The following is a 64,960-nucleotide window of genomic DNA, read 5'->3' as shown; positions in this document are numbered from 1 at the left end:
GGACACAGCACTGCAGATGAGGTCTCCCCAGAGCAGAGGGGCAGGATCCCCTCTCTCCATCTCTGGCCACGCTGCTTTGGATGCAGCTCAGGCTGATGTTGGCCTTCTGGGCTGCCGTTGGCCTTCTGGGCTGCCAGCTGACACTGCTGGCTGTTGTCCACGACTTTCCTGCTGAGCAGCTCCTGCCCCTACAAGGAGCCAGGTTCTCTGCACCCTGTTACTTCCTGGCTGCTCCACAGCCTCTCTCCCCTTGTGCCTGATGCTCAGTGCTGTTGTGCCACTGCTCTGCAGTCACCATTTGTGTGAAACCAGCTGGGAAAATACTGCTTGTTGGCAGCTGTTACCCTCTGCAGGCACAGTGTCAGAGGGCTGGGAGATCATGCACCAGGTTAGAGCAGTTTTTCCAACTCTTGCCTTCTAGATGATGCCAGAACTTAGCGTGCTGCTCTTGGAAGTAGCTTATCTGTGTCATTGGCTGCACAGCACTGAGCTGATGATTTCCATCCTCATCCTCAAGCCTCCCGTTGACCAGAGCTCTTTGGTTTCTCTTTATTAATTTGCAATTTCAGGAGAATATTTCTTTGCTGATACTCCTGAGGGAGACATGAGTGACTGATAGGAAACACTGAAATGGCTTTTTGAAAGTTATTAGCACAGAATCCCAGATTCCCAGCATGGAGGGCTTGGAAGGGACCTCTGGGGATCATCCAATCCAACCCCTGACAAAGCAGGGCACCCACAGCAGCTTGCCCAGGGGCACAATGGCCAGGGGTGGTTGGAAGCTCTCCAGACCAGGAGACTCCACAACCTCTCTGGGCAGCCTGCTCCAGGCCTCCATCACCCTCACACCAAAGAAGTTTCTCCTCCTGTTCAGATGGAACCTCCTGGGTTCCAGTTTGTGCCCCTTGCCCTGTCCCTGGGCACCCCTGAGCAGAGTCTGGCCCCAGCCTCTTGTTCCCCCCCAGCCTTTCTCTCTTGCTGAGCATTGCTCAGATCCCCTCCGGGGCTGCTCTTCTCCAGGTCATTCTCTTATGAAACAACTCTACCTCTAAATTTCAGCACAAAGGGAAGATTAATGAGGGGCAGAAGACATTCTTCCTGTTTTCTGTACCCACCAATAACCAATAAACATTTCAAAGGTGTTGATGACCTCATGTCCTTTTTTTTAATTTTTTTTTTTTTTTATAATTCAGGAAAGAAGGTTGAGCAAGTATCTGGCCAAGAGACCTCAGGGAATTTCCTCCAGTGCTTTATTGCTTTGCCTTCAAGTAATTAAATAGTTGCAGAGATGTTTCTAAGGCAAAGCAATCTCCTGGCTTGGCTGTTAACACTCTGTTTGCTTTCTCCTGACTGATTTAATTTGTTGGATTAGTTAAAATAGGAGTTCATAAAGTCAAAAGGTGTGGTTGAGCCTGAAAACCAAACCAGCTCCTAATAAAGACCCCTCTAAGAGTGGCTGCTTCCCTGGGGGCAGGGACAAAGCTTGGCTCCATCATAGAGTCATGGAATGGGTTGGGCTGGAAGGGACCTCCAGAGCTCATCCAGTCCAGCCCCTGCAGGCAGCAGGGACATCCTCCACTAGAGCAGGTTGCTCAGAGCCTTCTCCAGCCTCACCTTGAAGAGCTCCAGGCATGGGGCCTCAGGTAATGAGGGTACCCTTCAGTTGCTGGCAGGCTCCTCTGAGGTGTCCCTGGAGCCTTCTCTTCTCCAGGCTGCACACCCCCTGGACCTGCTCCAGCAGTTTGATGTCCTTCTTTTGCTGAGGGCACCAGAGCTGGACACAGAACCCAGGTGAGGTCCCCCAGAGCAGAGCAGAGGGGCAGAATCCTCTCCCTCATCTGGTCACTGGTGTCTGTGAGTGGGCACTGAGCCCTGCTCAGAGAGGTTCCTCTTCCTAACAGCCACTTCATCCCTGCCTGGAATAGGGTGAGCAGGAGGAGGGCAGTGACAGTAACCACCAGGAAGCAATGGTGCAGCCTGGGCTTGAGGAGATGCCAGGGCTGTGTTTGCCTTTCTCAGAAGAAGACTGCTGTTTGATGTTCTGCTCTTATCTCTGGCACCTGAGAAACACCAGCTTGGGAACTGCTGCCTGACAGGGAGTGCATAAGGAGGAAAGAAAAGGGCCAGGAAAGAGGATATCATAGAGTCACAGGATGGGGTCTTGAAGATCATCAAATCCAAAACTACCCCAGCAATGCCAGGGCACCACTGAACCATGGCCCTCAGCACCACATCCCCATGGCTCTGAAACCCCTCCAGGGTTGGGGCAGCCTGGACCAGGCCTTGATAACCCTTTTGGGGATGAAGTTGTTCCTCATGTCCAACCTAAACCTTCTCTGGTGCAGCCCAAGGCCATTTCCTCTTGTCCTGTTCCTTGTTCCTCAGGAGAAGATCCCAAGCCCCACCTGGCTCCAGCCTCCTCTCAGGGAGCTGTAGAGAGCAATGAGGTCTCCCTTCAGGCTCCTTTTCTCCAGGCTGAGCACCCCCAGCTCCCTCAGCTGCTCTTCACAGGACCTGTGCTCTGGACCCATATCTGAGACCAGATACAGATCCCTCTGCTGGCTCCAGCTCTGGAGCCCTCAGCACAGGAAGGACGTGGAGGAGGTCCAGAGAAGGCCATGAAAATGCTCAGGGGGCTGGAGCAGCTCTGCTATGGGGACAGGCTGAGGGAGCTGGGGGTGTGCAGCCTGGACAAGAGAAGGCTCCAGGGAGACCTCAGAGCAGCCTGCCAGGACCTGAAGGGGCTACAGGAAGGCTGCAGAGGGACTGTTCCCAAAGGGCTGCAAGGACAGGATGAGAGGCAATGGTTTGAAATGAGAGCAGAGCAGATTGAGATTGGATGTGAGGAACAAGTTCTGCAGCAGGAGGCTGCTGGAACACTGCAACAGGTTGCCCAGGGAGGGAGCTGAGGCCCCATGCCTGGAGCTCTTCAAGGTGAGGCTGGAGAAGGCTCTGAGCAACCTGCTCTAGTGGAGGATGTCCCTGCTGCCTGCAGGGGTTGGATTGGATGAGCTTTGGAGGTTCCTTCCAACCCAACCCATTCTTGGTTCTGTCTCTTTGGCAGGAGTTCCTTGAAAGCCTTGCCCTGGACCTCTCAGGTTTCTGTGATGGTTTTGTAGACAGCTCCAGGCAGAAGTCCTGCTGCCCTCTCCAGGGGAGCACCAGCAGGAAGCTGAGCTGTGTTTACAGAGAAGGACCTCAGCCTAAAGTCCAACTAGGCAGAAAGGCAGCAGCAGGAGTTAGTCACTCTGATGTTTGTGAAGTTACAGTCAAGTAGGAAATGGCAGCAGAAAACCCCAAAATGTCTGTTTCCAGGAAAGTGAATCAGACTGAGCAGTGCTGCTGCACACCAGGGAGACAAAACCTGCCCAGGTATGAAATTACCTCCCAGTTATCAGGAAGCAGCCTGAGGCTATACCAACACTTCAGCACCAGTGGAGGATTGGATCTCAGGTCAGATTCATCCTGTGCTGTTTAAATTGTGCTCACAGGCTGACAGCAGCTAAAGAGGAGCCAGCAGTGAACTCTGGTGGCCAGGAAGGGCAGCAGCAGCCTGGCCTGGAGCAGCAATGCTGTGGGCAGCAGGAGCAGGGCAGGGATCCTGCCCCTGGGCTGGGCACTGCAGGGACCACAGCTCAAGTCCTGGGGTCAGCTTTGGGTCCCCCACTCCAAGAAGCACATCGAGGGTTGGAGCAGGTCCAGAGGAGGGCAACCAAGCTGGGGAAGGGTCTGGAGAACAGGGCTGGGGAGGAGCAACTGAGGGAGCTGGGGGTGTTCAGCCTGGAGAAGAGGAGACTGAGGGAGACCTCATTGCTCTCTACAGCTTCCTGAGAGGAGGCTGGAGCCAGCTGGGGCTTGGGCTCTGCTCCCTAGCCTCAGGTGATAGAAGGAGAGGAAATGACCTGAAACTGTGCCAGGGGAGGGTTAGGCTGGAGATTAGGAACAATTTCTTTGCTGCAAAAGTGCTCAGGGGCTGGCACAGGCTGCCCAGGGAGGTGGTGGAGTCCCCATCCTTGGAGGTGTTCCAGAAACATGGCCATGGTCTGGGGGCCATGGTGGGGTTGGGTTGGACTCAAGGAGCTCTTCCCACAGAAGTCATTCTGTGATTCTGTGATCTTGAAGGTCTCTTCCAACCCAAACCATTCTATGATGCTCCTGTGATGATGATGATGAAGTAGGTGCAAGCAAGCAGACAGTAGCAAGGCTCAGTCAGTGGTGAAGAGACTTTTGTCAGCCCACAAGTGCAGTGAGAAGGTGCTGAGCTGTGCAGAACCAAACATGAATGAGACCACAGCTCTCCTTCCACATCACTCTTCTCCCCACCAGGCTCTAGGGTAAAGGTTAGTTTGTGGCTTTTCCCTCTGTCTGAAGTCAGGGTGAGCTTTCCCTGTGAGCCAGCAGCACTGCTGGAAAGCCCAGGGGAGATAAGGCACTTTGCATATGCTGGTGGATGGCAGTGGGGAATGAGGAAGGGGTTAGAAGAGCAGAAGCATTTCTCTGACTAACCCAGGAGGAACACAACAGCCACAGCCTTGTCTCTGAGCACTTTGCCTTACTGAGCGTGAGGCAAGGTCAGATTCCGCCCAGTGTCCCCACACCTCCCCCAGCACTGCCTGACTGGATCCTGGTGTGGGGATTTTCCCCTGATGGAATGTGGGACATGTGGGGCAGGCTGGGCAGTGTGGAGCCACAATGTCCTGGAGGCTTGGATCCTCTTGGAAGCCCATCCCTGCCTCCTGCCATCCAGTCTCAATCTGCTCTGCTCTCATTTCAAACCATTGCCTCTCATCCTGTCCCTGCAGGCCTTTGGGAACAGTCCCTCTGCAGCCTTCCTGTAGCCCCTTCAGGTCCTGGCAGGCTGCTCTGAGGTCTCCCTGGAGCCTTCTCCTCTTCAGGCTGCACACCCTCAGCTCCCTCAGCCTGTCCCATAGCAGAGCTGCTCCAGCCCCATGATCATTGTTATGGCCTCCTCTGTTCCCTCTCCAGCACCTCCAGGTCCAGGGGCCCAGAGCTGGAGGCAGTGCTGCAGGTGAGGTCTGAGCAGAGCAGAGGGGCAGAATCCCCTCCCTGTGCTGCTGCTCTCCCTGCTCTGGCTGCAGATCAGCACACAGCTGGCTCTGGGCTGCCAGGGACCATTGCTGGCTCCTGGGGAGCTTGTCACCAACTGACACCCCCAAGGCCTTCTCCTGCAGACTGCCCTTGAGCCATTCCCCACCCAGCCTGTGGTGTGCAGCTCCCCTGGTGCATGTGCACTGCCACTTACCACAGCTCTTCATTCTCCACCCCTGACTCTTCCTCTCAAGGTAAACCTGCCCCTGAGGAGCTGAGTGAATGCCCTGCACACATGCTCCTGGCATGCAGCTGCCTCAGGGGGTGGGGAGATGCCACTGCTGCCTGTGCTCAAAGCATTTCTGAGCCCCATTCCTCAACCACTGAAAAATTGCTTCTTGAAGTTGGGAGGCAATTAAAAACCTTCTCCTGGATTAGACATTGCAAAATCTCTGGGTGGAAGTTCAACTGCTTCCTTTGTCTCCCAGGTGAAGGGTGTTTTTGTCAGCTCCACTCTCTGCTGATGAAGATGATGATGATGGAAATCAGGGTCTGTTCCTCCATTCACCTGAAGTCTAAACCCTCTTTGTACTCTTACAATCAGCTTTCAGCAGCTGGCCCTTTCATTAGAGGTGCTGACAGGTTATGTGTTATCACAGGGGACCTTCAGGAGCATTAAAGGGCAGGTTTTGATCCTGGAGGTGATGGGGGAAAGATGAAGCTCTCCTGACAGGCATCATTCTGGGTGAGGGCTCCCCCCCAGCTGTGCCCATGGCTGCTTTCCATCTCTCAAGGGTGGTTTGAGACCTTTTCCTCTCTTTGCCTGTCTCTGGTGAGTTTGCCAGAGGTCAGTGAGTCCCACCTCTAGCAGTTCCTCCTGTTCAAGGCAGAGAAAGAGAAATGCCTGATTTAGAGTCTCCAGGCAGGAGATGCCCAGGACAAAAACCAGCCTGGAGCCACCTCCTGCATGGTGAAGGCTGCTCACAGCAGTGCTCCTTCTCTTCTTCACCTGGGAGAATTGGTGACAGGACCACTGCTTGTTAGAGATGGGAAATGGAGGGGTCAGAGAATCACAGCAGGGACTGTCAGAGGTCTCTTCCAACCCAGAGCAGTCTGGGGGTCCATGAGTGATGATTCTGTAGAGCTGCTTTTGCAGTGGAGCAGCAGAGGAGGCAGCCCAGCTAACCAGAGGGACTCCCTGATGACCTCCCTTTCCTTCAGACCTTGGGTTCCTTGGGGCAGGGACTCTGGTGTGGCTCCCCATGACTACAGCTTGGTCACTTTGTGTGACACAGAGAGGATTTTGTGTCCCAGAGCAGCAGTTCTGTGGTGGTTGGGCTGTTTCTGGAGGAGCAGGAGGAGAGCTCCACCTTGTCAAGGGCTGCATGGTGTCCAACCAGGCATCTGCAGGTGTGAGGGGGGAAACCTTTGGTTTCCTCAGGCTTCTCAGAGATGGGCAGTCCACTCCTGTATATTGCCTGTTAATTTATGGTGTATTTGTACCTTGTAAAACCACTCAAGAGAAAAATAAAAAAGGTCCTCATGTCCTCCAAAGCAGTGTCAGTAAATCCTGAGGAGGAAATAGCAGCACCTGTGATACTTGCTGAGTTTTACTGTCCTGGGAAGCTCACACCCACCCTGCAGTTAATGATTAGACACCAGGAGAGATCAGTTTATGGCAGGGTGATGTGGAAGTCATCAAAAAAACAAAGAAAACTTGACAGAATGTCAGGAAAATGGCTTAGGTTTGGGGGAAGTGTGCTCAAAATAGAGAAAGAAGTGGCACTGGGGGTCTCTCCTGACAACCCCCCCCGCCCAACTGGAATGGGCCTGAGCAGGCAGAGGCTTGTGAGGGAGGAGCACTGGTGGTGATCTGGGGGCACTCTGGGCATGCCTCTCCTTTTGTTTCACAGAAGGAGTAAGGTCAGGGCCAGGCAGCCCTGGGCAGGCAGCCTCCTGACAACAGACTCGACATCAGCACTGCCTGAGCACATCAGTGCCCTGAGCACTGCAGAGCTCTGAGCACAGCAGAGCCCTGAGCACATCAGTGCCCTGAGCACTGCACAGCCCTGAGCACAGCAGAGCTCTGAACACAGCAGAGCTCTGAGCACTGCACAGCCCTGAGCACAGCAGAGCCCTGAGCACTGCACAGCCCTGAGCACAGCAGAGCTCTGAGCACTGCACAGCCCTGAGCACAGCAGAGCCCTGAGCACTGCACAGCCCTGAGCACAGCAGAGCCCTGAGCACTGCACAGCCCTGAGCACAGCAGAGCCCTGAGCACAGCAGAGCCCTGAGCACTGCACAGCCCTGAGCACAGCAGAGCTCTGAGCACTGCACAGCCCTGAGCACAGCAGAGCCCTGAGCACAGCAGATCTCTGAGCACTGCACAGCCATGAGCACAGCAGAGCCCTGAGCACAGCAGTGCCCTGAGCACAGCAGAGCCCTGAGCACAGCAGATCTCTGAGCACTGCACAGCCATGAGCACAGCAGAGCCCTGAGCACAGCAGAGCCCTGAGCAATGCACAGCCATGAGCACAGCAGAGCCCTGAGCACAGCAGAGCCCTGAGCACTGCACAGCCCTGAGCACTGCAGAGCTCTGAATGCAGCAGAGCCCTGAGCACTGCACAGCCCTGAGCACAGCAGAGCCCTGAGCACTGCACAGCCCTGAGCACAGCAGAGCTCTGAGCACTGCACAGCCCTGAGCACTGCAGAGCTCTGAGCACTGCACAGCCCTGGGCACAGCAGAGCCCTGAGCACTGCAGAGCTCTGAGCACTGCACAGCCCTGAGCACTGCAGAGCTCTGAGCACTGCACAGCCCTGGGCACAGCAGAGCCCTGAGCACAGCAGATCTCTGAGCACAGCAGAGCCCTGAGCACTGCACAGCCCTGAGCACAGCAGAGCCCTGAGCACAGCAGAGCCCTGAGCACTGCAGAGCTCTGAGCACTGCACAGCCCTGAGCACTGCAGAGCTCTGAGCACTGCACAGCCCTGGGCACAGCAGAGCCCTGAGCACAGCAGATCTCTGAGCACAGCACAGCCCTGAGCACTGCACAGCCCTGAGCACAGCAGATCTCTGAGCACAGCAGATCCCTGAGCACAGCAGAGCCCTGAGCACAGCAGGGCCCTGAGCACTGTGGAGCCCTGAGCACTGTGGAGCCCTAAGCACTGCACAGCCCTGAGCACAGCAGAGCCCTGAGCACAGCAGGGCCCTGAGCACTGTGGAGCCCTGAGCACTGCACAGCCCTGAGCACAGCAGAGCTCTGAGCAATGCACAGCCCTGAGCACTGCAGAGCTCTGAGCACAGCAGAGCCCTGAGCACAGCAGGGCCCTGAGCACTGCACAGCCCTGAGCACTGCACAGCCCTGAGCACAGCAGGGCCCTGAGCACAGCAGAGCCCTGAGCACTGCACAGCCCTGAGCACTGCAGAGCTCTGAGCACAACAGAGCCCTGAGCACTGCACAGCCCTGAGCACTGCACAGCCCTGAGCAATGCACAGCCCTGAGGACAGCTCTCCAGGTGACACCACAGGGGTGGTTGTCTCTGAGGTGCTGGCCCTCCCCTGCCCCTAGCCCAAAGCAGTTTTTCTCCTACTTAGCTGTACCCACGGTCTCTGCCATCAGCCCCAGGACCCCCAGACCTCCAGGGGCTTTCAGCTTCCTGTTGCAACCCTTGGCCAAGTGTTCTCCTGAATTCCCTGGAGCAGCACCATGTGGCCAAGGCTCTGCAACTTAGGAGTTGCCCAGCCCAAGGCTGTCTCCTGTCCTTGTTTTCTCCATCAACTTCATTCTCCATCACCTCCTTTCCTCTGCCCACCTCCTGTGCCTACAGAGGTTGCAGCTCCTCACAGCTCTTTTGTGGTTCCCCTCCAGGGCAAATATCTTGGAACCTTTGTGCTCTTGGACAGACTTTGTAGGCTGTGTTTGTTCTCAAAGAGGAAGCAATCAGAAGTGCTTTATGGAGAGTCTTGGGTTCCACCTCTTTCTGAAAGCCACACTACAGAGCTTGGCTCTGGCCTGGGTGCCCAGGAGGAGCCTCTGAGTGCAGGTGAGATGAAGGGGTTTGGAATCTGGCAGCTAAGCCTGCTGATAAGGAACCCGTTGGCTGCATGAAGTGACTGCCAGCCTCTCCATCAAAGCTCTCCCTTGCCAAGCCAGGTAGCTTTCACTGCCCCTGCCTTTGCTGGAACCCTGCTGAAAGCAGGATGGAGGGTCCAGATCTGGGCTGGTTGAGGGCAGTTCTGCAGGGCAGCTCCTGGCCAGCTTCAGGAGCCAGGAAGTGGCCTGGGGATGCCACCAGAGGGATTTGCCCACGGGACTGAGATGCTCACTGCCAAAATCTCCCTTCCCAAAGGAGGACAGGAGAAACAAAGCTGGGGGAGGGTCTGCAGAACAGAGCTGGGGAGGAGCAGCTGAGGGAGCTGGGGGTGTTCAGCCTGGCTGAGGAGAGACCTCCTTGCTCCCTGAGAGGAGGCTGGAGCCAGGTGGGGCTTGGGCTCTTCTTCTGAGGAACAAGGGACAGGACAAGAGGAAATAGCCTCAGATTGCACCAGGGGAAGTTTAGGTTGGATATTAGGAAAAATCTTTTTGCTGCCAGAGTGGTCAGGGATTGGCAGAGGCTGCCCAGGGAGGTGGTAGAGTCCCCATCCCTGGAGGTGTCCCAGAAACCTGTGGCCATGGCACCTGGGGACAGGGTTTATGGCCATGGAGGTGTTGTGCTAATGGTTGGATGATTCTTAGAGGCCTTTTCCAACCCAAACTATTCTGCAATGACAGGACAAGGGGCAATGGCTCCAAATTAGAGAAGGGCAGATGTAGATTGGATATCAGGAAGAAGTTCTTCACCATGAGGCTGCTGGAACCCTGGCACAGGTTGCCCAGGGAGGTGGTTGAGGCTCTTTCCCTGGAAATATTCAAGGTGAGGCTTGCCTGGGCAACCTGATAGTTGGGGATGTCCCTGCTGACTGCAGGGGGTTGGACTGGATGAGCTTTGGAGGTCCCTCCAGCCTGGACCATTCCATGATTCTATGACTCGAAGCTGATCCAGCCCAACCATCAATCCACCACCACCATGGCCACTAAACCCTCTCCCCAAGTGCCATGGCCACAGGTTTCTTGAGCTCCTTCAGGGATGGGGACTCCACCACCCTCCTGGGCAGCCTGTTCCAGTGCCTGAAAGCCAACACAAGCAGGAACCCAGCACAAGCAGGAACCCAGCACAGCCTTCCGCTAAGTGTCCTTCAGCCAGCAGCAGATGCCCCAGTGACCCTCAAGTCCCCAGGGATGACAAAGAGCAGGGCCAGGCTGGTTTCCCAGCATCATCCCAGTAAGGCTGTGATAAGAGTGTGCTCTCCTGCCCAGCTTGCTGAACTCTGCCCTGGCCACCTGCCCTGGGACAATTTGCATGTCAGGAGCAGCAGGGCAGGGGAGGGGCACTCGGGGCTTTGCCACATTGCAGCACTTCTGCCCCAGCTGCGGGGCGGAGGAGGAAGCGCAGGCACCGGAGCCCTGCCTCCCGCTCCAGGCTATTTAACTGCCAGTGCGGACAGCAGCCACAGCTCTGCCCAGCGGCCAGAGGAGGAAGCAAGAGCAGGCTGGGCAGGATGAGCTGCTGCAGGTACCCTGTGGATGTGAGGGCTGTAGGCTTGATGCAATGTGGGAAGCAGAAGGTAACTTAATGCTGCTTCTGCTGCTGCTTCCTCCTCTTCTTCTTTTCTTCTTCTTTCTCTATTTCCTCTCCTTTTTCTTCTTGATAATAGTAATAACAATAATGACTAAATTATGATGATGATACCAATAACAAAAATAATAACTGTAATCATCATTATTATTTCTCCTTAAATCCTTAAAAATCAGGAAACTTGGGAGCTCATTGAATTACTCTTGAACCATGGAATCACAGAATGATGGAATCATAGAATGGCTTGAGTTGGAAGGGACCTTAAAGACCATCTGGATGTTGAATTTACCCAAAGCCATTCAGTATTTTCCCTATTGAGCAGAACCCTCAGGCAGAGGGCCAGGAGCCCACTCCTCAGCAGGGCTGATCTAGGCTGGATGTGAGGAACAAGTTCTGCAGCAGGAGGCTGCTGGAACACTGCAACAGGTTGCCCAGGGAGGGAGCTGAGGCCCCATGCCTGGAGCTCTTCAAGGTGAGGCTGGAGAAGGCTCTGAGCAACCTGCTCTAGTGGAGGATGTCCCTGCTGCCTGCAGGGGGCCGAAGTAGATGACCTTTGGAGGGTCCTTCTAACCCAACCCATTCCATGATTCTAGAATCTTAAAGCTCTTTCCCATGCTGGGATTCTGTGCCTCTGCTGCTGCCTTTCTGGTCAGTGTCATACTTGTGGTCTCCACAATGATGATCTACCTGGGGCCCTAATTTGAGGGAATCTTTGTGTAGCTCTAATCCTTAATTAAATATTTCATCCCAGCTGTGCAGCCTGAAGCCAGAACCAAACCACAGCTCCTGTCAAAGCTGAGTGCCTGAAAGCATCCAATCTTGAACATGGTGATTAAAACCTATACTTTCCTCTTTTCTTTCCCCAGAGCTACATGATGGTTGTGTCCTGGTCAGACCAGAACAACCTTCTCATCTACAGGACGTTTGAAGACTTTAGGAGGCTCCATGTAAGTAAACATCTCCCTGCAAACAGGTTCCTGGGTCTGCGGGTGGAGCGGAAGGGGCCCAGCTTTGTGTCAGGGTGCTGAAGCATCACTGCTCTCTTCTGCTCACCTTTAGAAACAGCTGAAGAGAACATTCCCCACTGAGAGTGGCTCAGTCAGGAAAATCCCCAGGTTTAAAGGTAAGGAGAACAAATCTCTGGGGGAGCAACACGACAGAGCTCCTGGGGACAGCTGTAGCTGGTGACAGAGACTCTGAATCCAACCTTGCTCCCATAACAGAGCTGTTGGGGACAGCTGTAGCTGGTGACAGAGACTCTGAATCCAACCTTGCTCCCATAACAGAGCTGTTGGGGACAGCTGTAGCTGGTGACAGAGACTCTGAATCCAACCTTGCTCCCATGACAGAGCTGTTGGGGACAGCTGTAGCTGGTGACAGAGACTCTGAATCCAACCTTGCTCCCATGACAGAGCTGTTGGGGACAGCTGTAGCTGGTGACAGAGACTCTGAATCCAACCTTGCTCCCATGACAGAGCTGTTGGGGACAGCTGTAGCTGCTGACTCTGAGCCTGACTTTGCTCCTGCTCCTAGCATGGTGCTGCTGGGTCACAGCAATGTGCTTGGGGCTGTCACACGCTTAAAATAACCCAGAAAGGGTTTTTCCCATGGATAATTGCACTTGGTAAATGAATCTTACACAAGTATTGGCCCAGAGCTCCTGGCAACACTTAAACGTGAATAAAGAACAATCTTCTGAAAGAATTGTATCAGGGGCTGGTAAAAATGATAGGGAGGGAGAGGCAGCTGCTGTTGAGGCTTTTTGCAGTGGTTTGGGAAGGGAGGGGTAAGGACACCTCTGTGCTCAGACAAGAGGAGCTGCTCCTAAGGCACCCAGATTGTCTGACACCAGCTTTGCTCTTGTTACCTTGAAGATGCAAGTGTGAAGCAGAGGAAGAGTGGGAAGCCAAACAGGTGCCTGGAGGTACTGAAAGTGCTGGAAACCTATTCCCAGAAGCTGCTGAAAACAGATGCTCAGATCTCACAGGGGGAAGAGGTGATTCAGTTCTTCAAGGCACAGACTCAGGACCTAGATCCCTCCTTTTCTGAAGACAGGTAAGGGTTCACCTCTGCCATGTGGTCACAGCCAGAGCTGACATAGCTCTGCTTTGTGTTTGTGCCTTGATGGAACAGAAATGGGGGGAAAAGGAAAGGGTAGCAGAGCAGGGAGGCTCTGCTGAATGCTTCTGATCCCAAAGCTTTTCTCAGCCCCCTGCACAGAGCAACTGACCCAAATCAGCACTAAACTCAGCCCTCCCCAGGAGTTCCTCAGTGGACTGATGTTCAGCTTCACTTTTCCAGCCTTGTGATCATGCCTTCAGAAACAGGAGGAGGAAAGAAAGCCCAGACATGGAAACAGCTCCCACCCATCACCCCCCCCCAGGCAACCCAGAGCTACAGGTGCATCGAAGCCTTTGAAACTAAAGACACAAAGAACAAAACTTTCCAGGTCACCCAGGAGGAAATCGTGGAAGTGTTAATGAAGGACATGAGTGGTAGGTGGGACAGGGCTCCTGGTGCTGCAGATTGAGTTGGAGTTTGGCAAGGGGCAAAAGGGAGCATCAGGGCTGGGGTGGGTGGCTGGATTTACCCAGGAGCAAAGTGTCAGCACAGCAGGGCCCAGCTGCTCTGCAGAGCACCCTCCTGCCTTAGAGCTGAGCTGCCCCCTCCCAGACACTGCCAAGGGCTGGGTCCTGTGCTTGGGTCACAACCACCCCATGAGCACTCCAGGCCTGGGGCAGAGTGGCTGGAAAAGGCCAGCAGAAAAGGTCCTGGGAGGGTTGGTTGACAGCAGCTGAAGATGAGTCAGGGAGTGCCCAGGTGGCCAAGAAGGCCACCAGCAGCCTGCCTTGGATCAGCAATGGTGTGGCCAGCAGGAGCAGGAAAGTGACTGTCTGCCTCTGCTTGGCACTGCTGAGGCTGCAGCTTGAGTCCTGGGCTCAGTCTTGGGCTCCTTGTTGAGGACATTGAGGGCTGCAGCTGGTCCAGAGAAGGGCAAGGACGCTGGCGGAGGGGCTGGAGAACAGGGCTGGGGAGGAGCAGCTGAGGGAGCTGGGGGTGCTCAGCCTGGAGAAGAGGAGGCTGAGGGGAGACCTTCTGGCTGTGGCAGAGTGAGAGCTTGGTTGGCCTGGCTGATCTTCAAGGTAATGCTCTAGTTCTGTGACTCATCTGTCTGCTTGCAGGCTCTTGGAAACCTTTTCTCTGCTGTTTCTGTAGGCTGGTGGCTGGTGGAGAACACAGACAAGCAGCTAGCCTGGTTCCCAGCCTCCTACCTGGAAGAGATCGACGTCCACAAGGACATCCAGAATGCCTTGACCTCCAAGGAGGAAGGTAAGTCTGCTTCTGATCCCTGGGGCACCAGCACTCCCCCTTCAAAAAATGAGTTCTGACCCCCCCCACCCCTGCAGCCACTGCTGGGGGCTCCTGCCTGCAGCTCACACTTCTGGAGCATTCCCACTGGCCGTGGGGCTCTGAGAGCTCAGTCCCAGGGACATTGCCCTGCAGCTGCTGCTTGCTGCCCAGGGCTGCCAAGCTGGTGTGGCACAGGGCTGCAGCCAGCCTGCCCCTCCTGTCTACAGGCAGCCTGTACTTCGTGGTGCAAGCCTACAAGTGCCAGAAGGCAGATGAGCTCTCACTCAGCAGCGGGGTGGTGGTGCAGGTGCTCAGGAAGTCTGACAACGGCTGGTGGCTGATCAGGTAAGGGAGCCCTCACCTGCCTCCCCCAGCTGCTCCTGAGTCCTCACCTGCCTCCCCCAGCGGCTCTGCCCCTTCCTCTTGCTGTGAGCTGGCAGAAGGCTTCTCCTCAGCCTTGCTTTTCACCCTCCTCGCTCAGGTACGATGGCTGCAGTGGCTACGTGCCCTGCATGTGCCTCAAGCCCTACAGGAATCCTCACCACAAGCTCCAGACCATTGCAAACTGTGGCCTGAATGTCTCCACCCCAAGCCTCTGCTCCTCCCTGGTGGCTCCCCAGCGCCAGGGTGAGGCTGTAGGACATCACAGGGTGCAGGTTTGCTCCTCCCTTGCTCAAACTGAAGAGGAGCTAAGCTCTCAGAGGGGCAGGTCAAGGTCTCTGCCCAGAGCCAGCTCCACCCCAGAGCTGGAGCTGGACAGTTTGTCCCTCAGCTCAGGGAGCAGTGAGCAGGACAACCTCCTCAGCTGGCAGCCCAACTTGTCAAGGTCTCTGCCGGAAGTGGAGCAGGCCAGGAGCTCTGCCCTGGGCCACGGCTTGGCCACACACAGCAGCAAGTCCCCATGCCTCAGCCACAGGGACAGGAACGATTCTGGCTTTGTGGAGTCATCTGCAGCTGATCTCAGCTCCTCTCTTGCTGACCCTGACCTGGCCACTGCTGTGCCCAAGGTGCCTGCGCGGCCCTCAGCCCATGAGATCCTCCAGAAGTGCAGCACTGTCACCAGGCGTGCCCTGCAGCACTCCTCCTCCTCCCGACCAGCCCTCCAGGCTCTGCTCCCTCTGCCCACTGTGCACTAAAGCCCCCGAGGTGGGCATGGCCCCAGCCCAGGGGCTCCACCACGATCAAGAGCCAGGCCCCTTCCTCACCAAAGTCCTGCAGGAGCCGTGGGCAGCAGCAGGAGGAGCATCAGGGCTCAGGGCTGCTGTGCTTAGATGCTGGTGGGACAAGATGCAGCTGCTGGGTGACACCAGCCTGGGCTGCAGCTCCACACAGAGGTCTGGGGGGCAGGAGGGGTTTGATGAGATCACTGGGAGGGGATTGAGTGGTTTCACTGATGGGGGGGTACTCAGAGGTCATTTCAGGTGCAGGAAAACTTTTCTCTGGCTTGTGCATTTTTGTTACTCTCCCACACAGATGAAGGGGCTTGGGGATTTTGCACCAAGCAATTTAACCAACTTGGAGGTGTTGATGTTGTTCTACATTTTATACATTCTGGTCTTTTCAAATAAAATCTACTGAAATAGCTCCAAGGCTGGGCTGGCTACTTCCAGGAGTGCTAACTGGAGAACTGAAATTGTCTTTATCTCCCTCCCTGCTGTTACCATTCGTGCTGGGCACAGGTTGTGTTTTGCTCAAGAAAGGGCAATAGGGGGCCCTGGTTTGAGGGCCCTGGTGGGGTTGGGTTGAATGTTGGACTTGATGATCTCAAGAGATCTTTTCCAAACAAAACAATTCTAGAGGCAGCAGCCAGGCATGGGCTGGGCTTCGGGATGTGCTGTGACCGGGGCAGGGCTGTCTCTCAACTCCAAGTCATCTTTAAACCTCCAGTACACAGCAGCTGCCAGTGCCAGGTTCTTTTTCTCCCCAAGTGCTGTTTAAATGTCTGGGCTTGAAAATCCAGGGGATGAAAAGCCAAAGGGGAACCACAGTTTGGCCAAAGAAAGGACCCTCCCTCAAGGGGAAGCCAAAGGAGACCAAATTGGACTTGGTTTACAAATTCAAAAGTTAAAAATTGATTACAAAATGCAGGAATAGAGCAGCTGCCACCGCTGGATGCACAGCAGGGCCCTGTCCCCTCTGGAAAGAGCAGCTGGAGGGAAGAGGGTCACAAAGTCATCTCCTCCTGCTGGCACACATCAGCCAGCTTCATGTTCTGCCACAGGAAATCGATGAACATGGAGGCCTGCAGCAAGCGACTCAGCCTCTGGAAGTGGCGCTCTGCAAAGAGAGGAAGCCTGGAGGCCAGGAGTGCTTTGCGGGGAAGGGACCTTAAAGCCCATCTAGCCCAACACCCTGCAGCCAGCAGGGGCATCCCCAACCACAGCAGGTTGCTCAGAGCTCCAAACAACCCGACCTGGGATGGTGCCAGCCATGGGGCAGCTCCCACCTGGGCCAGGGTCTCACCACCCTCAGTGTAACAAATCTCTTCCTCCTCTCCAGTCTGAATCTTTCAGTTCAAACCATCCCCCCTTATCCTGTCACCACAGGCCCTGCTCAAAAGCCTGTCCCCAGCTTTCTGCTCAACCCTTCAAGCACTGCAAGGCCACCAGAAGGTCTCCTTGGAGCCTTCTCCAGGCTGAGCAACCTCAACTATCTCAGCTTCCACCCTGCCAGCATTGCTGTGGCCTCCTCTGGTCCTGCTCCACCAGGTCCCTGTCTGTGCTGTGCTGAGGGCTCCAGAGCTGCCCCAGCACTGCAGGGGTCTCAGCAGAGCACAGCAGAGGGGCAGAATCCCCTTCCTGCCCCTGCTGCCCACCCTGCTGGGGATCAGCCCAGGACAGGCTGGGGCTGGGCTGGCAGCAACAAGGTGCCAGCTCCTGTCCAGCTTCTCACCCCCCAGAACCCCAAGTCCTTCTCCACAGGGCTGCTCCCCAGCCCTTCATCTTCCAGCCTCACTGATACCAGGGGTTGCCCTAACTCAGGTGCAGGACCTGGCACTTGGCCTTTCTGACCCTCCTGAGGATCACATCCTAAGGCTGCCCAGGTCCCTCTGGATGGCAATGCCCTGGTTAGCACCACAGGAGGAAAAGCTCAGCAGGGGGGGCTGGACAAAGCCTCTCCTCTTTAGCCCAAGGCAAAGAGGGAACATTCCCAGCACAGGACCACCACTCACCAGTGTAGGGCAGCAGGGATTCCACAGCAGATTTAATGCCTGAGTACTGCAGGAGGCTGTCAGGAGCTTCATGCTTCAGGAGGGTCTCAATGACAGCCTGGGCCTCGTGGCAGTTTCTGGAGTTCGTGTTCCACGTCACCAGGAAGCTCAGCACTGCCTCTAGGGAGGGAGGAAGTTTGGAGACCACAGCTGTGCCACAGCTGCTGGCACACAGGAGACACCAAGGCAGAAAACCTCTCTTGTGCCTTGCAGAGCAGGTCAGCTCCTGCACACTGCCACTGAGGAGCCAAAAGGGACAGAATGACCATGGACAGAAACATTTCTTGAGCTGTTGCCAAAAGCTTCAAAGCAAGGGGGTAAAGGCCAGAGGAAGCCACTCAAGTTCAGAGCAGCTGGTGGTGTACTCCAGCAGAAGCTGGCCCTGGGCAGTGCTCCTGCTTGAGGGTGGTGGAGCTCAGTGGTAAAGGCTGAGTCTAGGGAGGATCAAGATCTCAGCACTCAAACCACTCTGCAACAAACCTTTCTGGTCCTTCCGCAGCCGAGCTATGTGCTCCTCCAGGTGCTTCTTCCCATCAGGTGCCTTGAGGATGGCTGCAGAAATGGAGAGACCATGGAGCCCCCAGCCCACACAGCCAGGCTAAGAGCAGGGAGGACATTTCTCATCTGAGGGAGTTTCATTTGGGGAAACAGGAATCACAGAATGCCTTAGGTGGGAAGGGACCTTTAAAGCCCATCCAGCCCAACCCCCTGCAGCCAGCAAGGACATCCCCAAACATCCTGAGCTGGGATGGTTCCAGGGTGGGCAATGCCCCATCCCCTCTGGGCAGCCAGGGCCCAGTGTTATGTTCCAGTCATAAGTGAAAGGGAAATCTGAGACTCAGAGGCAATCAGAGTTTGCAAGAGGTTGTGGAGAGTAGAGGGCAGAAACCCTTCAGAGCCCAGAGGTGGACTCACCTTTGACCACGGTCAGCACCGTATGTGGGCGACCCAGGGAGATGGCCAAGCCCAGAGCTCTGAGGTACCTCTTCTCATGCAGCAGGTTAGAGAGCTCTTGCTCCCTGGAAAACAAAGCAGGGCCAAGGAGGGAGACAGAGTTGATGTTGAAAAACCCCTCCATAAAGCAAGCAGATGTGGCAGTAACAGCAGGGAGTGGTCTGACTCCCAGACCTTCAGATGGAGCTCAGTTAATGCCTCAGTGCCCAGAGCTTGGCACGTTCAAGGGTGCCCAGAGCCATTCAGTGTTGGCTGAAGAAAGTGAAAACAGTTTTTTGTGGTTTGATTTTGCTTGTTCCAGCAGTGAGTGAACATGAAAGCGAGCAACTGTCAGACTGCCAGCATCATGGCAAGGCTGCCACACAGGCACAGGAGGACAGAGCAAGTCCAACCCTTGACTCAGCACTGCCAGGGCACCACCAAGCCATGGCCCTCAGCACCACATCTCCACAGCTCTGAAACCCCTCCAGGGATGGGGACTGCACCACTGCCCTGGGCAGCCTGGGCCAGGCCTTGACAACCCTTCTGGGGAAGAAATTGTTCCTCATGTTCAGACCCTTCCCCAGCTTTGTTGCCCTTCTCTGGACCCCCTCCAGCCCCTCAAAGTCCTTGGAGAGGCCCAAAACTGAACCCAGGACTCAAGCTGCAGCCTTAGCAGTGCCCAGTACAGGGAGACAATCCCTGCCCTGCTCCTGCTGCCCACACCACTGCTGCTCCAGGCCAGGCTGCTGCTGCCCTTCTTGGCCACCCGGGCACCCCATGGCTCATCTTCAGCTGCTGTCAACAGCCACCCCCAACTCTTTTTTCCCACTGGGCAGTTTTCAGGCACTCTGCCCAAGCCTGCAGCATTCATGGGGTGGTTGTGACCCAAGTGCAGCACCCAGCCCTTGGCCTTGTTGCACCTCATCCCCAGTAGCTAAATGGGCAGTACGGGGATCAGAGAGAGCTGGATGGCTCCAGGTTTGCAGAGCTTCCTCAGACACTACCTTTCACAGCTCCCCATGGCACAAGATCAACTTACTTTATAATCTGCTCCTCCTGTTTAGCTTGTTCCTCCTTCTCCTCAATTTCAGTAACATCCTAAAAACACCCCAAAACAGAACTTTGGTCAGAACTTGCTTTAATACTGAGAGAAAAGCCCTCAGGTGTGAGGAGGCCAGCAGCAAGATCTCTAGGTCAAGCAATTGAAGGGTCAAACCCAGCAGCTTTCAGCTTCCCTTCTCAACTACCTTTAGACCACCAGCTCCTTCTACAACATCAACTGGAGAAACACAGTATGGCAAATAAAAAAACCCATCAAACCCCCAAACTGCCTTTCTGAGCCAGTTTCCAAGTGCAGAAAATGAGGAGAGCAGATGTCCTGCTGGATGGAGCAGTGAGGAACAGGCCAGTGAGCTCCTGAGCTGCCCTCAGATGTCCTGCCCAGAGAGGCCACACAGAGACCCCCTTTGGTACCTTCCAGAGGGTGATGCAGGAGTCACTGGATGCTGTCACAACCATATCATCTTGCTTGTTGGAGTGCAGACCCCAGATTTTATCTTCATGACCATCCAAAGTCTTCACACACTCGTTTGTTTTAATTGTCCAGAGCTTTAAGAGGCCATCAGAGCCACTTTGGGAACAGAAACAGCAGAACATCACTGGAGAGATGCAGCTTCACTCAGCCCCACCTCAAAGAGCAGAACTTGGCCTGTTCCAGCCCCTTTCAAGCAGGAGCAGAGCACCTTCCTGCCTGCTTTCCCAAACCAAACCCACTGCACAAGACCCTTCCCTCTCCCTGCTGCTATCAGCTTCCCTGGCCTGCTGCTGGAGGCCCTTACCCACTGAGCAGCTGTGTTCCTCGGCTCACAAAAATCACCTTCAGCACAGAGGCATCATGGCCTTCAAAGGTCTGGAGGACACAAAGAAGGCTCCAAAGGGTTAGAACCACTGAGAGTGGTCAGGGATTGGCACAGGCTGCCCAGGGAGGTGGTGGAGTCCCCATGTCTGGAGGTGCTGAAGAAACCTGTGGCCATGGCACCTGGGGCCATGGTTTAGTGGCCATGGGTGGTGTGGGGTTGAGGGTTGGACTCACTCTTAGAGGCCTTTTCCAACCCAAGCAATTTCCTGATCTCACAGATTATGGAGAACAAGGCTAGACCTGGGGAGCTCTCCCTGCAGCGTGGCCACACCTCTGCATCCCAGCCACCCACGCTCCTGAAGCATCCTTGCCCCTGCCCACCCACAGCACACTGGGGGGCTCCAAGCTCATCACCTTGAGGCAGCTGAAGTCCCGCAGGCTCCACAGCTTCAGGGTGCCATCTGCTGAAGAGGTGGCCAGGACCTGATCCACTGGGGAGAACTGCACACACCAGATGCCACGCCGGTGCCCGGTGAAGACGCCCAGCAGAGAGCAATCTGCAGCTGCCCAGAGCTTGGCCAGCCGGTCCTGGGAGCCCGTGGCCAGCAGCCGGTCGTTGGGGGACACTGCCAGGCTGTTCACGTCCTGGGGGACACAGCAGCCTCAGCCCTGCTCCAGAGGGCAGGCAGGGAGAGAGAGAGTGCAACAGAGGGGAAAAAAGGACTGAAAGCACCTTCGGCCTAGAGAAGGCTCCAGGGAGACCTTAGAGCAGCCTGCCAGCAGCTGAAGGGGCTCAAGGAGAGCAGGGGAGGGACTTGGGACAAGGGCTGGGAGTGACAGGACAAGGGATAATGGCTTAGAGCTGGGAAAGGAAGAAATTCTGTACAGTGAGGGTGGGGAGACACTGGAACAGGTTGCCCAAGGAGGCTGTGGCTAACCCCTCCCAGAGGTGTTCAAGGCCAGGCTGGATGAGGCCTTGAGCAACCTGGGCTGGTGGGAGGTGTCCCTGCCCATGGCAGGGGGTTGGAACTGGATGGTGCTGAAGGTCCCTCCCAAGCCAACCCAGCCTAGGACTCCAGCAGCAGGAGCTTCACCTGGTCATGGCCCCGCTCGGTTACTCTGGCACGAAGGGTCTCTGGGCTGGAGACCAAAGCAGCTTTTGCTCTGGAAGTGAGGGCCTCTGGGATGTCCCAGATCTTGATCGTGCAGTCCTGGCTGCTGGTTACTACGAAGCTCTCTTTCAGTCTGAAAGAAAAAAAAGGCCAAGGGTAAGGAAGCAGAGAGTGGCTTCCCCTGCACAGAAAGGTCTTCTCCTTCCCTGCTGGGCCCTGCAGAGGGTCACTCACTCTGCTGGGGTGTGAACCAAAGTGCTTTAGTGGTTTTCTGAAGCTGCTTTCACTTGATTTAGGTCCCTGCAGTTCAGCCATAAGCCAAAGCACTGCCAGCTCTCCCCAGCCACAGCTACACCGCAGCTCCTGCAGAGCCAAGATGGGCTGCCAGGCAGCACAAAGGAAGGAGAGGAGCTGACAGACAACCCCTTCAAGCAGCACCTTCAGAGACATTCCCTCCCCTTCCATCTCTCCAGATCACTCAAGCTTTCTCCGGCAGCTTCTCTTCTCAGGGAGAACAGGAGTTTGACACAGAAATGCAAACTTCCCAACTCATGGACACACACATGTGCAGCAGGGCTCAGACACAGGCACCCACCAGGAAAGTCACCCTGAGGAGCAAAGCAGCAGCCCCAGCTGGTTGGCATTACCTTGAGCAGGAGACAGCTCCCACCCCATGAGCATGGCCCAGCCCCTGGGCCACGCAGGTGACGCTGCTGTCCTTGTGCAGCCGCCAGAGCCGGAGGCTTCTGTCCTGTCAGGCAGAGCACAGAAAGTTTCTCTTCTGTTTATTTTGGGTTTTCTTGACAAGTGACCAACCCCCCAGGAATTCTCCCCACCCATCAGCCTCACTACTCATTTATCATCAAGCTTGGACCCCTGCCTGAGCCCATCAGAGCTGGTGAGCAGAGACAGCCAAGCAGGCTCTGGCATTCCAGCCTGGATGGGGTTTTGGGTACCAGGGCAGCTGGGATCATTTCTTCCTTTGCAACACAGGTTTCATGTACAGCTCCTCATCACTCTCACACTAAAGACATCTCTGAACTCTGATGCAAGAGCAAGACACTTGGACCATGAGACATCTCCTTTCAGGCTAATCAAACACAACCAACCTCACTTCCAAGGGACAAGGGATAGTGGAAGGGACAGGAAAATCCTCAGGGGGTTGGAGCAGCTCTGCTATGAGGACAGGCTGAGGGAGCTGGGGGTGTGCAGCCTGGAGAGGAGAAGGCTCCAGGGAGACCTCAGAGCTGCCTGCCAGTACCTGAAGGGGCTACAGGAAGGCTGCAGAGGGACTGCTCCCAAAGGGCTGCAGGGACAGCACCAGGGGCAATGGTTTGAAATGAGAGCAGAGCAGATTGAGATTGGATGTGAGGAACAAGTTCTGCAGCAGGAGGCTGCTGGAACACTGCAACAGGTTGCCCAGGGAGAGAGCTGAGGCCCCATGCCTGGAGCTCTTCAAGGTGAGGCTGGAGAAGGCTCTGAGCAACCTGCTCTAGTGAAGGATGTCCCTGCTGCCTGCAGGGGTTGGACTGGATGAGCTTTGGAGGTCCCTTCCAACCCAAACCCCTCTGTGATCGTGTGTGGGGGGTGTAGCAGACAGGAACCCCAGCTGCTTGAAATGCCTTTCTGCATTGCCAAACAGGAGCATGACTGCCCAGGAAGGGGACTAGAAGAGAAGAGTTTCATTAAATGAAGACAAACTGCCAGACCTTAGCACAGCTGACGAACATCAGACCTTTTCTGAAGACATCCAGAGCAAGAACTGTTTCTAAACAGAAGAAAAAAGAAAAGAGCTGGATGCAAACAGAGCACTGCTGCCATCAGACACCAGAAATGTGTGGCTGATGAGCCTGCTCACTGCTGGCTGGGCACACACGTGGGACACAAGAAATGCACACCCATGTCCCACCAATGTCCCACCCATGTCAGAGCTGAGCACACACCTGTGTGGCCATAGAGGATCTGGCAGTGTGATGTGGCCAGTTGAAAGACCTTCAGCTGAGGGCTGTTGGTAGCCACAACGATGTGAGAATCACCTGGGCCAAGGAACTTCACATCCAGAACCTCGTCGTTGTAACCTGCAAGCTGAGAGTGGCAGAAGAGGAATAACTCAGCTGGTTAAAGAGACAGGGAACTGCTGGAGAGTCTGGCAGAGGTTAGGAAGCTGCTGAGGGGCCTGGAGCATCTCTGTGAGGAGCAAAGGCTGAGAGCCCTGGGGCTGAGAGCCTGCAGAAGAGCAGCCCCAGAGGGGAGCTGAGCAATGCTCAACAAGAGATAAAGGCTGGGGGCAAGAGGCTGGGGCCAGACTCGTGTCAGTGGTGCCCAGGGACAGGCCAAGGGGCAGAGGGCACAAACTGGAACCCAGGAGGTTCCATCTGAACAGGAGGAGAAACTTCTTTGGTGTGAGGGTGCTGGAGGCCTGGAGCAGGCTGCCCAGAGAGGTTGTGGAGTCTCCTGGTCTGGAGAGCTTCCAGCCCCCCCTGGCCATTGTGCTCCTGGGCAAGCTGCTGTAGGTGCCCTGCTGGGGCAGGGGTTGGACTGGGTGATCCCCAGAGGTTCTTTCCAGTCCCTCCATGCTGGGATGCTGTGAGATGTACCAAGTGGCACCCTGCTCACTGTGGCTGCAGTACTGCCATCATTTTCCTGGAATGCTGCATGGAAAAGTGTTCTTTTTTCTCACACAGAAGCTGGAGCACAGGAGGGACTCCTGCCCTGCCCTGCTTTCTTTTTCTCCTTTTTCCTCTAAACAACCCCCCAGGGACAATGGTTTCTGCCTTGTAACCAAGGAACAGTGCAAGTCCAGGCAGGAAACAAGGACACCCCATGGCAAAGCTGATCCTGAAGCACAGGAAAATGGTGGCTGAAGTTGTTACCTGCTTCTTGAGCTGAAGAGTTTGAGCATCATACAGAACAATGTTGTGCTCCACAGACACTGTGACAATCTCCTTCCTCCCAGGCACAAGCATGCACTGGGTGAGGCTGTGCTCACTGGCCTCCTCCTTCAGCTCAAAGGGCACAGCCTGGGTGTACACACAAGCAGCTGTGGCAGCTTCCCAAACCTTCAGGACGCCTGAAAATGAGGAGAGAAACTGCCTGTCAGAGCTGTCATTGTCCAGAGGCTGTCAACCAAACTCTGTCCTTGCCTCTTGGAAAAGCCACCCAGCTTTAAGCCAGGACTGGGAAGAGATCCAATCAAAGGGACATGAAGGGCCACAAGGTTTTATTTCTTCAGCCTAAATCAAACTTTATTGCAGTTTGGAAGCACAGAAAGCTCCCCAGCACACCTGATCAATCCTGCTCACCCATTGCTAGCAGAAGGACCAAGGAGAAGGCTCTGCTCTCCAGCCTTCAAAGTTCAGCCACACAAAGCTCCCACTCCCCAGGTACAGCCTCTTAAGAGCTGTTCTTTTTCAGCCTCCAGATGTGGCAGCTGAGGGCACTCACCTTTGCTGCCAGCTGTGACAAAGTGCAACCCTTGTTTCTTGACACCCAACTGAGAGAAATCTCCCTCCTTGGGCAGCAGGATAGCAGCTTCCACGCTCTGCAAGAGAGTTGGTCAGACACCAGCTGAGCCCGAGGGACTGGAGCCTCATTCCAGCACCCAGAGCTGTGCAAACCAACCATACACAACCACACCAGGCAAGGAGAGACAATGAACAGTCTCAGACAGAGGTCTAAACACTCTGGGATGCACAAGGAAGAGAAATTGGATTTCACAATAGAAAAGAAGCTAAAGAGGGAGAGGTTCTGCAGGATCTTGACCCAGAAACCACTCAGGATCTCAAAGGAGCAGAGGAAATGCAGCTTCACCTCGTAGACAGGGACAGTTCGTTTGCTCTCTCTGCTCTGCAGGTCCCACACCAGGCAGACTTTGTCACGGCCAGAGCTGCAGGGTAAGACAGCAGCTTCAGACTCATCCAAGCCCCAAGTGCAGATCTGGAGCTGGGGGAGTCCAACACCCCTCTACAGAGGCCCAGGTGAGACAGCCTCATGAGGCAGGACAAACAGCTGCTGACACCCCCCACCTGCTCCCTTGGATGGCTAAACAGAGGCTGAACTCTGGCAGCAAACCCTCTCCTCCCAGCAGAGCCCCACCCCAGAGAAAGCCAGGATGTGGCAGCAGGCAGGTGAAAAGGAGGAAGGCAAAGGCCCTGCAAGTTTCACCTGAGGAGGGTGTTTCCATCTGCAAAGGCCAGGGAGGTGACAGCACTGAAGTGCCCTCCCAGCATGGCCACACACTTGCTGGAGCTCAGGTCCCAGATGCGGATTTTGTAGTCGATAGATGAGGAGAAGAGCTGCAGGCAGGAGGGGTCAGGGTGGAACTGGACCAAGCTGCACAGAGGGAGAGGCACTTCAGCAGGACAGGAAGCAACCTCCTGGCATCAGCCCAGCATTTAAATCAAGGCTCATTCTACACAGAGCTTGACAGATTAATTGATGCTAACTTCTAGGAGGAGGACTTTGTAGGCCTTCATTTCCTCCAGCACCACCAGAAACATCTATCCCTGACCTCTGCCAGCCCTTCCATGTTCTTGGAGCACATCAGTGAGCAAGCACCAAAGCTCTTTACCATGAGAGTGGTGAAATACTGCAACAGGCTGCCAAGGGATGTGGTTGAGGCCTGGAGCCATTCAAGATCAACCTTGATGGGGCCCTGAGCAGGCTGAGGTGACACTGCAGGGGGCAGGACTAGATGACCTCTGAGTGGCTCTTCCAACCTGATGCATTCTGATTCTGTGTGACTCCACTGCAATCCCAGCAAATTTCTTAACCAAACTGTTGTTCTCCAGGCTAAGATTGGTCCTAGCCCTGCTCCTTCACCAGATAGTTCACAAGTCAGGAAGCAGAAGAGCTCAGCCCCTGCTCAGAGTGGGCCTTTACACTGCACTAACTCAAGATACCTTACACCAAGCCCAGCATCCAAGCACCACACCAACAGCAGTGACCGACAGAAACAACTCCTCCTTACTGTACAACTCCTGAGGATCCTCTCAGGTTGTGTGTGCAGTACTGTTTGATCATATCCCAGATCTTAATGGTGCTGTCACAGCCACCTGGGAACAGAAGGACACATAGGAATGAACCCTGGAGCAGACAGAGACCAGATGTCCAACATTCAGTAATGCAGAACTTCCTGGGTTGCCAAAGCAGCAGCAAGAAGAAGGAATCCAGTAAAAAACCCACCCCAAGCACTGAGAGCTGGGCAAAATCCAACTGGGCACACTCAGACCTGAAGTACAGTTAAATTTCAGGTCATGGCTGACCTCCTCCATCTCCTGGAGGCCCTATTCTACACCAGGGTAGCTATGGCAAAGTGTCTCCTAGGTACCTGGTATTTACCAGCGTTTTACTAAGTATATTTTAGGCAGAACATTGCAAACCATCACTTGTTGTCTGTCAACACATAGCTTCCACCTCAGTAAAGCCTCTTCTGATTTTGTTCAAGCTGAGGAGACCACCTCAGCCTAACTTATTCGAGAGCAGGGCTGCTTAGTGTCACTCCCATTACAACAGTGACACCTCAGAATCCCAGCATGGTGAGAGTGGAAGGGACCTCTGGAGATCTTAATCTCTTGCTGAGCATTGCTCAGATCCCCTCTGGGGCTGCTCTTCTCAAGGCTCTCAGCCTTTGCTCCTCACAGAGCTACTCCAGGCCCCTCAGCATCCTCATAACCTCCACTGGACTCTCTCCAGCAGTTCCCCCTCTCTCTCTCTCTTGAACTGGGGAGCCCAGAACTGGGCACAGTACTCCAACTGTGGCCTCTATAGGGCAGAGTAGAGAGGGAGAAACTCCCTCAACCTGCTGGCCACACTCTTCATGCACTCTAGGACCCCACTGGCCTCCTTGGCCATGAGGGCATATTGCTGGCTCATGCAGAACTTGAGCATCAGCACGCCCAGGTCCTTCTGCAGAGAGCTCCTTCCCAGCAGGTCCTGTACCTGTGCAGAGCTCCACAGTGGTCCTTGCTGCAGCAGAAGCCTACCTGTGGCTAGCAGCGTGGAGGTGGAGTCGAAGGCCATGCTGGCCACGGGCGCAGTGTGCACAGCTCTCCAGGTGCGGACGCATCGCTCCTCTTGCCAGCTCCACTGCTTCAGCAGCAGGGCTCTGCTCCCTGTCACCAGCAGCTGGGCAAGAGACAAGGCAGGCAACCTTAACTACTCCTTGTCTTATCCCCTTCCAGTCCACCATTCACTGGCTTTACCAGAAGGCCTGACAGAGCAGCACAGAAGCCACAGAGCAAACACATACCTCATCATCAGGGCTGAGAACAAACGAAGTGATATCCTCATCCTCATCCTGTGCACATGGAAAGCAAAAAGCCACAGTTAAACCACGTGTGGGGTGCTCTCAGAGCTCTCTTCTCTCACAAGGCCCTAAACATGGGTCAGGGATAGGACAAGGGGTGATGGGTTTTGACTAAAAGCGGAAGAGAGGGAAGAGAAGCTTTTTTTCACTGAGGGTGGTGAGACCCTGCCCCCTGGATTCTATGATTCTTTACGTGATTTTGCTGACACTGAGCAGTCAGCAGCACTCATCAAATAACACCAATAACACCTGTCTGTGTTTGCAGCCATTCTCATCCCTCCCTCCACTTCTCGCTCATGGGAGCTCTGGAACAACAGCTGTAAAGGACCCCAAGAGCCCTGAAACACTTTCAGTGGCTCCATTCCCAGTGAGCAGAGCCTGGCCGGCTGTCCTCACCTGCTGAAGGCTGTGCAGGGCTCCTGTCTCTACATCGATGACGTTTAGCTTGGTCCCGCAGGGACAGAACATGAACTTTCCATCTCGGTTTAGCTGGAGAGAAAGGAAATGAAACCCAGGAACGCTATAGAAGCGGGAGATGGGGCATCTCCGAACCCGCTCCTCATTGCCTGAGGTCGAGCATTACCTGCACTCTGCCTCCTTTGTAGAAGGGCTCGATTCTCCTCGACACGGCATAGCTGCAAGGAACAGACAGACACACGTGTGCCGGCGGTTAAGCGGCCCGGTCCCACCCGCGGGGACCTGCTCGCTGCTGCAAACGAAGCCGCAGGGAGGTGCGGCCCACGCTCACCCAGCCCCACCGCTCCCTCATCCCCATCCCGTCCCAGCCGCTCCTCACTTGCTCTTGAAGCGCACGGGGCTGGCGGCAGCCGCCTCCATAGCTCACCCCGCGGCGCTGCGCGTGCTGCCCGCTTCCGATTGCGCCGCGGATGGGCGTCACTGCGGCTCAGACAAGTGACGTACGGGAGACGCTTCTGCCGCCACATTTACTGTGGGCAGACGCAGGCACCAACGCGACAACTGCGCGCCGCCTCGTCCACCACATGCCTCCGGTATGGCGGGGAAAATATTCCCAGTCGCTCGGTGAGCAACCCCCGCTGTGCTTCCAAACGCTCCAAAGCGTCTTCTGTCAGTGCATTCCTTCCGCCGTAAAGATAGCCTTTCCCAGCTCCAGCCGCCGGAAAAGTGGGACTTGCAGAGCGCGGAAACGAAAATATAAACTTGACAAACACGCTCTCGAATAATCAATCTTTATTGCATATGAAAACATGTAAAAATTCCAAAGGGTTCCAGTTGTGAATACTCTTATCAATCATCCATTCCAGCATCCCTTTGTGTGCAACGCTTTCACGAGCAGCAATCCCTCCTGCCCGAGCAGACCAGCCCCACCAGCAGATCAATTCTCTCCACACCGAGTACTCAGCACCCCGGGGCCGCGCTCGGCACCTGCTAACAAAGAGAAAGGTAGCTCTGAGAGTCTCAGCAGGCATTGATCTCCGGCACCCACCCAGCACAGGAGTTATAGGAACACGGGTTTCATTCCCCACACTTTGATGTGGGTAATAAGCTTAATGTTCCCGATGCTGTCGGCACAGTTATCTCACCAGGGGCCACAGGAGACCCCAAATGATTTTCAGACTGTGCCTGGTACTCAGAAACACCTTCCTAGGCCAATTCCCGAGACCCCCGCCTCCGCAAATAGCACAAAAGAACACCCCAACAGTGATCTTTAAAAGCTCAAAGAGCGTATAAGGCGGGAGACACCAGGCTCTCCCTCACCACCAAGCCTCCTCACCTCCTGCCGCACCGCCTCAGACAGAGCTATGCCGGTGCGCGGCCCTTAATATTCCAGGCGGCCCTGCTAGCGTTGTGCGCGCCCCGCAGCCTGTATAAGCAGACAGAAGGCCTTCTCTGCACCGCTGTGTATTCGGCATTCAGCGCGCAGGGCTCCCTGAGAGGAAATCTCGCGGTACTCCGTCCGCTTTAAAAGGCGAGCGCCGGGACAGTGCGGCCTCTCACGATACAAGATCACGTAAGCGGGGCGGGAGGGAGACGTGGTGGAGCGGTGCGGCCTGCGCCCCATCCGTGCCCATCGGGGCTGTCGGTGGCCCACGGACAGCCGTTCCCGGCCGTATCGGTCTGCGCCGGGATGGCGGCGGCGGTGGTGACATCCTGCCTAACGCGTCTCTCTTTACTCTAGCAAATGGCGGACGACGCCGGTGCTGCGGGGGGTGCAGGAGCGGCCCGAGGGGGCTTCCGCGGCGGCTTCGGGACCGGGCTGCGGGGCCGCGGGCGTGGCCGCGGTAGGGGCCGCGGGAGAGGTCGCGGGGCCCGTGGAGGCAAGGCGGAAGATAAGGAAGTAAGTGACTCCCGGAGCTGTGAGGGGCTCTGCTGCCACGATGGAAGATGGACTAGAAAGGAAGCTGGCTCCCGTGGGGTGCTGGCGGCCGGTGCTGCCAGTGACCCTTCCGCATGGCTTTCTTCCCTAGTGGATTCCTGTCACCAAACTTGGTCGCCTGGTCAAGGATATGAAGATCAAGTCTCTTGAAGAGATCTATCTCTTCTCCCTTCCCATCAAGGTAAGTGGCCGTGAACGGTAGTGTGCAGCAGAGCCCTCAGCTGAGCTGCGGAGCACAATTGCTATATTTACTGTTCGAAGCGTTCAGGTCAGGCGTGTTTGAACTTAAATCATTCACTAGCAGAAGCTGAAGACCATGAATTTGCCTGTAGTGAAGGATGGAGGCCTTTTGCCTCTCGTGGAGATGGCAGCAGGCTCTTTCAAGAGTTTCTCTAGCAGTTCCACTCAGTGATGGGGAAAAAAAAGCTAAGTTTTAACTTATTTTGTGGGGTTGCTGAGTCAGCTGGAATAAATTGGTCTCTGAAGTTAAACGCTTAAGTACATATTACTTCAAACAGATGAGTGTAGGCTTGTTGAGTTGGATGAGCTTTCTGGGCTGTGTTGTTCTTACTTAAATGAGTGGCCACAGGTGGGTAACCAACCAAGTGACTTCTGCAGGAGTCAGAGATCATCGATTTCTTCCTGGGTTCGTCCCTGAAAGATGAGGTTTTGAAGATTATGCCTGTCCAGAAGCAGACTCGTGCTGGTCAGCGCACCAGGTTTAAGGTAGCTGTCTTCATCCATTCCCTCCCGCTTGAAATTGATGCTGTTTGCTGCTCTGTTGTGGTGTCACAGTAACCAATGAGTCTAAACATGTCTGTTCTGTAGAGTCTAGTAAATCCCTTGGTGGAGGGGTTGGTTTGTGTCCTGGCAAAGTGACTGTTTGAACTGTAAAAGCCAAAAGCCTGTCCAGATGTTGTTTGAAACAGCCCCAGCACAAAATGAAGTTTTGCTTGGGCAGCTGGTTTTTCAGGGGTGATGGTGGAAAGAGAAGTTTGGGGTGGAAAGGAGGAGCTCTGCTTGGGGATCAGCAGGACTTGAGAGTAGCCTGAGGCTGTAGAAGGGATTCAAATCCTACTTTCTCTGTTGTTAGCTGGTTTGGACAGAAAGATGAGCTCTGAAAAATAGGTTTCTTGAGTTAGGGTTCTCCTTGCTGAGACCTCCGAGGGTGATCTGCTGAGAGAGTTCCACAGGCAACCGCTGAGAACTTCTCCATTGCTCCTAGGCCTTCGTTGCCATCGGGGACTACAATGGCCACGTTGGCCTGGGTGTGAAGTGCTCGAAGGAAGTTGCCACTGCCATTCGTGGGGCAATCATTCTGGCCAAGCTGTCCATCGTGCCAGTGCGACGAGGCTACTGGGGCAACAAGATTGGCAAGCCCCACACCGTGCCCTGCAAGGTGAGGACATTTCTCTGGGCCCAGCCGTGGCCATGCCGTGGTGCTGTGTTCTGGGAGCTGTAACCTGGCGCTGTGTCCCTGCAGGTCACTGGCCGCTGTGGCTCTGTTCTGGTGCGCCTGATCCCAGCCCCCCGTGGCACAGGGATTGTGTCAGCCCCTGTCCCCAAGAAGCTGCTGATGATGGCTGGTATTGATGACTGCTACACTTCGGCCAGGGGCTGCACTGCCACCCTTGGCAACTTTGGTGAGCAGTGGGTGACAGCTTGGAAATGGCAGGCTTTGGGTTGGTAGTTTGGTTTATGCAGGTGGAGGGAGGGCATCTGAAATCACACCTGTGGTGCTAGGGCCAGGTCTGGAGTCCTGAGGAACACAGGAGAGACAGGGACTTGTTGGAGAGGGGCCAGAGGAGGCTTACAGCAGTGATGGAGAGCTGGAAGCCCTCTGCTGTGAGGCCAGGCTGAGAGAGTTGGGGTTGTTCAGTCTGGAGAAGAGAATGCTCCAGGTAGACCTTCTGGTGGCCTTTCAGGATTCAGAGAGGCTGATGGGAAAGCTGGGGACAGACTTTAGAGCAGGACCTGCTGTGGCAGGATGAGGGGTGATGGCTTGAACTGAAAAAGGGAGATTCAGACGGGAGATAGAGGGAATATTTTATGCTGAGGGTAGTGAGACCCTGTCCCAGGCTGTCCAGAGAGGTGGGAGCTGCCCCATCCCTGGCACCATCCCAGGCCAGGTTGTTCGGGGCTCTTTGCAGCCTGCTTTGCTTGGGGATGTCCCTGATAGCTGCAGGGGGTTGGACTGATTACCATTCCTGTTACCACCTGGGGCACAACACTTCCTTTTTAATCTGTGTTAGATCAGACTGTGGTCAGGCAGAAGCAGAGACTCCTGCTGATCCTTTGACAGTGCTGCTGTAGGTGATGCTGAAGCTCTGTAGTTGAGCACAAGGACTTTGTGTGCTCTGGAATCTCCCAATCTGCGCGGTTGCACTTGGCTGCAGTAGTGCAATTGTCGTAAATGGAGAGAGAGAGAGAGCACCTGGAGTTCTGGGGGTGTATCAGAGAGACCTGCTGTGGTCTCCCTGTGACAGCCTGAATTCTACATTCCTAGAGCTGCCTGGGGGGGTCCTGAGTGGGTTTCCGGAGCCAGGATGTAAATGTTTGACCTCTACCCATAGCTAAAGCCACTTTTGATGCCATCTCCAAGACCTACAGTTACCTGACACCAGACCTCTGGAAAGAGACTGTGTTCACCAAGTCTCCTTACCAGGTAAGAGCATTGCTGCCATCTGCAGCCCAGGTCTTCCCCTCCTTCATCTTTAAAGTTCAGCTGCTTCCAAAGAATTTGCAGTTTAATAACAGGAGAGGAGAGCTGCAGTCAGAGCAGGTCAGGGCAAGGGGCACTTTGCAGGGCATGGCTTATTTTGTGGGCAAAGAAAATAAGAAAGCTTTGAAAATTAGTTGTATCTGAACTCCACCCTCCATGTGTTGGAACGGGAGCACTGAGAAACTTGTGCTAGTGGCTGGGAAAAAAAGGAAACCAACGGTGTGTTTTTTTTTTTTTTGTGTGTGGTTTTTTGTTTTTTTTGTTTTTTTTTTTTTTTTTTTTGGTGTTTTTTTTTGGTGTTTTTTTTTTTTCAGGAGTTCACTGATCATCTGGCCAAGACCCACACCAGAGTCTCTGTGCAGAGAACCCAGGCAGCTGCTGTGGCCACATAAGTGGGTTTTGTACAAGAGAATAAAAGGATCAGTGAACAAGAAACTGGTGTGGTGGGATTCAGTCTGCTGGGGATTTGGGCAGGTTCAGGTCTGTGGGCCACAGTCTGAGCATCTGGAATGAAATAGAGTCAAAGAAAACACTGGGTTGGAAGGGACCTCTAAAGATCATTTAGTCCAACCCCTGTGTGTCTCATGGAGACCCTTCATCATGTCCTGATGGGGTGTAGAAGCAGCTCTGAAGATGATGTGCTGTCACCTTCACCCTAACTGAGGGGTTCCCTGCTGGGGCTGGGCAGAGCAGTGTCTTTGTGTTGGTTTATTGAGCTGGGGGAGAGGAACAGGGAGAATCCTGGTTCCTGGAGTAAGGTAACGGCTGACCTTGGTTCAGAGGATGGAATTCACAGATGGGACAGGAAAAAAATCTCAGATCTCTCCCAAGAATGACTCTAGAGTCTGGCTGCATGGCAGAACGTGGGGCTGCACATTTATTCAGAGGTCCAACATGCAGTACTGGACACAGGCACCGTGGATGGAGATGCTGACCACTTCCATCTACTGAGAGGCATTTGCTTGTGCCTTCCTCTCCTCCATCATCCTGTGCTTCTGCTTCATCAGGCATGTCCTTGCATTTCCATGGACACCAAGATCACCATCTAGAGAGGAAATAAAGCTCTAAAATCTCTTCTAAAAAGAAACAAACTTCTGTTTCCATGGGAAGTCTGGGATGTCGCTCAAACCCTCCTTTCCCTGCATACTGTCGGAGGTGTGTGGGCTGTTGTCCTACTCACATCTGTCCTGGTAGGCCTTGGTGACCTGTGCCAGCAGCTCCATCTCCTTGGCACAGTTCTGGAACTGGTTGGGTCCTTCCCTGTGCTTGCACGCACCTAGCCTTTCCCGGATGATCTCCACAATTTCCTGATCAACCATCCTGTGGGAAATGATGATGAATGACCACAGCCAAAGCATGCTAGAAAAGCTGAGCAAAGGGCTAATGATGCCCTGGTGAAGGTCAGTTCTGGGTCTTTACAGGACCTGGCCTTGCAGCAGTGCTGCACGTTGTGTTCCAATGCCACCCTACTCAGCTCAAGCATGCTGTAGGGCACAGCAGGGCTCTGAAGTGGGTGTCCTGTAACAGGGTGGGCGGGAGGTGCTGCTACAACACCCCAAGCTCCATGATGAGTTCAAGCCCAGGTTAAGGCACAGCAGGGCCTTGCCTGGGGACAGCTGTGTGACAGCCATACCTGTCCCTCCTCCACTGTGCTTCAGCCTCGAAGTAGCAGAGGTAATCCCCCTCCAGACACTGGCTCACGTCGGGCACACGGCGGAACTTCTGGTGGTAGTAGTAGAACTTGTTCTTGGCGTGCTGGCGCTCGATCCACTCTGCAGCGACAGCCATGGGAGCCACGGTCACACCTGCCTGGGCCACCGCCAGCCCTGCACACCCTGCTCCCTCTTATCCCTCTGCTTCTCTGAGTCTCTCTGCTATGTCTACTGTCTCCCAGTGTCCATGCTGTGTTCCTGTGTCCCATGTCGTGTTCATTCTTTTCTGTGTCTTGCCAATCTGTGCTTGTCCTGATGTCCATGCTGTGATCTCACCCGTGTCCTTGTGTCTGTCCCACATCCCCGTGTCTGTCAGTTTCCATGCTATGCTCTTGTGTCCCACCTCCCTGTGTCTGTCCATTTCCATGCTGTGCTCCTGTCTGTGTCCCACCTCCCTGTGTCCGTGTCCATGCTCTGTCCCACATCCTTGTGTCCTCGTGTGTGCCACGTTCCCATCTCTGTCCATCCCTGCTGTGTTCTTGTCTGTGTCCTGCATCCCTGTGTCCCCGTGCCGGTGTCCCCATTGTGTTCTTTCCTGTCCGTCACCCACGTCCCCGTGTCCTTGCGTGTCCCGTCTCCCCGTGCCTGTACCGGTGTCCATGCTGGGTTTGTTCCTGTCTATGTCCCACACCTTCGCGTCTGTCCCAGCGTCCGGGCCGTGTCCCACACACACACCTTACTGTCCCGGTGCCCGCGCCTGCCTCGGTTCCCGACCCCCGCCAGTGCTCCCGTGCCACGCCGGGGCTCGGCTCCGCAGCTACGGCTGATCGACGCTAGTGAGGGACCCCGGCCACCCCGGCACTACTCGACTCCCCGGTACCTCGGACGAAGGTGATGGGCGCGTCGACGACATAGTTGAAGACGGTCTGAAAGAATTCGGCCGGATTGGGCACCGATGTGATCCTGTCGGATACGGGGGTGCGGGTCGGGGGCAGCTTGTAGGCCTCCCGGTCCGAATCCTCAGGCATGACAGCGGAGGCTGCGGGCCGGCGGGCGGCAGGGACGGACAAGATGGCGGCGCCCAGGCGGCAGGTCAGGCGGTGCCGCCGCTCTGCGCATGCTCTGCTGCGCCCGGTGCATGCTGGGAGCTCTAACGGGAGCGGGCATGTCCCCGCGGCCCGGCCAAGCGATCTCACGGCTCAGCCTGCGGAGCGGCCTGGCCCGGCCCGCAGCCAGGTCCGTTACGTGGGGTTCTTTCCCGATCACAGTCGCTGAATCCTTCTTGCCTGGGCTGTGGGCTCGCAGTTCCCAAACTGGCTGAGACCAGTGGGATGAGATACGACAGGGTCCAGTGCTGGGTCCTGCGCTTGGGTCCCAACAGCCCCATGAAGGCTCCAGGCTGTGGGCAGAGTGGCTGGAAACTGCCTCGTAGAAAAAGACCTGGGGGTTGTTGGTTAACAGTGGCTGGAGATGAGCCAGAGTGTGCCCAGGTGTCCAAGAAGGCCAGGAATATCCTGGCCTGGATCAGCAATGGTGTGGCCAGCAGGAGCAGGGCAGGGATTGTCTCCCTGTACTGGGCACTGCTGAGGCTGCACCTCTGATCCTGGGTTCAATTTTGGGGCCTTCGCTCCAAGAACGACGTTGAGACGATGGAAGTGTGTCCAGAGATGGGCAATGAATCTGGGAAAGGGTCTGGAGAACAGGGCTGGTGGGGAGCAAGTGACAGAATTGGGGTTGTTCAGACTGGAGAAAAGAAACTGAGGGGAGACCTCATTGCTCTCTACAGCTCCCTGAAAGGAGGCTGGAGCCAGGTTGGTGTTGGTCTCCTCCCAAAGAACAAATGATAGAAGGAGGGGAAATGGCCTGAAATTGTGCCAAGGGAGGTTAAGATGAGACATGAGGAACAATTTCTTCCCCAATAGGGTTGTCAAGCCCTGGCCCAGGCTGCACAGGGCAATGATGGCGTGTCCATCCCTGGAGGGGTTTCAAAGCTGAGCAGATGTGGTGCTGAGGGCCATGGTTTGGTGGTGCCCTGGCAGTGCTGGGGTAAGGGCTGGACAGGATGATTTCACAAGTGTCTTCCAACCAAAGCTGTTGTGTCATTCTTTGATGGAGGTATGTTTGTCCCTGTGCAGAGCAGTGTCTGTCCTGAGCCTGGACTGTTGGGTGCAACCAAAGCTGTTGTGTCATTCTTTGATGGAGGTATGTTTGTCCCTGTGCAGAGCAGTGTCTGTCCTGAGCCTGGACTGTTGGGTGCCATGTTCACAGCTCTGGCTGTGTTGTGCCCTGTTAGGAAGTGATCCTAAATGCTGCCATTCACGTTCACTTCGTTCAGGAGGGAGAGGGTAAACTGAGAGCCACAGACAACTGACCTTTATCACACCACAACCTGCCAGCTTGGCTGACTATGGAATGAATATAGCAACGGGTGAAGCTAGTAGCTAAATTTGTGTCTTCAGACTGATAACCATCTTAAGTATTAGACAGGAGAGGCGCTTAGTGACAGCCTCCTTCTGCAGCTGACCCAGAGGAAGGCAGCCTATGGTTTGTACAGCTCTGCTACCTTTCCATTGTGTGCAGAGGGACACAGCAGGGCTGGGTGATGTTAACTGCAGCTGTGATAGGGTGGAGCTCAACAGAGCTCCACCTGGGCTGAGAAATAAGCTTGGTGGAAAGTGTAAGCAGGTGCTGGGACTGAGCTTAGCAAGGAAGGGATTGTGGTGGGTGTTGGTCTAACTCTTTGCTGCTTGCGCTGAGCCCCAGCTCCCCCTGCCTTGGTGCCAGCTGTGTGAGATCTTGTCCCATGTCTCTGAAGTTGCTTTTCCCTGCCTGGCTCAGCATGACCTTGCAGTGGGGGTTTATATATTTAGCTCTTCTAATTTGGTTTTCCAGGTGCGTTTTTAACCTGCCCATGTTCCTATTACTGAATCCTTTGGGCATCCTTTCCCATTTTTCCTTCTGTGCTTGTTTGGGGCCATTTGCCTCCATGAACCAAAGCCCATGAAATCTGAGCAGGCCTTTTTGGTGCAGCAGAATACAAAAGAAGGTTTTTATAATTAAGATCACAGAAGGGTAGGGCTATTAAAGAACATCTTTCTCCTTCAAAGTCCTCAAGCAGAAGGAGGAAGATCTTGTTCAAGGGTTGGTTTGGTGGTGTGGGGTTTTTTTGTTTGTTTGGTTTTTGTTGTTGTTATTTTTTTATTGGCATAATTTGTCCAAAAACTTACTAAATTCTTCCATGCACATGAGGGAAGCTTGAACAAAATCCCATCCTGTCTGTGCTCTTCTTCTTGTGTTGGAATTCAAGGGGCAGTGGTTTGAAACCAGAGCAGGGGAGATTGAGATTGGACATTGTGGAGAAGTTCTGTACTATGAGGGTGGTGAGATACTGGAACAGCCCAGAGAAGCTGAAGACTCCTCATCCCTGGATGTGTTTAAGACCAGGCTGGATGAGGCCTTGAGCAACCTGGGCTGGTGGGAGGTGTCCCAGCCCATGGCAGGGGGTTTGGAACTGGATCATCTTAAAGGTCCCTTCTAACCCAAACCTTTCCATGGTTCTATGATAATTGAGGTGCAGAATTTCTCCAGCATTCACTGATGTTAAAAGTGGACATTTCCTGTTGTCCTTTGGGTCCCAGCATCTTCTAGGACATGAAAGTGAAGCTGCTCTTTCTCGCTCTTCCTCCCTGCAGTCCCACCGCAAGTTCTCTGCTCCCAGGCATGGCCACCTGGGCTTCCTGCCCCACAAGAGGAGCCGTCGCCACCGAGGGAAGGTGAAGTCCTGGCCTAAGGATGATCCCAGCAAACCAGTCCACCTGACAGCTTTCCTGGGCTACAAAGCTGGCATGACACACACTGTGCGGGAGGTGCACAGGCCTGGGCTCAGTAAGGCTGATGGGACTTGGGAGCCACATCCAGGAGGGAGCTGAGACTTACTGGTGGGAAAAGCTGCTCCTGGGAATGGGTGGTGGAGCACACAGCTTCCAACCTATCTCCTGCAATGCCATCCAGATCTTGCATGGCCAAAGGCTACCATAAAAGCTGGCTCTGGGGGTTGCTGCAGAGTCCCCAAACTGATACAGTGACTGATGGTTGGTTGGATCCTGCCGGGGAGCTACCTGACAAGTCCTGGGCTTGGAGCACCTTGCTGCGCAGGTTTAGAACATTACTCACAGGATTACAGCCAAACTCTGGGGCAAGAACCATCCCATGTACTGGGGAAGTTGGGTTGAAGGCTGCTGGCCAACCAGGTGTAACTTGTCCAGGGCTTGGGGGAGCAAATCCTTCAGCTGGTGTCAGGTGGTAGAGCCTCCATCCCTGGAGGGATTTAAAAGCTGTGGAGGTGTGGTGCTGTGGGGTATGGTGTAGTGGGGATCTGGCAGTGCTGGTTTGACTTGATTGCCTTAGAGGCCTTTTCCAACCTGAATTGCTCTCTGAGACTGTGGAAAGGCTGAGGCTGACTGTGAGCAGAGCCTGGCCTTGCCCCCAGCACATTGCTTGCTGGCTGTGATGGTCAGGGACCATGAGAGATTCCAGGGGATGATCTGATCCCAGGTGATGCTGAGCATCGTTTCCCTTCACTGTCTTGCAGAGATCTCCAAGAGGGAGGAGGTGGAGGCTGTGACCATCATTGAGACCCCCCCGATGGTGGTGGTGGGGGTGGTGGGGTACATAGAGACCCCCAAGGGCTTGAGGAACTTCAAGACTGTTTTTGCTGAGCACATCAGCGATGAGTGCCGGCGGCGCTTCTACAGGAACTGGTGCGGCCCTGGCGGGTGGGGAGGGCTCTGCAGGGGATTGGAGGGGTCTGCTGGGGTCTGTGGTGGTCTATAGAGGTCTGCAGGGGTCTGCAGGCTAGGGAGACTGGTTTGGGTTGCAATTGCCCTTAAAGATCATCTAGTTCCAACTCCCCTGCCACAGGCAGGGACACCTTCAACTGGACCCCATCCACCCTGGTCTTGAACGCTGCCAGGGGAGGGTCATCCACAACCTCCGTGGCTAACCTCTTCCAGGGTCTCTCTCAGATCTTTCCCCCAGCTTCAGTAAACAGCTGGGGTGAAGCTGCTGCTGCTTTAGTCATACACGGGGATGCTGCAAACAGCTTGGTGCTGGGAAGCAGCATCCCTGCACATGCAAATTCATTCTAATGGCTGGACTAAGTTACCACTCTCCATGATCTCACCTGGCAGTGGGTGCTGCAGGTTCATTTCTCATGACTCTCCATCTAATCCACCCTCCATTAAACTGGAGTACTGGAGCTGAGGCACTAAATGAAGGGACTAAACCCAGATTTGTCAGGGTGGTGACAAACTGGTGCAGAATGTGATCTTGTAAGCATCAAGAGCCCAAATCCCACATTGGTGGGGAGGGAAGTGGAGACATGAATTGGATAACTGTAGGAATCGTGTCTCCTGCCACTGAGATCCACCCACCACACTCCCTTGAGCCCTGCTGGAGCCTGCTTTTTCCTTTCTCTCTTTAGCTCTGATTTTCTGCTTGTGTTTTTGATGGCACTTGGTCAGTCAGTGGGAGACAAATGGATTCCTCACACTAAAAGATTTCAATTGAAGAAAGCCTGAGAGTGATGAGTTTGTTCAGCCTGGAGGAGAGAAGGCTTAGGGGAAACCTTCCCACCATGCCCCAGTACATAAAAGGTAGCTACCAAGAGGATGGAGACTCCCTTTGTACAAGGAGTCCCATGGAAAAGACAAGGGGTGCTGGGGCCAAGTTACTGCTAGGGAAATTCCCATGGGATCCAGAAGAAAATGTTTCCTCAGTTAGACACTGGAGTAGTCTCCCAAGGGAGGTGGAGATTCCCCTGCACTGGACAGTTTGAAGGCAGGGTGCTGGGCCAGCTCGTTTCAGCTTTATTCTTACCTAGAAAGGTTGGACTGGAGGTTGGGTCCTTCAGGTCCCCTCTGACCTGGCATTCTGTGATTCTATGATTCCTCCTCTCACATCAAAACCCTGTGTCCTGGCCCTAGAGTCAGGCAAGGTTCAGGGAGGTGCCTGGTGGGATGATCTCTCCCCTGGCACTGCCCTGTCTTTGGGCACAGTGAGGAGCAGAACTCATCACCATTCAGCTCTGATGAATCTTTCATAGATTTATAGATTCACAGAATGGGTTGGGTTTGAAGAGACCTTAGAGATCATCCAGTTCCAACCCCCTTCTGTAGGCAGAGACACCTTCCTCTAGACCAAGTTGCTCAAGGCCTCATCCAGCCAGGCCCTGAACACCTCCAGGCATCCACAGCCTCCCTGGGCAGCCTGTGCCAGGGTCTCCCCACCCTCACTGCAAAGAATTCTCAACCCTTTTGTTGTAGGCATAAGAGCAAGAAGAAGGCCTTCACCAAGTACTGCAAAAAGTGGCAGGATGAGGCTGGCAAAAGGCAGCTGGAGAAGGACTTTGCAGCCATGAAGAAGTACTGCAAGGTCATCCGTGCCATCATGCACACACAGGTCAGAGCCTCGCAGGGAGCTGCGCAGGGTGGCCTCAGGGTCTGCTTGGCAGTGTGGGGAGGACCTGGGAGCTGGCATCACAGGGGTGCCTTGGTGGGATCACAGGAGGCTGAGCAGGCAGATGCTTGCCAGAGGGTGTGCAGGAGTGGGAGGTGCTGCGTGACCTTTCCAGCTACCTCCTGCCACCAGCCCTGTCCCTTGGAGCTGGGGGATTGCTGCAGGGAGCTGTGACTCAAGCACGCTGAGGAGGCCACACAGCCATGGAGAAGAGCAAACTGCCCAGAGCCTCAGCAGGTGATGAGCTCTGTGTCAGCAAGGGACCTTATGCCTCATGATCACCTCAAATTAGCAACTGGTGTCAAATGTTTTGGGTAAAAATAACCCAGGGGCAGGCACAGTGTTGCCAGATGCTACTTGCTGGATGCACAGGGCTCCTTTTCATGCTGATCCCTGGAGATAAGGGCTGCTTTGGAGCCTGGGGCAGAGCTAAGGCTTCACTTGGAGATGGCACAGACCCTCAAAGTTCTGCTGTGGTGATTTCACAGGGAGCTGGGGCTGGAGAGAGCAGAGGCACCTCTTGGCAGGACCTAGAAACAGCTGTTCAGTCTGGAAGCAGAGGTGGAGCACAACCAAAGGCCTCAAGCAGTGCTCTGGTGATGAGCTCCTCTGGAGCATTTACCCTGGCTATCAACCACTGTGTTGAACTCTTGGGGTAGGATGAGGCTGATCTGTTCCTGTGCTCCTTGGAGGGAGGAGGTGCACCAGCTCCAGTGGGAGATGGCAGAGCAGGAAGCTGGGCTCCTGGCAAGGAGCAGGCATGCTGACTGTTACTGGCTGGTTATGAAGAGGTTGGCAGTGTGGTAGGGAGGGGTGGTGCAGAGCTGGCCCTGCTCAGCCCCTGAGCCCTCCCCAGTGCTGGATGGTCTGTCTGCTGCAGATGAGGCTGCTCCCGCTGCGGCAGAAGAAGGCCCACGTGATGGAGATCCAGCTGAACGGTGGCACAGTGGCTGAGAAGGTTGACTGGGTTCGTGAGAGGCTGGAGAAGCAGATTTCTGTGCACAATGTCTTCAGCCAGAATGAGATGATTGATATCATTGGTGTCACCAAGGGGCATGGGATGAAAGGTACAGAGCAGGGAGACCCTCGCAAGTGGCTCGATTCTGTCCTTCTCATGTGGCACTGTGGGGAGAGGAGCCTTAGCCACGCTGGGAACACAGCAGCCTCCTGCCCAAGATGTTCTCAGTTGCCTCTCTGGTGACCTTGCAGGGGTGACCAGCCGCTGGCACACCAAGAAGCTGCCCAGGAAGACTCACAAAGGGCTGCGCAAGGTTGCCTGCATCGGGGCCTGGCACCCGTCCCGGGTCGGCTACTCCATCGCCCGCGCTGGCCAGAAGGGCTACCAGCACCGCACCGAGCTCAACAAGAAGGTATGGCCCAGCCTCGGGGCACTGCTGCCCCTCCCTGCCTCCTTGCCCTGGCACCATTCTTCTTTGCAGCCTGCTCTGTGTTCCCCACAGCTTCTCAGATCTTTCCCAGTGCTGCTGTTCTCCACATCTCTCCTGGTGCTTCTTGCCTCTTTGAGGGACACATCACAGAGGTCACATCCTACAGAATCATGGAATGGTTTGGGTTGGAAGGGACCTCCAAAGCTCATCCAGTCCTACCCTCCTGCAGGCAGCAGGGACATTCTCCACTAGAGCAGGTTGCTCAGAGCCTTCTCCAGCCTCACCTTGAATGGCTCCGGGCATGGGACCTCAGCTCCCTCCCTGGGCAACCTGTTGCAGTGTTCCAGCAGCCTCCTGCTGCAGAACTTGTTCCTCATATCCAATCTCAATCTGCTCTGCTCTCATTTCAAACCATTGCCTCTTGTCCTGTCCCTGCAGGCCTTTGGGAACAGTCCCTCTGCAGCCTTCCTGTAGCCCCTTCAGGTCCTGGCAGTACCTGGAGCCTTCTCTTCTGCAGACTGCACACCCCTAGCTCCCTCAGCCTGTCCTCATAGCAGAGGTTCTCCAGCCCCATGATCATTTTCCTGGCCCTCCTCTGGACCTGCTCCATCAGGTCTATGTCCTTCCTGTGTTGAGTGCTCCAGAGATGGACACAGGACGCTCTTTGAAACCCATCTCATCCCTGTGACATCCCTCAGTCAGAGGGCACAGAAGTCGCCATCTCCATTTGCTCTCTGCTCCTAGATTTACCGCATTGGTCGTGGGATCCATGTGGAAGATGGGAAGGTGGTGAGGAACAATGCCTCAACCAACTATGACATGACAGAGAAGACCATCACACCTCTGGTAAGGACTGAGGAGACCACAGGGCTGTGACTGGCCCTGGATGCAGGAATCCAAGCCAGGGAAGGAATTCCTTGGCTTGGAGACAGCTGCACAGGAAATGATCTGAAAGAAGTCCACTGAAAGAAATGAGGAGATTCCTCATGTTTTGGACGTGGAAAGCCTCCTCCATGAGGTGTTTTTTTTTTTTTTTTTAGGCCCAAACATTTAACTTCCAATTGGTAACTTGGGCAGCAGCTGAGAACTTTGAAAAGCAAAGGAAGTCTAAATTGTGTTAGAAACCTGACACAGATAAATGTTTGCCTGGAAATTTCCCTTTTTGTCATTAAAAACTTAACTCAGGCATCCAGCCAGCTCTTCTCTCTGGCACCCATGTCCTGCAGGGAAGGGAGCCCAGGCTTCCTGCTTTCCCAGCTCTCAGGGGGTGCTCCTTAGCTGGGATCATGCACTCAGTGTGGTTGCGGTGCTCTGGTGGTCCTGAGAAGGCAACCTGAAGGGTTCAGAGCATTGGTGGCTTTCTCCTTCCTTAGAAAATGCCACCTGAGGGCACCTCTGCTGCCACCCAGCTCTCCTGCCTGCCAGTCCTCTCTCTGTCTCCCCTCACAGGGTGGCTTTCCTCACTATGGGGAGGTCAACAATGACTTCCTGATGCTGAAGGGCTGCGTGGTGGGCACCAAGAAGCGAGTGCTCACCCTCCGTAAGGTGAGAGCTCAGCTGAGTCTGGGCAGGGATGGGTTGAGCTCCCCATGAGCAGCTTCACCAGGTGGAGAATGCCCCCAGGTGCTGGTCTGGGAGGCTGCTTGGGTCCTTGTCACTTGTGGCCAAGAGTGTGGTGCTCAGTGAGACCTTCTGGTTTAGATTGAACGTGAGGAACAATTTGTCCCTCTTGTGTCAAGGCCTGGCCCAGATTGCCCAGGGCATTGGTGGAGTCCCCATCCCTGGAGGGGTTTCAAAGCCATGGAGCTGTGGTGATTTCAGGGAGGACAAAGTTTATCACCAGGCTTGGTAGATAGCTCATGGTTGGACCAGATGATCTTTTAAGTCTTTTCTAACCAAAATGCTTCTCTGATTCTGTGCTCTGGTCCCCTGCCTGACCTTCCTGTAAGGGTGACCTGCTGCACTGACTTTTCTTTCCCAGTCCCTGCTGGTGCACACGAGCCGCCGGTCCCAGGAGGCCATTGAGCTCAAATTCATTGACACCACCTCCAAGTTCGGCCATGGCCGCTTCCAGACAGCTCAGGAGAAGAGAGCTTTCATGGTGAGTTCTGCTCTGCTCCAGCTCCCAGGGCATGCTCCCAGCTGGAGATAAACCAGCTCTACTCCACTCCAACCAAGCACCTGCTCCTTAATTTCACAGCAGCCAAATGAAGCATCAGGACCATCCTGCATGAAAGAGGCAGGAATTCATTATAGAGTCACAGAGTGGTAGGGGTTAAAAGGGACCTTTGGAGATCATCCAGGCAAGCCCCTGCCAGAGCAGGGTCACCCAGGGCAGGTCACACAGGAAGGCATCCAAGTGGGTCTTGAAAGTCTCCAAAGAAGGAGACTCCACAACCTCTCTGGGCAGTCTGCTCCAGGGCTCCAGTACCCTCACACCAAAGAAATTTCCTCTTATGCTGGGAAGGAATTTCCTGGTTTCCAGTTTGTGTCCATTGGCCCTTGTCCTATCACAGGACACCACTGAGCAGAGCCTGGGCCCTTCTCCTTCCCCCACCTTCTCTTCAGGTATTTATAAACATCAGTAAGATCACCTCTCAGGCCATCCCAAGGCTCTCAGCCTTTCTTCACCAGACAGATGTTCCATCCATGTAGCCTCCACTGGACACTCTCTAATAGTTCCCTGTCCCCCTTGAACTGGGGAGCCCAGAACTGGACCCAGTGCTCCAGATGTGGCCTCACCAAGACACAGTGGAGAGGGAGGAGAACCATCCTTGATCTGCTGTCCACACCTTCTTGGCTACAAGGGCACATTGCTGTCCCATGGATAACTTTTGTCCACCAGGACTCCAGGGTCCTTCTCCATGGAGCTGCCTTCCAGCAGGTTACCCCTGATGTATCCTGGGGCATGGTGGTTGTGTGAGTGATCCAAGGCAACCCAAGCAGCAAATAACCTACCAGATGGCCAAGCAGGTCCCATTCCCATGGGATGTTTGCCACCAGCACTTAACTTAGCAGGAGCTGCTTGGGGACATATGGTTCCTTCCACCCCCAGCTTGCTCGGCTGCTTTGCTTTCTTTGGGATGATTTAGAACTTTCATGTTCTTCAGGAGGAAAGTTTGGGTCAAGTTCAGCCAGAAGCTGGTGATGCTTCCATTGGGAAGCTTTCAAAGAGGCCAAGCAGGATGTTTGTCTTTAATCCAGGGTATAAATGTACTCAGATAAATCCAACCCCAGCAGGGTTTCTTCAACAGTTTGGCAGCTCCACCAGGCTGGTACATCAGCCTGGATGTGAAATGGAGGAAGCATTAAGGAAGCCAAGGCTTCACTTGGACAGAAACAACTGCCTGGATACCAGGCAGGCCTAAAGTGGGGCTGGATCTGGCCTGTCAGCCAGAAATCCCACGTGGAAGTGGCTAAGCCTCCTTAGCCCCAGGCAGGGGGATTGGCTCTGCAGTGCCTCTGCAGAGCTGTTTAGAGGTTAAGCTGATTTCCTTTATCTGAGCAGCTTGTCCTGTCTTCTGCTCTTGCTGTCACTGCAGGTCCTGAGGAGCTGTGACGTGGAGCTTAGTGACAGGAGGTGGTTTTACCTGCTTGGAGCTCTTTTCTTTGCCATTTCCTACTGCAGGCTGAGAGTTTACCCTGTGTGTGCTGTCTGGAAGCAGAGGGAGGGAAGTAATTGTCATCTGGTCCCACAGGATCTTTGGTCTGAGACAAGCTCATTCCTTAGCTGTTGGAAACCCCTCAGGCTCTGTTGAGTTGGCTGATGAGGATCTGTGCCTTTGGCTGAGACCTCTCCTCTCTGCTCTCTTCCAGGGCCCTCAGAAGAAGCACTTGGTGAAAGCAAAGCCAGGGGCACAGGAAGAGCTGTAAGGATGGGATTTGCAAGGTTACCTTCCTGGGCACCCTCAATAAAAGGGTCCAAGCCATCCCTGCTGCCTCTCTTCCTTCTGGAGGGTGTCCTACCTCTGCTCACTGCTGCCTGTGCACAGCAGCATGTTCCTGAGGCTCCTGAGCAGGTGGGGATGGGACAAGCACCACTTGGGACTGGCCCATGTGGGACTAACTGGGACAGCCATGTCTGCTCTGTCCTCTGCATCCTCCCTTTGCTTTGCTCAGTGATTTTTTTTTTTTTTTTTTCCCCACTGCCTGCATTCACCCTAGCTCCAGTGAAGACTCCTCTTCCTCTTCCAGAGGAGGTACCAGTACTCAGTACTTCTGCCCCAGTTTCCACTAGGAAGCGAGGACCTCCCAGTCACCTGCCTCTGCCCAGTCTCACCAACCATGTCTGCTGTCACCACCTCCCACCCAGACACTCCTTGTTTTGAGCTGGAGGTGTGACCTGTGGCCTTCCCTCTGCCCAGAGGCCCCTGGCCCTGGCTAGGTCCTCATCAGATGCGGGAGCTGCTGTACAAGAAGATGGCTGCTAGGTAAGGCTGGCCAGGGATGGATTTATTCACACTTTGCACTCATTCCCACCCATTTTTATCTTGCAGTCCAGCTGCCTGTGGGGAGTCTGTGAAGTGTCTTGGAGCAGCAGTGATCACAACTCCTCCAGTGCAGAACCCATCTGGGTGTCCTGCACCTTTTTTGGGAACCAGGCAGTGGGCAGCTCAGCCCTCCACTGGTCCAGAGCTGCTCCCTTTGACCAGGAGTCCTGAGAACCTGGTAGAAGAGTGCTGAAATTCTTGAGTCTCCAGCAAAGGCCCTGCCCTGGGCCTGGTTCTGCTCTGAATGTGTGCTTGCAGTATGTACTCTCTATGGCTCTGCTGCAGCAGTGCTGAGGATGAGATGAGCCAAGAAGCTGAGATCCCACTCATAGCCCTGGGTGTGTTTGGTGTCCCCATGTCCCAGCGAGGTCCCTGAGCTCTCTGCAGTGTCTCTGCCCTGCCCATGGGGCTGCATGTTAGAGCCTCTTCTCTCCTTTGGCTGGTAGGTTCCTGGGCAGTGCCCCTGGGGGTGGCTGAGGATCCAGGCCAGAGCTCATGATGGGAATGATGAGGTCATCCATGTTGGGCATCACCAAAATTTTCTGGAAAGAAGAACCACAAGGAAACACTGCCTGCCTGGTGCCACACCTGCTGGGAAGTGGCCTTGGCAGGAGCCACAGCAGCTGGAGTGAGAGGTCAGGATTGTGAGTGGAGGGTTCTGAGCTCACATCCTCTGAGCAGCAGCTGACTGCACCTGGTCCTAGAGGATCACCACCTCTAGATAGCTGTGGGTGGGGACAAGCAGGAGCAGCTTTTCTTTGCCCTGCCTACATATATGGCTTCAGAGTGGTCATGGCAGAGGGCAGGGACCAGACTTCAGCTGGGAGTTTGGATACCTAAGTATCTGTGAGGACATTTCTGCCCTTTGAGCAGAGACCTCAGAGATGAGAGGCAGAAAACAAACCAGCAGGTACCATGGGATGGGAGGCTGCTGACCTAGGGATGGTGCTTCTCTCAGACTTGCTGATGCTCCTCACCCCCTGCTTGGGGCTGGACTTACTGGGAGGAAACCACTTTTGCTCCAGTGCTCAAAGCCCTCAGAGGTGGTTCCTTAGGTTTGTTGCTTGGCTGTCCAAAGCTGGACAGACCAGACCAGACCAGACCAGACCCTGGCTTTTAGCAGAGAGAACCCCAGGTGAGGTGTGGGGCTTTGCTGAGCCCCTGAGCAGAGCAGGCACCTGGAACTCGTGCTGCAGCCTGCGCTCAATCCACTCGGTGACGTGCAGGAAGGTCACCTCCCGCTCGCCCAGCTTCGGCCGCACCTTCAGCTCCAGCTGAGGGGGCACTCGGAAGCTGTACCTGTGGGGAGTGAGGAAAGAGGCAGAAAGCTTCATGCCCTGAAGGCCCAGAGCTGGCTCCTTGGCTGAGCTGCAGGGAGCCACAGGAGCTGGGGAAAAGAGGGGAGGAAGCGCAGGGGAAGCAGAGCTGGTACCAGACACGGTCCGTCGGCGGCGGGGGGATGTTGACAGACAAGGTGCCTGCCAGCTCCTGCACCTCCACTGTCAGCAGCAGGGGTGTGTTGGAGACCTCCTCGATCTTCTTCTTGATGAACTCGTTCTCAGTGGCCCTCTGGAAGTACTTGGACTTGGCAATCTTATCCACGAAGCGCAGGATCTTCCTGCTCGTGCTGTTGCCGCTGGTGTGGCTAAAGCAAGGGGACCCTCAGCCCTCACTGAGTTTGCTGTCCCCCAGCCCTCTGCCACAGCACCCAGCAGGGACAGGGGCCCCCTGTGAAGGTGGATCACCATGTGCCTGGCCTTCCTGTGTTGTCTCCCCAAGGGAACTGTCCCCAAAGTCCTGCTCTGGGAGCACCGTGCCTCCCACAGCATGGCTTGAAACTAGAGCAGGGGAGAGTTAGATTGGACATCAGAAAGGGGTTCTGCACCGTGAGGTGTTGAGACACTGGAACGGGTTGCCCAGAGAAGCTGTGGGCACCTCACCCCTGGAGGTGTCCAATGCCAGGCTGGATGAGGCTTTGAGCAGCCTGGGCTGGTGGGAGGTGTCCCTGCCCATGGCAGGGGTTTGGAACTGGATGGCCTTTAAGGTCCCTTCCAAGTGAAGCCATTCTATGATTTTGTGACCTCCCCACACACCCCATGGTAGACCCCAAACAGCTTCTCACCCCTCGGTGCCGGGGGGTGAGACCTTCTCCCCCAGGGCTCCCATGGGCTCTGCAGCAGAGACTTCTTCCTCGTCAGAGGAGCCGGCGCTGGAGGACTCAGCATCGCTGTCTGCCAGCAGGATCAGCCGGGGCCTGGCCCTGCCAGCACCCAGGAGCGTGTCACAGGGGTGCCCTGGGGCCAGCACCCTCTCACCTTGCATAGGCAAGAGGAGGATGTAATCCATCCAGGCACAGTCTCCTCACCCCTCTCCTCCTGCCTCTGCTGGGCTGCTCTCCTCTGCAGCACTTTCCTTCCCCAGCTTGCAGAGGTTCATTTTGGTCTCCAGTGTCATCTGCAGTGAGCCGCTGTAGGTGACCTCCATGTCCACCCAGAGCCCTGCCAGGGAGAGGGATGGGACAAAGCCCTGTCAGCACCACAGGGCTGCTAAAGCCTCCCTGCTTCAGGGACCAGGCTGGCACCTTGATAACAGCTGCTGGGGAGGCAGCCCTGGGGTCCCTGCTGCTGTGCAGGGCTCTCACCTCGGTCATTGATGGTGGGGCTGGAGGCACTGAGGACAGAGGGGATGGCTGTGCCCATGTCCAGCTCTGTCAGTGCCAGCTCGTTCATGAAGTAGGGCAGCTGGTGGGGGAACCACAAAGGGATGCTCGGCACAGCCTGCCCCCTGCTGTGGGGCCTCGGGGAAGGGGCTGCCCTGGGAGCTTTGCTGCTCCTGCCTCACCTTGATCTTGCTCAGCTTCTTCTGGATCTTGCTGGCCACTTGCTGGGCCCAGTAGGGCTCCCGGAGGAAGTCCCAGCAGATGCGTCCTGCCAGGGCATTCATCCAGGCCATGGAGGCCTGGCTGTGCCCCAGCCTGTCCTCGCTGAGCTGTGGGGGCACAGGGGGCACAGGAGCCACAGGACCCATGAGCCCCTGCAGCCAGGGGGCCCCATGAGTGCTGGGACCTTCTGGCTGGGGGCTCCTCTCCACCCTGCTGTGGCCGTGCAACCCGCAGTGCTGGGTGCCAAGAGAGGAGCCACAAGACTGGGAGAGGCTGCACACAAGGTCCATCAGCCTCTGCTTAGTTCTCCTGTCCCCCTCCCAGTGCTGGCTTTGTCCCACTCACCTTAGTGGGCATGGGGCTGCCCAGAGCTCTGTGAGAGGGGCTCTGGTCTGGGCTGCTCCCTGCCCACGCTGGCATGAACCGGGCCATGTAGGTGCTGTAATCCAGGAAGACCTCCTGCTGGGTGCTTCCTGCCAGGTCCTTGGGTGGCACAGCAGAAGGGATGTCCTCAGTGCTCCCTCCACTGCTGCTGCCACTGCTCTGCAGAGCTGGTCCCATGCCTGGGGACATGAGTGGGTCAGGATGGCATGATGGCAGTGGTGTGCCACCCACCCTGTGCTGGCAAGGGACATAGATTCATAGAACAGTTTGGGTTGGAAGGGACCTTAAAGACCATCCAGTTCCACCCCCCTGCCATGGGCAGGGACACCTCCCACCAGCCCAGGCTGCTCAAGGCCTCATCCAGCCTGGCTTGGAACACCTCCACGAACGGGACATCCTCAAAGTTCTCCCTGCTGCTGCCAATACTCTTGGGTCTCCGTCTCCTGCCATGTTCACTGCTGCCTACCGAGGGCTTGTCCTCCTGGCACACATCAGCTCCCACCAGATCAGCCCTGGCAGAGCAGAGCCCACAGGAGCTGCTTCTCACCTGTCCTGGCTTCACCGTGGCTGCTGCTAGGTGCCCCGCGGGAGGCTCGCACGAGGTGCTGGTACCACTCCTCCTTCTCCCTGCCTGTCCTCCCAAAGAGGTACAGACACCTCTCCCTGCAGCCCCCTGGCACCTCCTGCCCTGCCGTTGGAGCCTTCATCCCTTCCTCCCTCTGCAGCTCCGTGTCCTGCTCCTCGCTGCTCCTGCAGCTCCGGGCAGGGAGCAGCACACAGATTGGGTACTTCTTGTTCCACGTCCGCTTTCGGGCCAGGCTGGGTGGGCAGAGGAAGACCTACGACACCAGAAGCCGTGGTGAGGCCAAGGCTCCCGCAAGGGAAGAGCTCCCTTCTTCTGGGGGATGTTCCTTGGCACTGCCAGGCTCACCTTGGCATCGGTCAGGTCGTAGCAGCGGTGGCTGACGAAGGTGGCCTCGAGAGGCTCCTCCTCGCAGGTGGCTCGGCGTGGGACGTTGCTCTTAGGGTAGGAGAGCTTGAGGGTGGCCCCATCCAGCGTGGCCAGCACCGAGTGTGTGAGCGAGGGGTGGAAGAGCTCAGGGTCGTAAGTGTGCAGCTGGTTCATCCAGCCCTGGTGGGGAGGGACAGAGCTGGCTGCTTCCCACATTGGCTCAGCACCTTCTCAGTGCTGTCCAAACTTGGGGCTCTGCTCCAGCTGCCCCCCAGCACCCCATCCAGCTGTCTCCTATCACCCCATCCAGCTGCCCCCCAGCCCCCACAGGCCTCTCCTACCTGAAGGTGGTGAGTTTCCAGTGGTTCCCCCAGGAGCAGCTTGGGCCGGAGGTGGCCCCATGGTCCTCGTGGCACTGGTGGAGCCTTTGGCAGGAGGAGGAGGATGGTGAGGAAGCCTAGCACCAGCCCACAGATGAGCCCCAGGCAGAGGCCAGCAGCATAGGGCGGCAGCGGCAGGATGAAGTAGCCATAGGCGAGGAGGGCGATGGAGGTGAGGGCTCTGCCTGGCACTGTGCCCCCTGGCCGTGCCGGTGACGGCTCCTCAGGGGGTGGCAGTGGAGGTTCAGCATTCTGCTGTGCCACCTCCACCACCTGGATCACGTCCCCGTAGGAGCAGATCTCGTAGCGGCAGTTCTGGGTGGGCTCCCAGGGGCTCCAGTCCCGTGCCTGGTGTCCCCCAGCCCCACGGCTCCCCACCTGCCCGGGGCTGCCCCCCAGCTCCTGCCCCCCGGCACCCGCCCTTGCCCAGGGCGCTGGGCTGCTCTCCTCGGCCATGAGGCGGCTGAGGCGGCTGAGGGGCTCCTGCATAGCCTCCGACAGCCTTCTCCGGGTGTTCTCCAGCCTGGCGTCCCGCAGCCGGAGCAGGGCTGCTCGGCTCTCGGAGGGGGACACGCTGGGGGAGGACGGCGCCGTGCGGGACTTGGCCGGGCTCAGCCGGGGCGGGTGGGCCCGTGGGAAGTCAGTCAGGAGCATCCCCCCGGCTGGGGGTGAGGAGGGACGCTCTGTGTCCCCATCCGTGGTGAAAATTAGTCCGCAGCCATCCCTGCCGCCGCTGTCCTCCGTGGTGCCGGTGGGAGGGGACGTTAGGCCATCAGTGTCCCCCCGCTGAGGTGAGCCTGGCGATGGTGCCATGGCTGGAGATGCCTCTGCTGCCACCGCAGCCTGGTCTGCCATCGCTCGCATCGCCCGCGGTGCTGCGGCTGCCGAGAGAAAGCAAGGCAGCAGCTCAGCTCCGAGCCACACCCGGGCATGGCATGGCCCTGCCCCGGCCCTGCCTTCCCCCTCGGGCAGGGCTCTGACTCCTCTGAATGTTGCTTGCTTGACCAAGCAGCCCTGACCCTCACCTGATGCCTTGCCTGAACCTGGAGTGAAGCAAGCCCAGGCTGCAGCCCCAGTGCAGCAGCCCCAGTGCAGCAGCCCCAGTGCAGCATTGAGGATGCTCTGCAGGCAGGGGATTGGCAATCTCTGGCTTTACTGCAGGAGCACAGTTTTCTAATCATATCAAGCCTCCATAACCCTGAGGGTGCTCCTGGCCATGGCCAAGTGTTGTCCTGTCCCCAGGACACTATGAGCCCTCCGTTGCTGTGCTCCTGCCGATGCAGCAGGGCTGCATGAGCTGGGGAGGGAGGACGGAGGCTGCAGGACAGGCTCTGCAGTGCCATTGCAGAGCTGAGCTCAGCACCCAGCAGCTTCGGGGTGGGGGTGGGGGGCTTAAGCTTCTCCACCACCCTCTTCCCCTCGCAGCATCTCCGTGGCAGGAGCAGGGACACATCCCAGGGGATCGGTGGCTGGGCCGGACCCTGCCTCCAGCGGGTGCTGCTCCTCAGGCTGTCTGTCGCCCTGGATTTTCAGAGGGCTTCACTCCAGGAGCTCCTCTCTAGATTCAGCACCAGCAGTGCCGCGGCTGCCGCCGGCACCCTTTACATAACGGCAGCCACCTTTCCTCTCTGCTTCCGCTCTGCCTCTGAGTTACAGGAGCCACTTCTCAGTCCCAAACTAGCCCAGGGGATACCCAGCCCCCAGCAGCCACCCTGGTGCCATGCATCCTGTGGGCAGGGCTGCTGGCACCCCGCAGCAGACAGAGTGGTGCAGGGCAGCAGGCAAAGCAGCCAGAGAGCAAAACGGGGAGCGACCAGTGGGAAATGAGCAACAGACCTGGACCTGAGATGAGAGCCCTTCCCCAACACCCCCATCTGAGCCTGGCAGGAGGATGGATTTAAAGGTCCCTTCCAACCCAAACCATTCTGTGATGGCAGCCAGGACCCCTGCTTGGCCTTCATCATGTGGCTTTCTCAATGGCTCCGTGTCACAGCCATTCCCAGTATCCCCAGTGCTGCCCATTGCCTTCCAAGCATGCCTACCAGAAAGCCCTGGGGCTGGTCCTTGGCTGGTCCTGCCTGGCTACCACTCTCCACCCTTGGCTGTGTTAGGAGGACCCCAGCTCCTTGGTGCGGGCTTGGGGTTCTGCTGTGCCTGCCTGTTCCTTGCCACCTCTCTGGGATTCATGAGGTTTAACAGCTAAAGGAAAAGAAAAAGAAAGGAAAAAAAAGGAAAATAAGGAAAAAAAAAAAAAAGAAAAAAACCCCACGAGACTGTTTCCTGAGAGACCATTAGCAGGGTGGAAGACAGAGACAAGAATAGCCTGGGTGTGTATGGGGGTTTTCTTCTGGCAGAGATGTCAAGAGCAGCAGAGGCTTTGGAAATGCTGCTGAAACCCAGCCAGCACTTCTGGGGAGCGTGGGTGCCAGGGAGGATGAGAAGCACCAAGGATGGACCCTGCTGGGTGCCACCAGCAACCCAAGATGAAGAGCTCCCCACAGAGCAGCCCTGCTGAAGGCTTTGCAGCTGACTTAATCTTCAGAGAGCAAATCTCAAGGCTAAAGGTGGCCCCTGAGGTGGCTCCTTAACATCAGCATGAACCTTCCAGCCCAGAGCTAGTCCCCAGCGTGTGACCATGGGGACATGCAGGGCTGGGGGCATCCTCCCGCTCTTTATAGGGTAGTTGAGTGTGAAGGTTCATCAAGTAGCTGAGTGGGCACGACCCAGTGATGGAGCAATGGGGATGGCACAAGCAAACAGCTCTGAGGGGATGCTCCTCACAGCCTCCACACAACACCTGGCTTGCCCAGCCCCAGGAGCTCCCAGAAGGGACAAGTGCTGTGTGGGATGTCCCTCTGAGGACAGTCTGGGAATCTTGGTGGAGCATGGAGAGCTGGCAAGGGACATGAGGTCCCTACTGACTGCTGCTCTTGGAAACACCAGAGCCAAGGGTCTGCAGGAGAGCTGAGAAGCAGCTAAGGAACTGGGGGTGTTCAGCCTGGAGAAAAGGAGGCTGAGGAGAGACCTTATTGCTCTCTACAGCTCCCTGAGAGGAGGTTGGAGCCAGGTGGGGGTTGGTCTCTTCTGCCCAGTTACAAGTGACAGGACAAGAGGAAATGGCCTCAGGTTGTGCTGGAGGAGGTTTAGGCTGGACATTAGAAGAATGTCCAGAGAATCCTTCCCTGGAAAGGTTCTCAACAACTGGAGCAGGCTGCCCAGGGAGGTGGTTGAATCCCCACCCCTGGAGGTGGTTAAAGAACAGAGCTGTAGTGCTGAGGGCCATCGTTTAGCAGGAGACTCGGCAGAGTTAGTTGAGCTCAGGGCAGCCCTCTCCAGTTAATTAGGGGGGACGGAGGGCTGGCACTGCTGACAGGGCTGGTGGCATGGCTCTGCCAGGGAGCAGAAGAGGCTTTTGTCACTCAGCCAGAGGAGCTGGAAATCCCTCATCCAGTTACCTCCAAAGGGATCACTGCAGAAACCAAAGTGCTGGTTATTAGCACAGGAACTGGAGAGCTCTGGGTTAGACTGGGATTGAGGAACACTAGGCCTGGAAGAAAGTCTCACTGTGACCTCCAAATGTAACTGTGGGTGATGGGTAGGGCAGCATGGGGTCACAGAATGCCAGCATGGTGTGGTTGGAAGGGACCTCTGGGGATCATCCAGTCCAACCTCCTGCTCAAGAACCCCCAGCAGCTTGGACAGGACTCTCTCCAGCAGTTTCCTGTCTCTCTTGAACTGGGGAGCACAGAACTGGAGCCAGGACTCCAGATGTGGCCTCCCTAGGGCAGAGTAGAGGGGCAGGACAACCTCCCTCAGCCTGCTGGCTTCGCTCTTCACACACCCCAGCAGACTATTGGCCTCCTTGGCCACAAATGGGATCCCAGCTCCATCCTCCACACTGATGCTTCTCTGAGGGTTTACCAGGAGACACTGGGGCAGATTTCCTGCCACTGGGAGAGCAAGGAGCTAGAGTCTCTCTGGAGCACTTCCTGACACCTCATTTATCTGATCCTGTTGGGTCACAAGGGACATCACCCATGGTGGCACAGGTGTCCTCCTCTCTCTGCCACCCCATGGTGCTGCAGCCAGAGCCCTCCTCCTCCTCTCCATGCCTGGGCACCTGCCATGGATCATCAATCCCCAGGGTTGGAGCTGGGAGCTCAGCCCTGCCCAGGATAAAGTCCTGACCTAATTCCAAGTGGCAACACCCAGTGGGCAGGAGCATTGCCAGCACTGGCCTCACACTGGGGGTTCTTCACTGGGCACAGCCCCAGGCTGAGCTCCTGGCTGGTGGACAGCAGGCAGCAGGGACACCCCAAGGGCTCTGCTGTGGGACAGTCCCCAGCTTCTGGTCAAAAGGCATTTTTGCTCTTGCACCATGGAGGGTGCAATTCCTGGGAGATCCAATTGTTTGAGGCCTCACCCGAGGGTCCTCAGATAAAACTGGGGAAGAAGAATCACAAAATCAGTTGGGCTGGAAGGCACCTTTAAGATCATGAAGTCCAACCACTACCCCGGCACTTCCAGGGCACCAAACCATGGCCCTCAGCACCACAGCTCCACAGCTCTGAAACCCCTCCAGGGATGGGAACTCCACCACTGCCCCGGGCAGCCTGTCCCAGGCCTGGGCAACCCTTTTGGGGAAGAAATTGTTCCTCATGCCCAACCTGAACTTCCTCTGGGGCACCTTGGTGCCTGGATTTTTGGAAGGCAGAAGCTGCATGCAGCTCCTCTCCTCCTGGCTGCCAAGGAACAGTCAGCCTGCAGCTCACCTTCAAAGCTCTTACCTTGCCACACGCCAAGCTGCTGCCTCCTCCTCGTCCTCCCAGCCCCTCACACCCCACGAGGGACAGGACTCAGACCCCACATATGTCCCCATCCCTTCGCTGCCGTGGTGGGGTGGGTGGTCCCCAACGAGCCCAGGCTTGTGTGTGCTGGGGACCCCCCCCCCGGCAGTTCCTACCCAGAACTGTGCCCAACCTCCATCAGCCAACCCCGGGCAGCGCCGCCGGGGGTCCTCGCCTGCTCCCGTGGTCCTCCCCGCGCTGTTCCGCAGTGCTGGTACCTGGGCCAGGAGAGCGCTCCGGGGGCACCGGGGAACGGTTGGTCCCGGTGCTGGGGAAGGACGAGCGGTCCCGGTGCTGCCGGGGAGATGGACTGGTCCCAGTGCCAGGGAAGAACTGGTGCTGGGGAGAATGACAGGAGGGGCGGTCTCGGTACCGGGAGAGGAGCCAGGAGCCGATCCTGCGCCGGCAAAGAGCCGGTGCTGGGATCCAAGGAGGGATGCCGGTGTCAGGATCAGAGGGTACCACTGCCGGTGCTGGGGAAGAAGAGCCGGTACCGGTGCTGAAGCAAGCCGTCCGGTGTCGGTATCCAAGGAGTGATGCCGGTGCCGGGAAAGAAGGGTCGGTGTCGGTGGCTGTGGATAACCGATGCCGGGAGCGGAGGGTGTAGCTCAGCCTGTTCTACCCGGAGGTGCCGGAGCATCCGCAGCACCGTGCCGGGTCCCCCGCTCCGCCTCACTCCTCCCCGCACCCCCCCCCCCCCACTTCTCCTGCCGCCTCCCCCCTGCCTTTACCAGAGGGACATCATCCGGGGTGGGGCTGCGGGGACAAGGCTGGGGTGTCCCACGGGGGTGGGGTTCGTGTGTGCCCATCCCCTGTGTCCCGTGTCCCATTCCCCCACCCCCTCTTTCTCCGGTACCGGGACTCCCCCCCGCAAGCCCGTACCGGCTGTCCCACAGTGCCCCCTGTCGGCCGCGGGGAGGCTTCCCAGAGGCGGGACAGGGGCAGGGCTGGGGCAGGGGCGGAACCGAGGGCGGAGCGGGGAGGGAGCGGTGGGGGCGGAACCGAGGGCGGAGCGGGGAGGGAGCGGTGGGAGCGGAACCGGGCCGGGGCGGCGAGCGCGGCCATGTCCTTCTGCTCGTTCTTCGGCGGAGAGGTGTTCAAGGATCACTTCAAACCGGGTGAGCGGGACCGAGGGGGCCCCGGGGGGCCGGGGAGGGACTGTAGGCAGCCGGTGGGGTCGGGTCGGGGGGGTGGGCAGGGGGTGTCTCCCGAAGAACCGGAACTCACCGTGCTGGGTAGGGAATGAGGAGCGTTAGGAGGTGTGGGGCGAACTCCATCCGTGGGACCGGGCTGGGGACCTCTCTGGGGTCCTTGCTGGGCGCTTCTCTCTCTTGAGGATCCTCTCGCTGGGGTCCTTATTTGGAGATTCTCTCTCTGGTGTCGCTTCTCTGGGGTCCTGTGGGTATCCCCTTTCTGGGATCCTAGTTAGGGGATCCTCCTGCTGAGAGGGATGGAGAAGGATCCCGCCTGCAACGATGGGACCGGGGCGAGGGGTCTGTATAGGGTCCTCTTGGAGGGGTTGTGTGCATTGGGGCTGGGCTGCAGAGGACCCCCTGCAGGGTGTGTGGGTCCTGCCCCTAAAGCTTTTGCTCGCCTGCCTGGCACTGCAGCAGCAGCTGGCAGTTCCCCGTTGGCACAAAGTCCAGCGTGGGCAGATGTCCCATATCATGCTGCTGACATCCTCACGTCTGCTGCAGCCATCCAGCGGGGTGCCCCCAGCACTGACCCTTCCCCTGCTCTCCCCAGGCATCTACGTGTGTGCCAAGTGTGGCCATGAGCTGTTCTCCAGCCGTGCCAAGTACGAGCACTCCTCCCCATGGCCAGCCTTCACCGAGACCCTGCACCCCGACAGCGTGGCCAAGCGGCAGGAGCGGCCCGGGGCTCTGAAGGTGACGGTGCTGGAACTTTTGGGGAGCAGCAAACCCCAAAGCTCTCCTCCAGGCTTTCATTCCTTCAGCCTTTCTGCTGAGGGAGGCCTCCTGAGCCTTATCCTCTTGCCCTTCCAGGTGACTTGTGGCAAGTGTGGCAACGGCCTGGGCCATGAGTTCCTCAACGATGGGCCCCAGAGGGGGCAGTCCCGCTTCTGAATATTCAGCAGCTCGCTCAAGTTCATCCCTAAAGGTACTCACTGCAGCTTCTTTGACCTAAAGTTGCACCAGGGGAGGGTTAGGTTGGATGTGAGGAACGGTCAGGGACTGGAACAGGTTGCCCAGGGAGGTGGTGAGTCCCCATCCCTGGAGGTGTTCCAGAAACCTGTGGCCATGACACGTGGGGACATGGTTTAGTGGTCATGGTGGTGTTGGGTTGGTGATTGGCACTCAGTGACCTTAAGAGCTCTCTTCCAACCTTTATGATTCTGTGATTGTTTCAGCCTGAGTGGTTGTTGTGGGGAAGCAGCTGACAGCCCCCCAAGGCTGTGTGTGATGTGCTGCTCTGGGTGGGGCGTAGCTGGCTGTGCAGATAAGCCACTTGCAGCCTAAATAAATCTCAGCCTCCAGCAATCTGCTCAGCTGGTGGCTTGCTGCCAGCTCCCTGCCCTCCCACAGTGAGGCTGGGAGTGTGCTGGAGCTCCTGGATACATCTTTAGCTCTGGAAATCTTAGAATAATTGTTCAGGTTGGAAAAGACCTTTAAGATCATCAAGTGCAGTTGTTGACCCAGAATGGATGAGTGTTGGGTGCTGGTGGTGCAAAGTGAGAGCTGGGAGCTCTTGTAGTAGCATAAACGGAGCTGGAGGGTTTGCTGGTTCATTCCACGGAGGAATTGTGTGGGAGCTCTGGATATTGCAGCTGCCCTATGAGCAGGGGGCAGGTCTGTGGGGAAAGGCATCCTCCTGTCCTTGGTGTCCAGCAAAAGGCTTTGTGAGGTCGGATTCAGAGCAGGACCCCAGCCATGACTTGCTGTCCCACTTGCTGGACTGCAGTGGTCGTGAGATCTTTGCACATAGCAAAATGACCCCAGGAAAGGGGCTTGGAAGGGTTCTGGAGCATGAAACATGAGCCCTGACTTTTCCTTCCCCCTTTTAGGCAAAGCAGATACAGACCTGAAGGAGAAGTAAGCGAGCTGCTTGACTTGGCACACTGCCCTTGGCCTCATCCTGCCTTCACACCTTGGGCTGCACCACCTCTGGTCAAAGGGGCACCAGGAGCAAGAGACACCCCAAAGAAGCTCCTGGTTTCCCTGGGCTGGTTCCCTCTCAGGGCTGCTCTGGTTTGGGATGCTGGGAGGACAGGGGAAGTGAGGAGAAAACAGGGGAGCTGCAGTTGTGTGCCTGCTGAGGGGTGGTGGCTTGTGTGACGTTTGCCTGGGGCTGTCTCGCCCACCCTCACCCCCTCCCCAACCAGCTCTTCTCCCCAGCATCCTCCTGCTGGGAGCAGCTGCTTCTGAGCTGGGTTTGCCTTTCCCTCTGGCCCTGCCTCTGCTGAGCTCTGAGGTGGCTTCACTGCTCACTCAGCTGAGGCAGGGGGCAGGGCAGGAGGCAGAACACCCTCCGGATGGCAGCCAGGAGAGGATGGCTCTGGCATGGCGCTGGTGCCATCCAGAGTCCCTGTGCTGGTGCCATCCAGAGTCCCTGTGCTGGTGCCATCCAGAGTCCCTGTGCTGGCATTTGCAGGCAGCAGTGCTGGATTAGATGAGGTCAGAGCCTGGGTTAATCTCTGGAGCTATTCTGGGCTCATGGTATGAATTGTCCTACACAAACCCTGCCGGGTGCTAGGGCGACGATGCTGTTATGATCCCTGCAGGCAGCCTCCAGGAATTTTCCCTCTCTGCCCTTCTTTGCACGCAGTAGACACAGTTCTAGACTTCCCTCTGGGCTTGATTCTGACTTGGCCTTACACCAGAGCTATCACTGTGCTGTAAATCCACTGGTACTGACGGTTCCTCCTTGCACAACTCACTTTAGGAATCACTGCTGCATTCCCTCCAAAGGGCTCTGACACTGATTTATCCTCAATTCACCATCTGATCCATGGCCTTCCCTCTGTCTCACAAACCAAATCTCCCCCAAACCAAACCCATGAGTGTTTTAGATGATAGTACAAGACACAGAGGGGGTGGGTAGAGCTGTGCTGCTGGTGGAGGCTTTTCTCCACTTGTGTTTTTGCCTCAATCCCACCAGTGTGAGGACACCAACCCAAAGTGCCATGCACCAACTGGTTACCTGGAGCTCACTGCTGGTCTGGTACCTCTCCCAATGCTGAAAATAAAGCACTGAGTCACTGTGCTGGAGAAGCAGCCTCTGTTCTTGAAGCACTGGTGCTTCAAAGAACAGAGCCTCTGTTCTTTGAGGCACCTGGGTGCTTCAGCCCTGGCATTCCTTCTTTGGTTGGTTCTCCTGGTTGTGGATGTGAGCATGGGGAGGCTGCTCTGGCTGGAGTGGGTGTGAGGCAAGTACAAACCTAGGGTGGGTTTCTGTGTCTCCAAAGCCCTGTCCAGAAAGCTGAGAGCAGAGCTCAGCTGATGTCTCCTGAGATGTGGCTGCACAGAGTCCTGCATGGCCTCACAGCCTAAGGGCTTGACCTGAGCTTGCTGTGTGGAGTTTTGCCTTCCACCTGCTCCTGTTGTCCCAGGTTTTGCCATACTCCTGCCTTGGAGGCCTTGGGGCATTCCTAGGGTCAGAGTCACAGAATCATAGAACTGTTGAGGTTGGAAGAGATCCTTGAGATCAAGTCTAACCCCTTGCCTAGAGCTCACAATCCACTGCTGCTGTTGGGCCACCACCATGTCCCTCAGCATCACGCTCTTGTGTCTTGCCCAGCTGGAGCTGGGTTTAGCATGTCCCATGAAGTGCTGTGGGCTGGCAGGGTTTCTGGGCAGAAGGGATCTGGGTTCATCATGTCTCACTGTAGCTTCCCTCTCACAAAGCTGCTCCAAGCAGCCCTTGTCTGCCTCCCAGGGATCACTTTGCCCTGGCAGGGTTGGGCACTGTGTTCACAGAGGCTGGAGCCTTGAGCTGGACTTTGCTGTGCCTCAGCTGCCTCCTCCAAGGGGGTAAAGTCCCCTTTGGGGCACAGGAGCCAGCACCCTGTCTCTGTCCTGCTGCTGGCTCGTGCACCATGGCATGGCCCTGCCCCATGCATGGACAGGTTGACCTTTGGCTCCAATTGCTGAGCAGGCTCCAGCCTGAAGGCTCAAGCTGCCTTCCCACCAGTTAATCTCTTGATCTGCTGCTTTGTCCCTGCTCTGATGACCTCCACACTAGCTCAGGAGAGCAGGAGCTGCTCCTTTGCATCCCGCCTTGGAGCACCACAGGACCACCCATCCCTTGGACACCTCCTGCCCTGCTGTCCCTCACCCAGAGCTGGGAAGAAAGGAGGTTTTGAGGTGGTTTTCCCTGACATGCTGTGGTGGGAGGAAACCTGGAGAGTGCCAGCAGTGAGGGGAGGGTGACGATTCCTCCCACACGTGGGCTGGTCCCTCAGCCACCCTCCCACGCTGCCTTGCAGTTTGTGGATGCAGGCACAGGAGGGTGCAAGAGCTTTGCCTAACCCTTCTCCAGGCACTGCAGTGGGGGAAGGATGCTGCTGGGGTGGCCATGGTGTGGTCTTACCTTCCCATGGGTCCATGCTGGCAGCAACAAGCTGCTAAGCTGCCACCACGAAACCACCTCCCTCAGCACCACATCCAGGCAGCTTTTAAACACCTCCAGTGATGGGGACTCCACCACCTCCCTGGACAGCCTGAACCAGGGCCTGAGAACTCTTTCTGCGAAGGATTTTTTCCTGATGTCCAACCTGAACCTCCCCTGGTGCAACCTGAGGCTGTTTCCTCTTGTGCTGTCACTTGTTGCATGTGCACTTGGCTCCAACCTCCTTTCAGTAGGGGGTGAGAAGGTCTCCCCTCAGCCTCCTGAGGACTAAACACCCCCAGTTCCCTCGAGTGCTCCTCACAAGACCTGCACTCAAGGCCCTTTCCCAGCTTGGCTGCCCTGTGCAGTCACTCCAGCTCCTCAATGTCTGTCTTGTAGTCAGAGGTCCGAAACTGAACCCAGAAGGATGCAACCTGCTCTGCCAGTCCCTTACTCCATGGCACTGGGCATCCCCACCACTTCCTCCCATCCTTCCACTCCACCATCCATCCTCATCCAATGATTCCACTAATGACAATTCTGCCTTAATGACAGGATTTTGTTTGGTTGTGCAGAGCCAGCCCCACACCAGCCCCATGGATTTAATGACAGCAATTGGATTATGTTTCCAGGCTGATGCAGCCTTCCCAGGCTCTTTCAAACCGCCTTCATTTCCTCCCCCCTAGCCTCCAGCTGACCTCTTCTTTTCCTTTTTAAATGTTTTTATTTGCATGCCACCAGGCAGAGCTGCCTCTTTGACCCTCCCCAGGATGGCTCCAGCCACTAGATTTAGATTAATTCTCCTAATAAAGATGACAAGCCCTGGAGAAATCATGTTATGGCAAGGGAAAAAAAAACAACAAATGTCCTGGAGGCATCAGGAAGGTGGGATCAGTGTATGCCTTGGAGCTAGTGCTGAGGAAAGAGCAGCTGGCTGGCCAGGAGGGAAATACTCATCCACAGAACTACAGAATCACAGAACTGCCTTGGCTGGAAATGACCTCCAAGATCATTGAGTCCAACCATCAGACTAACACCACCACGGCCCCAGGTGTCATGTCCCACACTTTTCTTGAATACCTCCAGGGATAGGGACTCTATCACCTCCCTGGGCAGCCTGTTCCAATCCCTGACCACTCTTGCAGTGAAGAAATCATCCACTCCAACCCCTGCCCCAGCAGGGCACCCACAGCAGCTTGCCCAGAGACACAATGGCCAGGAGGGGGGTTGGAAGCTCTCCAGAGGAGACTCCACAACCTGTCTGGGCAGCCTGCTCCAGGCCTCCAGCACCCTCACACCAAAGAAGTTTCTCCTCCTGTTCAGATGGAACCTCCTGGGTTCCAGTTTGTGCCCCTTGCCCCTTGTCCTGTCCCTGGGCACCACTGAGCAGAGTCTGGCCCCAGCCTCTTGCCCCTAGCCTTTATCTCTTGCTGAGCATTGCTCAGCTCCCCTCTGGGGCTGCTCTTCTGCAGGCTCTCAGCCCCAGGGCTCTCTCTCAGCCTTTGCTCCTCACAATGCTGCTCCAGGCCCCTCAGCATCTCTGTAGCCTCTGCTGGCCTCTCTCCAGCAGTTCCCTGTCTATGCCCCAAGACACCTAAGCAGCACTTTTGGGGGTTTCATCCCTTGGGACATGGAGCACAGCCTGGTTTGGGCTATCCTTGCAGAGTCTGCTTGCAGCAAGTGAGTGCCTTCAGCCCTAGCTGTGCCAGGGTCCCATCACAGTGAGGGGCTCTGGAGCAGCACTTTGCTTCCAAGGGATTATTTGGTGCATTTTTGCAGCTGGTTTTGTGTCAGCTTAAAAAAAAAAAAAAAAAAAAAAAAAGTGATGCTAATTAACTAACAACTCCATGCCCCTAATTTCCCCAGAATGCAGGGGGTGAAGTCCCTCCCCATTATCCCCTCCATCCCCAGGAGCTCACCTGTCCCTCAGTACATCCATCAGCAGCTGGAGGAAATTAAAGGTTTATTCCACTTCAGTCAGCAGTAAAAGCTTCACCTCCCCCCACTGCAAGCTGCCTCCCACCCTGGGACACGGTGCAGAGGGTGGGGAGGAGTCGCTGACCTTTTTCCTGGGGTTGGTTTGTTCCACTGGCAGCAGGTGGGCTGAGCTGTTGCTGTATTGGGGGGTGTTAATGAGGCAGGGAACGACTGCAGTGGCTCAGGGCAGGCCTGGGCACACCAGAAAAATGTTTAGCCCAAGGAAAGTTTTCATCTTCCCTTTTTCCCTCCTTTTCCCTGGTGTGGAGATCTGAGGTTTTTAAGGCAATTAGTGAGGGCTGGTTTGTTAATCAGACTCACTCCCATCCTTGCCTTATCTCACACTCCCCAGCACCAGCACTGCTCCAGTCCTGCCCCAGCACCACTCCAGTCCTGCCCCAGCATCACTCCAGCCCTGCCCCAGCACCACTCCTGTCCTGCCCCAGCACCACTCCTGTCCTGCCCCAGCACTACTCCAGTCCTGCACCAGCACCAATCCAGCCCTGCACCAGCACCACTCCAGCCCTGCACCAGCATCACTCCAGCCCTGCACCAGCATCACTCCAGCCCTGCCCCAGCACCACTCCAGCCCTGCACCAACACCACTCCAGCCCTGCCCCAGCATCACTCCAGTCCTGCCCCAGCATCACTCCAGCCCTGCCCCAGCACCACTCCAGCCCTGTCCCAGCACCGCTCCAGCCCTGCCCCAGCATCACTCCAGCCCTGCCCCAGCACCACTCCAGTCCTGCACCAGCACCAATCCAGCCCTGCACCAGCACCACTCCAGCCCTGCACCAGCATCACTCCAGTCCTGCACCAGCATCACTCCAGCCCTGTCCCAGCATCACTCCAGCCCTGCCCCAGCACCACTCCAGCCCTGTCCCAGCATCACTCCAGCCCTGTCCCAGCAGCACTCTGGCCCTGCACCAGCATCACTCCAATCCTGCACCAGCACCAATCCAGCCCTGCCCCAGCATCACTCCAGCCCTGCCCCAGCATCACTCCAGCCCTGCCCCAGCACCACTCCAGCCTTGCCCCAGCATCACTCCAGCCCTGCCCCAGCACCACTCCAGCCCTGCCCCAGCACCACTCCAGCCCTGCACCAGCATCACTCCAATCCTGCACCAGCACCAATCCAGCCCTGCACCAGCATCACTCCAGCCCTGCACCAGCATCACTCCAGCCCTGTCCCAGCACCACTCTGGTCCTGCACCAGCATCACTCCAATCCTGCACCAGCACCAATCCAGTCCTGCACCAGCATCACTCCAGTCCTGCACCAGCATCACTCCAGTTCTGCACCAGCATCACTCCAGCCCTGCCCCAGCATCACTCCAGCCCTGCACCAG

General features: G+C 56.1%; 7 protein-coding genes and 1 non-coding gene across 8 annotated transcripts; 4 read left to right on the top strand and 4 right to left on the bottom strand.

The window, feature by feature from the left end:
- The first annotated feature begins 11,596 nt into the window (after nucleotides 1-11,596).
- On the top strand, nucleotides 11,597-15,211 carry NOXO1 (NADPH oxidase organizer 1). Its single transcript, XM_054390890.1, has 8 exons — nucleotides 11,597-11,671; nucleotides 11,784-11,847; nucleotides 12,599-12,779; nucleotides 13,026-13,219; nucleotides 13,941-14,054; nucleotides 14,303-14,420; nucleotides 14,557-14,702; nucleotides 14,916-15,211. The coding sequence occupies exons 1-8, from the start codon at nucleotides 11,597-11,599 to the stop codon at nucleotides 15,209-15,211; spliced, it is 1,188 nt and encodes a 395-aa protein (XP_054246865.1).
- Nucleotides 15,212-16,156: 945 nt separating this feature from the next.
- On the bottom strand, nucleotides 16,157-28,336 carry TBL3 (transducin beta like 3). Its single transcript, XM_054390889.1, has 22 exons — nucleotides 28,296-28,336; nucleotides 28,083-28,134; nucleotides 27,896-27,988; nucleotides 27,443-27,490; nucleotides 27,177-27,318; nucleotides 26,162-26,246; nucleotides 25,357-25,524; nucleotides 25,003-25,078; nucleotides 24,637-24,733; nucleotides 24,066-24,262; nucleotides 23,136-23,277; nucleotides 22,902-22,960; nucleotides 21,840-21,943; nucleotides 21,175-21,325; nucleotides 20,495-20,725; nucleotides 20,061-20,131; nucleotides 19,696-19,852; nucleotides 19,262-19,320; nucleotides 18,202-18,305; nucleotides 17,767-17,838; nucleotides 17,248-17,406; nucleotides 16,157-16,352 (listed from the first exon to the last, which is right to left on the bottom strand). Exons 1-22 carry the CDS (start codon nucleotides 28,334-28,336, stop codon nucleotides 16,240-16,242), a joined length of 2,421 nt encoding a protein of 806 aa, XP_054246864.1. The 3' UTR covers nucleotides 16,157-16,239.
- A 638-nt stretch (nucleotides 28,337-28,974) lies between these two features.
- On the bottom strand, nucleotides 28,975-29,099 carry LOC128974698 (small nucleolar RNA ACA64). The gene has a single exon (XR_008489316.1). It is a non-coding gene; the product is annotated as a small nucleolar RNA ACA64 (small nucleolar RNA).
- A 558-nt stretch (nucleotides 29,100-29,657) lies between these two features.
- On the top strand, nucleotides 29,658-33,292 carry RPS2 (ribosomal protein S2). The gene is made up of 7 exons (XM_054391376.1): nucleotides 29,658-29,816; nucleotides 29,947-30,036; nucleotides 30,474-30,581; nucleotides 31,081-31,254; nucleotides 31,339-31,498; nucleotides 32,429-32,520; nucleotides 32,892-33,292. Exons 1-7 carry the CDS (start codon nucleotides 29,661-29,663, stop codon nucleotides 32,967-32,969), a joined length of 858 nt encoding a protein of 285 aa, XP_054247351.1. The 5' UTR covers nucleotides 29,658-29,660; the 3' UTR covers nucleotides 32,970-33,292.
- Nucleotides 33,293-33,308: 16 nt separating this feature from the next.
- NDUFB10 (NADH:ubiquinone oxidoreductase subunit B10) lies at nucleotides 33,309-35,301 on the bottom strand. Its single transcript, XM_054391377.1, has 4 exons — nucleotides 35,110-35,301; nucleotides 34,211-34,349; nucleotides 33,758-33,897; nucleotides 33,309-33,622 (listed from the first exon to the last, which is right to left on the bottom strand). Exons 1-4 carry the CDS (start codon nucleotides 35,255-35,257, stop codon nucleotides 33,522-33,524), a joined length of 528 nt encoding a protein of 175 aa, XP_054247352.1. The 5' UTR covers nucleotides 35,258-35,301; the 3' UTR covers nucleotides 33,309-33,521.
- A 1,434-nt stretch (nucleotides 35,302-36,735) lies between these two features.
- Nucleotides 36,736-46,053, top strand: RPL3L (ribosomal protein L3 like). The gene is made up of 10 exons (XM_054390979.1): nucleotides 36,736-36,773; nucleotides 37,922-38,114; nucleotides 38,821-38,989; nucleotides 40,553-40,688; nucleotides 41,626-41,812; nucleotides 41,955-42,115; nucleotides 42,878-42,979; nucleotides 43,583-43,678; nucleotides 44,115-44,234; nucleotides 45,950-46,053. The coding sequence occupies exons 1-10, from the start codon at nucleotides 36,771-36,773 to the stop codon at nucleotides 46,004-46,006; spliced, it is 1,224 nt and encodes a 407-aa protein (XP_054246954.1). The 5' UTR covers nucleotides 36,736-36,770; the 3' UTR covers nucleotides 46,007-46,053.
- Nucleotides 46,054-47,039: 986 nt separating this feature from the next.
- LOC128974547 (testis-expressed protein 2-like) lies at nucleotides 47,040-52,084 on the bottom strand. The gene is made up of 11 exons (XM_054391206.1): nucleotides 51,182-52,084; nucleotides 50,820-51,020; nucleotides 50,436-50,727; nucleotides 49,850-50,067; nucleotides 49,465-49,656; nucleotides 49,265-49,364; nucleotides 48,989-49,121; nucleotides 48,746-48,883; nucleotides 48,056-48,268; nucleotides 47,802-47,922; nucleotides 47,040-47,165 (listed from the first exon to the last, which is right to left on the bottom strand). The coding sequence occupies exons 1-11, from the start codon at nucleotides 52,082-52,084 to the stop codon at nucleotides 47,040-47,042; spliced, it is 2,637 nt and encodes an 878-aa protein (XP_054247181.1).
- A 5,046-nt stretch (nucleotides 52,085-57,130) lies between these two features.
- On the top strand, nucleotides 57,131-59,124 carry MSRB1 (methionine sulfoxide reductase B1). The gene is made up of 4 exons (XM_054391138.1): nucleotides 57,131-57,185; nucleotides 57,814-57,956; nucleotides 58,074-58,188; nucleotides 59,093-59,124. Exons 1-4 carry the CDS (start codon nucleotides 57,131-57,133, stop codon nucleotides 59,122-59,124), a joined length of 345 nt encoding a protein of 114 aa, XP_054247113.1.
- The last annotated feature ends 5,836 nt before the right edge of the window (nucleotides 59,125-64,960 follow it).

The sequence above is a fragment of the Indicator indicator genome, chromosome 22, assembly GCF_027791375.1.
Source record: "Indicator indicator isolate 239-I01 chromosome 22, UM_Iind_1.1, whole genome shotgun sequence".
NCBI classification, from domain to species: domain Eukaryota; kingdom Metazoa; phylum Chordata; class Aves; order Piciformes; family Indicatoridae; genus Indicator; species Indicator indicator.
Note: the sequence above shows the minus strand (reverse complement) of the source record. Positions and strands in the feature narration are given on the sequence as shown.

Bases quoted from the DNA above. Each gene is read 5' to 3' on its own strand.
- NOXO1 (XM_054390890.1), top strand. From the start codon at position 11,597: ATGATGGTTGTGTCCTGGTCAGACCAGAACAACCTTCTCATCTACAGG. The intron at 13,220-13,940 runs GTAGGTGGGACA...CTGTTTCTGTAG, and splicing joins GTTAATGAAGGACATGAGTG to GCTGGTGGCTGGTGGAGAAC. The intron at 14,703-14,915 runs GTGAGGCTGTAG...CTCTGCCGGAAG, and splicing joins GGTGGCTCCCCAGCGCCAGG to TGGAGCAGGCCAGGAGCTCT.
- TBL3 (XM_054390889.1), bottom strand. From the start codon at position 28,336: ATGGAGGCGGCTGCCGCCAGCCCCGTGCGCTTCAAGAGCAA. The intron at 19,321-19,695 runs GTACCAAAGGGG...GGGTGTTTTTAG, and splicing joins CCTGCATCACCCTCTGGAAG to GATGTTACTGAAATTGAGGA. The intron at 18,306-19,261 runs GTAAGTTGATCT...TTTGTTTTCCAG, and splicing joins CAGGAGGAGCAGATTATAAA to GGAGCAAGAGCTCTCTAACC.
- RPS2 (XM_054391376.1), top strand. From the start codon at position 29,661: ATGGCGGACGACGCCGGTGCTGCGGGGGGTGCAGGAGCGGCCCGAGGG. The intron at 29,817-29,946 runs GTAAGTGACTCC...TTTCTTCCCTAG, and splicing joins GCAAGGCGGAAGATAAGGAA to TGGATTCCTGTCACCAAACT. The intron at 32,521-32,891 runs GTAAGAGCATTG...TTTTTTTTTCAG, and splicing joins TCACCAAGTCTCCTTACCAG to GAGTTCACTGATCATCTGGC.
- NDUFB10 (XM_054391377.1), bottom strand. From the start codon at position 35,257: ATGCCTGAGGATTCGGACCGGGAGGCCTACAAGCTGCCCCCGACCCGC. The intron at 33,898-34,210 runs GTATGGCTGTCA...CATTTCCCACAG, and splicing joins GCACAGTGGAGGAGGGACAG to GATGGTTGATCAGGAAATTG. The intron at 33,623-33,757 runs GTGAGTAGGACA...TTTCCTCTCTAG, and splicing joins CAAGGCCTACCAGGACAGAT to ATGGTGATCTTGGTGTCCAT.
- RPL3L (XM_054390979.1), top strand. The intron at 42,116-42,877 runs GTATGGCCCAGC...CTCTGCTCCTAG, and splicing joins GCACCGAGCTCAACAAGAAG to ATTTACCGCATTGGTCGTGG. The intron at 42,980-43,582 runs GTAAGGACTGAG...CTCCCCTCACAG, and splicing joins AGAAGACCATCACACCTCTG to GGTGGCTTTCCTCACTATGG.
- LOC128974547 (XM_054391206.1), bottom strand. From the start codon at position 52,084: ATGCGAGCGATGGCAGACCAGGCTGCGGTGGCAGCAGAGGCATCTCCA. The intron at 49,657-49,849 runs GTGAGTGGGACA...CCCTGGCTGCAG, and splicing joins GCAGCCCCATGCCCACTAAG to GGGCTCATGGGTCCTGTGGC. The intron at 47,166-47,801 runs GTGCCTGCTCTG...TCTTCTTTCCAG, and splicing joins GGCTGCAGCACGAGTTCCAG to AAAATTTTGGTGATGCCCAA.